Source organism: Lissotriton helveticus, chromosome 5_1 (assembly GCF_964261635.1).
Source record: "Lissotriton helveticus chromosome 5_1, aLisHel1.1, whole genome shotgun sequence".
Classification (NCBI taxonomy): domain Eukaryota; kingdom Metazoa; phylum Chordata; class Amphibia; order Caudata; family Salamandridae; genus Lissotriton; species Lissotriton helveticus.
Genome location: NC_136065.1, coordinates 64,333,293 through 64,404,783, shown reverse-complemented (window position 1 = coordinate 64,404,783; position 71,491 = coordinate 64,333,293). Strand labels below are relative to the sequence as shown.

Sequence of the window (71,491 nt, the reverse complement as noted above, 5' to 3'; positions counted from 1 at the left end):
TGTGCAGTTTGGAAATGGCTTGGTACACTGTCGAAGCATTGTCTGGTATGAATACGCAGCAGCTCGATTGGATCAATTTACATACCCCTCCTCTATCAGCAAGTATGACATCTAACGCAACTCTGTTCTGGAGAGTCATAAGGCGATCCGACTGGAGCTCAGCAGTCAGGTTACTAAGGGCACCGGCAGTTTCAACTATGGTGGACTCAACCACTCTCGTCAATTGCCATATGTTCCTGCTGTTAGCCATAGGTCCCCAAAACAGCAGAAAACCCTTCAAGAAATCACCTAATTCTTGTCCTGCAGTATCTTCCTTAAAGAAGACACCTCTAACAACTCTCGTCTTGTGGTAATCTGCCGCAGCTGTATACGTAGGAGGCAACAGGAACGAGACAAAACACGTGCCCGAGAAATCAGGGGGCAACCACGTGTATGCTCTATCGTAACAGACAAAATAGGTACCCTTAGCTGCTAGAAACGATGGGGAAGTCTGGGACGCAAAAACATACGTCTCAGTGCAGATACTCTTCCCTAACTGAGCTCTCGGATTCTTGCCATTACCTTGCAGACATAGATGACCCTGATGGGGTACAATCCAAATCGGAGAGGATCTTTTAGCTCGCTGTTTCTCATTCAGACTCGCTCCATATCCAGTCACGTTCCATCCAATATACGCTGGTGTCTCATCTTTCGGGATAGTCTCATAGGAATCTATTCCTCTAATCATATCGACTATTCCCTTAACTAGAGCACTATTCTTCGGATTGTCTTTCACAGAACGTAGAGGGTAGACTTCACGAGCATAGATAAACATGGTTCTGTATGCCCACACAGAACCATTATAGCTGAATGGCAGGACCAGGTAAGGAATACCTTTATCCGTAGTAAGAGGCATGAGGTCACACACCCAACAGTCAGTCGTGTTCACTACTAGCTGGTTTTGGTGCAAAAGCTGAACAAAGGAATTATTAACAAATTCCAATCTCCTAATGGACTCATGTTCAGGTAGAGGAAGAAAAGAATGCGAAGAAACAGTTGAAGAAGGTATGGGTTGTGTAGTGGGTGCAAACGTCACTTGAAAGGAGAATATAATATATCCCATCAAGAACATCATTAAGCTAAGCAACATGAAAAGACACAATATTAAAAAAACATTTTCTGCTCATTATTTTACACATTTTACTCTTGAAACTCATTTCTTCAACAGGTCTCTCCATCTCGAAAAACTCCATCCTCTAACCGTGCTGCTCGCGGCGGTAGGGTGTTCCGCGCTAAGGAATGCGTCGGTCAGTCCAGGGAATGCCCTAAGACCAACCAGAACCGTCGACCTTGTGTCTTCGGCTTGCACTCCAAAGACTTGACACCACGACCCTACAGCTGAACCCGGATGGCGGTTCAAAAAACAAAAATCAGTCAAAACAGTTTCTCAGATGGGAGAGCTGAACTTTCAAAAATAGCAAAGAAAAGGAATTCAATTTATTTGTCCCACAACTCGCGATGGCAAATTATAACGGCCTTTCTCAGGCAATGTCTCATCACGGAACAGGAGTTCAGGTTCAGTAGTGTCCAATCGAACTGAAGATGACACCGCTCCTTGCAAAAGATCGTCGCTTTCACGCTCAGAACTCGTCCCCATTAAACATGCATCGCTAAAAGGCAGAAAACGAGGCACAGTCTCAGTTTCATAATCAGGAATGCCCTCCTGGACCCACTGGTCGTACGGCAGAGGCAAAGGGGCCCTCTTACAATGTACGCCATGGATCCAGTTCTTCTTTCCTTGCACTCGCACTGCGGATCGTGTTGACAATAGCACCAAGTAGGGACCAATCCAGCGGGGCTGATCGTTCTTTGTTCGCTGGAAGTTCTTCATAAAAATCCACGATCCAGGACTAATAGAATGTCCTGAATATTCAGAAGCCTGGGGCAAAGTATCGTGAACCCGTTGGTGTAAAACACGCAATTTAGCTGTCAAATTATACAGATAATCAAGCAGTACAGGGTGTTCAATCTCGCTAAATTTTGTCGGCCTCGGCACTCCCCATATGTTTGCCGGGCGACCAAAAACTATCTCATAAGGACTCAGACCCACTCGTGAATGTACAGTCATCCTTGTCGACAAAAGTGCTAATGGCAAAGCATCAGGCCATTTAAGACCAGAGTTCGCTTGTATCTTGGCCAGTTTCAATTTGAGCGTGCCATTATAGCACTCAACTAGACCAGCTGATTGGGGGTGGTTTGCAGCGTGGAATTTTTGGCGGACCCCTAATCCATCACACACTCTCTTCATCACTTGACCCACAAATTCACTCCCATTATCACTCCAGACCATTCTCGGCAAACCATATCTGGGGAAAAACTCTTTGACAAGGGCTTTAGCTGTGGACAGGGCAGTATTATCTTTCAGGGGATATGCTTCAACCCATCTTGAAACGGCACAAACAACCACGAGCACATACTTCAGGTTGTTGCATCTCTCCATGTGTATGAAATCTAACTGCAAAACCTCAAACGGATACTTCGGAGGCGCAAAATGACCAGCTGGAGTTGGAGTTCCCTTACCAGGATTGTACATCAGACAAACCATACAATTCTTGACCACATTCTCTGCACACTTAGGAATTCCAGCATTTTGCCATACTGGAGCCAACAACTTACAAATCCCTTTCGCACTGATATGAGCCATCCCGTGCGCCATTGTAACCACTGCAAACACGTACGCATAAGGTAACAACCATTGCTGATGCTCTGACAACGCAACCCAACAACCATTCGAATCCAATCTACCCGTACTCTCTCTCCATACGCTCAACTCTTTCTCTGTAGCTTCAGCTTGAATTGACTTCACACTCTCTATCGTATCCTCATACATTCCTTTATCCGGAACCCATCTCGCCGGACCCGCGACATACATTCGACTCATCACATCTCTTGCCGTTTCTTTCGCAACTTCGTCTGCAAACGCATTACCACGACCAACATCATCGGTAACCTTCTTATGTGCACTGCATTTCACAATCGCAACTTGCAACTGCAAGGTAAGTGACTCGAGAAGCTCATTCACCAACTGACCATGCTGTATCTTTGTACCATGAGACGTAAGGAAACCACGTTCCTTCCACAAGCGACCAAAGCTATGAGCCACACCAAACGCATACTGGCTATCGGTGTACACAGTCACTCGCTTCCCTTTTGACAACACACACGCTCTCGTTAATGCAATCAACTCTGCTGCTTGAGCTGAATTATGTGGGATACGTGCAGCTTCAACAATCGTATGCAAAGTCGTAACAGCATATGCCGCAGTAGTATCACCATTCGGAAACTTGAAGCACGAACCATCAACCCATAGGGTACCATCACATTCCGCAAGAGGAGTATCCCTAAGGTCAATTCTCCCTTTCGTTTCTTCCTCTGTCCTCAGAAAGCAATCATGCTGCTCAAAAACATCTGTCCCCACTGAAGTCGGCAACAACGTAGCTCTTTATATGCACATGACTCGCTAAGAGTGTCAACTCATAACCTGACAAATGTAAATGTAAATGTAGTATACTTGTAAAGCGCACAGCTGCCCCAGCAACGGGGCGTCCCGGCACTGTATAACTTTGGGGAACCCGTCCTGGCTCTCCCTGTGGGATGGTCCCTGCTGGGAGTCCCCAAGGTGGAGCCAGGCATCCCCGGAATTGGTGGGGCCGTTGTGGAGATTAGGCAGGCTAATGCCCAGAGTTGCCGAGTGTGATCCCTGATTAGAGTAAGCACCGAAGCGAGAATTATCGAGTCCGCTGACCAAGGTCTACGACCCTGCCACGTCGGGAATCGAACCCTGGTCCCAGGCCGACTTCTGCTCTCGGGTCTGCCGCCTCTAACCAGTGAGCCACTAGTCGAGCACAATCGAGCACTAGTTAAGTGCTGTGTCTTGGTTCTGTTTAACAAGGTATCTACTGCATGTGGAACCATTACAATCAACGTATTATCCATCACCAAACCAGCAGACTGTCGAATAGAAACCGCCGCTGCCGCTGTAGCTCTCAAACAACTCGGCAACGCTCTAGCTACCGGATCCAAAGTCGACGAGAAATACGCACATGGAGGTTGCCTATCGCCGAACTGCTTTGTCAAAACCGAAAATGCACATCCCTCTCTTTCGTGGACATAGAGTGTAAAAGGTTTACTGTAGTCGGGGGTACCCAACACAGGAGCCGAACTCAACGCATCGCGCAATTTAGAAAAGCTCTTTTTGCATTCGTCACTCCAAGAAATAGGATTTGGAGTATCCTTAACAGTAAGAGCTATCAGAGGTTTCGCAAGAAGTGAAAAATTTGGGATCCTCTGTCTACAGTATGACGTAATACCCAAGAAAGCACGCACTTCTCTCTGTGTGGTTGGAACACTCATTTTCGCGATCGCTTGGATTCGTTCTGGGGTCAATCTTCTTCCCTCCTTCGATAAGAGATGACCTAAGTAGGTCACTTCTTGTCGACAATACTGCAACTTCGAAAGAGACACTTTATGGTGGAAGTCAGACAAATGACGCAACAACGACAAAGTAGCTTCTGTACAAATCTCCTCAGTATCGGTAGCCACTAACAAATCGTCGACATACTGAATAAGAGCAGCACCATCAGGTAAAACAATCGTATCAAGCTGTGTTTTCAAAGCCTGACTATAGATTGACGGACTCTCACAATAGCCTTGAGGAGCGCGCTTGCACCGGAAGCTTCGACCTCCTAAAGCCGAAAATATCTCTACTCTCCTCGGCAATCGGGGTGCTGAAGAAAGCATTCTTCAAATCAATTACCGTAAACCAAGCAGCTGAAGCTGGAATCATAGTCAGTAAGGCAGTAATATCCGGAACAACAGGAAATTGCGGGACTACAATCTTGTTCACCTCTCAAAGATCAATCACAAACCTATATTCAGGCGACTGTGAAGAATCAGTACGTTTTAGAACAGGCAAAACCGGACTATTGCACACATTACCTCTCGTTTCTTCAATCACATCTTTGTCAATCAGGTCATAAATGATCGCTAGCAACGCTCTTTCACTATCACTAGAAATCCTGTACTGTGGAATACGTGGCATTCGAACATTCACTTTCAGCGTCACAACATATGGTGGAATCTCCAACAGACCCACATCATTAGGACCGGTAGCCCAAAGAGTAACAGGAAGAGAAGACAATTCGGCTGGGAGTCGGTCTCTCGACAAATACATCGGAGAGATCACTCTCTTACCTAATGTAAGTTGTATTCCCGAAGGAGAACACTGTTGCGTCGCATACAACCTTTTCAGCAGATCCAATCCCAACAAATTCTCACCACAACCTTTCGTCAAAATAAGGGGTGCTTCCAATTCACAAGGTCCAACAGACAGAGACAAAGGACTAGAAATCGGGTTCCTAACCGGGGCGCCAGAAAAACCTACTGAAACATTTGTTAAGCCAGACAAAGGTGCGCCAGGGAGTTTAGAGTGCATAATAGAACTCTTCGCAGCACCAGTATCCAACAGAAAAGGCTCTGACACATCTGATGTAATCACCTCAACATAAGGTCCACTCTGATCTACTGGAACTGAAACAACTCCCTCTCCTTGTCCATGGCTGTCCTAGCAATCATTACCGTCCACATTCTCACCTTCGACATAGTAGTCGTCAGCATAGTACTGAGTCGTCCTACCAGACGCACCATTCTGCTGATCAAAACAATTCATCGTATTTTGTGGAGGAAAGGAACGCGCATTCTGGGGGGAACACACCACGTCCCCTACCTCTAGGAGCTTGCTCAACACCTCGACCTCTCACACCAGAAACACCATTCGTGCGCTGTAACAAAACCGGGCAACTACTCTTGAAATGACCCTCTTCCTTACAATATGCACACTGATTAGGGCCTACAGGAAAACGCGGTTGGGGAGACTCAAACCTTTGCGAGTTTCTCTGCTGAAACTGCTGAGGTTGCTGATAATCACGCTGACCTCTACAAGGAGGATACACTTGCTGTAAAAGAACCTTCGTCTTCAACTCTTTAGTGTTCTTGTCGGCTCTATCCTTCTCGTCCTTATCTCTATTCTCGTAGTACTGTGCAGTAGCCAGTATCTGTGCTGAAGAGGAAACGGCCCAAGAACTCTCTGAATCTTTCAACTTCTTACACAACTCGGGAAGCAAATTATGCACAATTTTGTCGACAAACAACCATTGACCACCTTCGGTACTCATGTCTTGACCACTATGGTCGATAAACGTCTCTTCGAACCTAGTGAAGAAATCAGACACGCTTTCATCTTTCTGCTGCTTACACGCACTCAATTTATCCCAATTTACTCGTATGGCAGGTATTAAAGTCTTCATATAAGTAACAATCTTACCAGGAAGTTCTGCGACTAGAGGCTCAGGTTTAGCACCACCAACTTGTCTGCCATCTGCAGCACTAATATTATCCCACGTATCACCCAACTCTTGCGCATGATCCGTATGACGAATCAATCTCCATAAAGGCTGTTGAACCACGTTTCCAAACAACATGTCTATATCAGCTAAATTCATAAAACATGAGTCTGCAGTCTGTGATAATTCCTTATAGTACCCTGCAGGATTTTTACGGGGGTCAGGTAAGGTCTGCTTAAGAGCCAAAACTTCAGCTCGCTTCCATGGAACATGTACCCAAACACGCTGAAAATGTGCTGGTGCAGCTAAAATACCAGCATTAACATTAGCCTGAACTGCTTCCTTCCATACCGGAGGAACCTCTCTCATTGGATATTGTCGCACCTTTCTCCTAACAGAAGGATCAGGCTCAAACAACGGCTGAGAAGGAGACTCACTCCTAAACGACAACAATGTTGCAACTGCTTTCTCAACATCAGAACCCACAATCGTACCTCTCGCAAACTCTGACTGTACACGGAACAACCCAGGCGGAGTCTGTCCCAAATCACCATCTTCCCATTCTTCACGAAGGAAAGTACACATTTTATCGAAAACATATCTCTGCTTCGGTGCTTCCCATTGACGGAAGACATCCAGAACAGACTCTACATCGTATCTTAAAGAACGAGTAACCCATTTACGCGCTAAATGATCCAATACTTCCCGCTCTTGGGAATCAGGCAGTTGGCTACGCAACTGTTTACGCGCTGACGCAGGGGTCATACTCGATGACCCAAAGAAAGGAGATAAAAGACTAGCAACAGTATCAGTCATTCTCTGTTGAACAGAAGGAGAAGTCGACAAAAGAACAGGAGAAAAAACAGGATGAGACAAAACAGACGCAGAGGCAGTATCAGAAGGAATATCAGAAGAAATAGGCAATACAGGAGACAAAGTGGTAGGAATTAGAGACGAAGCAGGTAGCAAAGTCGGCGGCCCTTGAGGAGGCTGCGCCAAAGGAGTAGGAGCCAACTGAAGAGGAGCTGGTGGCTGTGGAATAACTGGAGGCAAAGCAACCAGAGGTTGCGGAGGTGCTGTAGCACTCTGCATATAAGTGGGTGGCGAGCTCAACAAACGTGACATTAAAGGATCTTTCTCAAGTTCCTTCGCTGCATCCTGCCGAAGAAGCGGCAGAACTGGATAGCACTTATCAATCGCCATTTTACGTTGCCTGTGCAACTGCTCACTTGCTTGTTCTTCTTCGTTATCTTTAAACTGTATAGCAGCCTGCATTATCGAGATACCCTTCTCTCTTTTATTTCTGTGAGAAGTTGGCCTGATGTGCAGTGTTCACTATTCTAGTGATCACTATATATCAGTCCAAACAACCCTTATTGATGATTGGTTGTCAGTCAACCTTATAGACCAGCTATCCTAGTAGCATGGATACGAGCAGTCTAAGGCTAAGACTCTAGAGGGCGTGTTAAGCCAGCTGTTTTACCATCACATTACCCCTTGAACACCCAGTGAAAGGACACCACACAAGTGTTATGAAAATAAACAATGTATTTATTAGAATCACAACAACCCTGTACTCTTTATGAGGACAGGGTGCTAAGCACACAACAAAACTCTTATGAAAATACTTAAGTTAGCACGTTATACACAAATGCCCGAGGGGCACGAAAAACCATATACTCTAAAAGTGGAATGCGAAATTACTAGCAGGTAAGTACAGTACTAATAGGCTTTGGAATCGCTAGGACTTGACTAGGGAATCGTTAGATTACTTCTAGGAGACCTAGGGGACTCGGGTGCAGAGTGTGCACTCTCACGCGGGATGCGGGACAAAGTCTATGGAAGCTAGTAAAGGCAAAGTTAGTGTTCACGGGCGAACCCGACCTGGTAGGGAGAAAACGACAGTGGATCCTGACCCTTGGATAGTGAGGCTATGCTGGGACACCGAAGTGCCGAAGTTACCTAGCCCAGGGGCTGCAGCTGCATAGGTCTGAAAAGACGTCGGGAATCTCGTTGCCGGACCAGGAGCCTGGAAGAAGGAAGTTGCTGGCAGGCGACCAGTGAAGGAAAGTTCGATGGATTCAAGCCTGGATCAAGGAAGAAGGAAACCTGAAAGCAGAGGGGACCAAGTTCTTGAATCACTAGCCAGTGATTAAGTGGGCACCAGGATGGCACCGGGCGAAGTCACCGCAGTCAGGTGAGTGGGCGCTGCTGGGCTCTGCAGTCTCTCGGACCAGGAGGCGTTGTCGGCGACCAGGATGGAGGTGCGAGCTGTCCCACGAAGGTTCTTGCTGTCGACGTCGCTGGACCCAGGATTGGGCAACAAGTCTTGGCAAATGCAAGGCCCACGCGGTGGACCTAAAATGGCGTCTTGGGCGGACCAGGAGGGTCCAGGGTACTTTTCCGATGGAGGGAAGCAAGGGCCAGTCTGGAGCAACCAGACCAGCAGCAGTGTTGTCGTCGGGCGTCGTTCGGAAGGCCACAAGCCAGCGGGCTAGTAGCCAAACAACGTGGTGAGCAGCTGAAAGCAGAAGGGCCCCACGCCGATCGTGGAGATGCTGGGGGGCTGCTCTTCGGTGCTGGAGCTGCTCAGGGTGGGGGCTTCTCGGACCCCAAAGCACTCACCAGGAAATTACTCGGTGGGCTTGCTGTGCAGAAGTCGTGCAGTCTTGGCGATGGCCGGTCCCTCGAGGTCTCGTCGCACCCACGGTTCTCAGCTGTGCTGTAGAGGTGGGTAGAGGTCAGAGGTGCCAGGGAAGCCGGGTCTCGTCGAGCTGGGCAGTCGGATTCCGGAGGAAGGACGTGCAGCAGACCGCAGTGTTCTTAGATGGTGCCTGCGGATGCAGGGTGACTACTCCTTAGCCACAAGGGAGAATCTTGAGGAAGAAATCGTGAAGTCCTTTAGTGGAAAGTGGTATCTTGATTCCAAAGATGATCTGATTTGGAAGGGGGCCAGTCTCTACCTTTATCTTGGAAAAGGGGGCTGGCACGCGACTAAGTCCTGCCCTAGGGGTGGGACCAGGAGGGGGGTGGTTACACCCACTTCCTTGGCGGGCTTTTCCCCAGCACAGGGTCTGGAGTGTCCCTGGAACTGGTTTAAGCCAGCCTATGCACAGTGAGCACCGGGGTGCCACGTGCAGTCACCTTCCTCTGAAGCCCTGCCTACCTACAATACACAAAACCCTGTCTGGGACGGTGCTGGCACCGCCCCTGGCAGGAAACCCTTTGTCCTTATCTCCTGCTCTGGGAGGACTCCCAGCAGCAGGAGGGCAGACTTGTGTCTCGGTGGCAGCATCCATTTTGTGGATGCTAAGGCTCTGTCTGACTTTTAACCGGGTTATAGGTTACAGGCATGTCGTGTCCCTCTAGAAGGGTGGAATGCTAACCCCGTCACCAGAATTGGCGAGGGGTTAGTATTCCAATTCGTATGACACCTTACTCGACATGTTTTGATAAAGCGATACCAGAGTTGGCATTTAACCGCGAGGATTATAATGCAATTAAGAGTATATGGTATGCGATATCATGGAAACGGCTAAGGGATAGATCCCGAAAGCCGCAGACAGGCTCAGCTCATGCCAGAGCACCATCTCACACGATTCCAAGCACTCTGCCTTCAGGATTGTTAAGGCCTGCCGTAGGAGTGACTGATAGGAGATCTGTGTGTCCATTTTAGGGTTAGATATAGGTATACTATATCTATAGCAAAGGGTGATTACACCACCTTGCCCCAGCTGTTAAGCAGCCAGTTGTGTCAGATTTGGATGGCCAGCCACGGGTGGCATAATACATGCTGCAGCCCCTGGTAGGCCCTGGGTACACCTATGCCCTGGGTACCTAAGGTACACTGTACAGGGACTGATAAGGTGGCTCAGTATCCAATTTAGATATGTACCTAAGGTACATGGAATCCATTTTACAGAGAGAGCAGTAGGCCTGGGGTCCTGAATAGCAGGGCCCCAGGTCAACTAAGTCAGAAAACCAGCAAAACACCAGGCAAAAAGTTGGGGGCAACCATAGTCAGGGATCTACCTTCCTACATAACCCCCACCCCCCCCCCCAAACGAAAGGAGATAAGGCTAGCCTTGCCAGGTAAGCCTATATTGCCTGAGTGGCCATATAAGGAAGTACCAGCACTGGCATGGTTACCCCCTATCTCATGGTCCACTAAGCAATCCCTCACCCTAAGGGTGTCTGAGGGTCTCCACCATAGGGAATCTCTACCTGTGGTGTGTTTTGGCAAAGTAAAAGGCTGGTGCTGAAATGGAGTACTGAAGTGAGGCTCCACTAATTTTGGGCTCAGCTTCCTCCAATCATTTTCCACCATAGAGGCCTTTCTTTCCAAGACTGAGTTGTTTTGGGCTCTCAGGGTCAACCTCTGGCTACCTACAGCTGGAGGTTGGGTCCCTCTGTTTGGCTTACTGGAGGGACAGGTCAGGTCTGGGGCCCTCAGGTCCCAAGTTTGGCTGTGCCCAACAGTGTCCATCTGTGGGAGGTCCCTAACTAATTTTAAGGGGGATCCCTCAGGAGTATGTTTTATTTTCACTTGGCTAGGACTACTAGCTTCAGTGCCCTTAATCTGCTGATTGGGGAATTCATTTGGACAGGGGGCCCTTTGGGGTCCAACACTGGCCTCCCTGACCTCTACAGCCCTGGGCTGACTGAGGCAGGGTAGAGAGGGGCAGGTTACCTGCTCCAGACTGGGTCCCATCTTGGAAGGGTCCACTGACATCAGGGGTTCTGCCAGGCTAGGCCTGACTACCTCTGTGGCAGTTTCTTCACAAGGGGTCAGATCAGTTCCCTGAGGAGGCTGACCTTTTCCTAAAGTCTGGTGGGAGGGAGATTTCTCTTCCTCCTCAATGCTCTCTGTCTGAGTGGAGTGATCCATAGTTTCAGGCTTCACAACACTATCATCTGTCTGAGTTTGAGCTGTGGCCATCACAACTCTCCCAACCTTTTCAGGAGGGGGCTCAGTTTGGGTGTGGGCTGTTACCATGACAGCCTTGACAACCTGTTCTGGGAAGGAAGTTGTCTGAGATTGGGTTGTGACTGGCACAACCCTCCTGACCTGTTCAGGGGGGACATCTTGGACTGGGGCTGTGGCTATCACTGCCCCACTAACCTTACCATGGGGGTTTACCATTTTAGAATGGGTTTCTTGCTCAACTTCAGCCCAGGCTGAGAGCTCTAAATCATTCCCCAGTAGGCAATCTACAGGCAAGTTTGGTGACACTGCCACTCTCTTGTGGCCAGTGACACCTCCCCAGCTGAGATTGACCACTGCCATGGGATGATCTCTCTGTACTCCATCAATATTGGTCACCTGGTATGTGGCACCAGGTAAAAGTTGCCTTGAGGGGACTAGACTCTCAGTCACCATGGTGATGCTAGCCCCTGTATCTCTATAGGCCTCAACTTTTATACCATTGATGAGGGGCTCCTGTCTGTACTTGCCCAAAGTGTTGGGACAAGTTGTGAAGTTGGCAAACCCCATGCCAGTCTCACAGACAAGAGTATCTAAGTCAGGGGACCTGGTTAGGCCAGAGTCCCCAGGAACTCCCAAAGTAAATGCACCCAAATTCTTGGGGGCACTCCCACCACCTGGGGGATTACTACTAGTAGTAACAGGAGGTTTGGGAATGTTACTTGGGGGTATGTTTTCCTTATTGTTATTCTTTGGGCAACTGCTGTCAGTTTTTAAATGACCCACCTGTTTACAGGGATAACAATAAGGTTTCTTCTGGTTATTGGAAGGATTCTGGGACCCACCCCCCTCAGAGGATTTTTGGGGCCCTGATGTGGTTTGATCTGGAGATTTATTTCCACCCTTCTCTTGAGGCTTGGTTGATTCCTTTTTCTGGTCACCACCTTGGTTCTTGGGCCTAATCCTGGTTCTGACCCATTTGTCTGCCCTCTTACCCAATTCTTGTGGAGAGGTCAGCTCAGAGTCTACCAGGTGCTGGTGTAATAACTGGTTCTGACAATTATTTAAGACTTGCTCTCTCATAATAAGATTATAGAATCCTGTGAAGTCAGTAACCTTGCTACCCAGTAGCCAGCCTTCCAAAGCCTTAGTGGCACAATCAACAAAGTCTGACCAGTCCTGAGACTGAGTTTTCTGGGTGTCTCTGAACAGCAACCTGTACTGCTCAGTGGTTAAGCCAAACCCATCAACCAGTGCATTTTTCAGGACCTGGTAATTGTTAGCATCCTCCACTCTTGTAGTGAGGAGCTTATCTCTACCTTTACCATCAAAGGAGAGCCACAGTATAGCTGCCCACTGACTCTGGGGAATGCACTGCACAGTGCAGGCCCTCTCCAAAGCAGCCATCCATTTCTGGATGTCATCCCCTTGTCTAAAGGGGGGCACTATCTTAGTCAGGTGTTTAGTATCTAAACCCTTCTCTTTTTCTCTTGGGAGATTGTTGCCACCAGTGGGAGCTAGCCCACTCATCTGCTGCTCTCTAGCAAATGCAAGCTTTTCTTTGGCCAGGGCAAGTTCTTCCCTTTCAATCCTCAGTCTAGCTTGTCTCATCCTTGCTTCATGCTCTCTTCTCTGAGGGGAAGTCAATCTCCTCTGGGGAGAGTTCCTTCTCCCCTGAGAAGAGGCATTAGAGTGCAGAGATCTAAGGGAGTCCCTAGAAAGAGATCTATCTCTCCTAACTCCAAGGTTAGGCCCACTTCGGGTTAGTACTGGGGGTCCCCCAGATCCTAGCCCAAGTAAGTCTAAGTTGGCCCTGGTTAGCCTTCTGACTACCTCAAGACCTTTGTCTACCTCATCCCCAGAGAGTTCCTCTTGATCCTCCTCCTCAACTGCAGTAGCAATGTTGGGGAGATCTGGATCCCCAGAGGTTCCCTCTAAGGCTGGCATGTTCTCATGTAACTGAGAAAGCTTTCTGGCATCATATGTCTCTAAGAGACCTATCAGAAAGGGAATGGTGGGGTTAGACCCCTGCTTCAGTTTCCTGGAGACACAGATTTGTCTCATCTCCTGGAAACTGAGAGCTGCATATCTTGAAGTGACCTGTGGAGGGTCAACACTGACCAGGGGAGTCTCAGTAGATTCTCCCTGGGTAGACATGCTTTTCTAGTGAGGTGTAAGTGGTGCACTTACCTACACTATATGTTTGCCTACTGATCCCTTGCTAGAGTTGTAGTTTAGGGTGTGCTAGGCCCTAGGAGCTACAACAGCTGGTTCAGTAGAACTCAGAGTATTCTAAGCTAAGTTATATGTACCTTTAGTACTTATGTGATCTTTCACAAGATATTCTTAGGGCATGTGTGGTAAAACAACAGCAAGCTCAAATCCCAACCGCTGCTCACCAATGTGAGAAGTTGGCCTGATGTGCAGTGTTCACTATTCTAGTGATCACTATATATCAGTCCAAACAACCCTTATTGATGATTGGTTGTCAGTCAACCTTATAGACCAGCTATCCTAGTAGCATGGATACGAGCAGTCTAAGGCTAAGACTCTAGAGGGCGTGTTAAGCCAGCTGTTTTACCATCACATTACCCCTTGAACACCCAGTGAAAGGACACCACACAAGTGTTATGAAAATAAACAATGTATTTATTAGAACCACAACAACCCTGTACTCTTTATGAGGACAGGGTGCTAAGCACACAACAAAACTCTTATGAAAATACTTAAGTTAGCACGTTATACACAAATGCCCGAGGGGCACGAAAAACCATATACTCTAAAAGTGGAATGCGAAATTACTAGCAGGTAAGTACAGTACTAATAGGCTTTGGAATCGCTAGGACTTGACTAGGGAATCGTTAGATTACTTCTAGGAGACCTAGGGGACTCGGGTGCAGAGTGTGCACTCTCACGCGGGATGCGGGACAAAGTCTATGGAAGCTAGTAAAGGCAAAGTTAGTGTTCACGGGCGAACCCGACCTGGTAGGGAGAAAACGACAGTGGATCCTGACCCTTGGATAGTGAGGCTATGCTGGGACACCGAAGTGCCGAAGTTACCTAGCCCAGGGGCTGCAGCTGCATAGGTCTGAAAAGACGTCGGGAATCTCGTTGCCGGACCAGGAGCCTGGAAGAAGGAAGTTGCTGGCAGGCGACCAGTGAAGGAAAGTTCGATGGATCCAAGCCTGGATCAAGGAAGAAGGAAACCTGAAAGCAGAGGGGACCAAGTTCTTGAATCACTAGCCAGTGATTAAGTGGGCACCAGGATGGCACCGGGCGAAGTCACCGCAGTCAGGTGAGTGGGCGCTGCTGGGCTCTGCAGTCTCTCGGACCAGGAGGCGTTGTCGGCGACCAGGATGGAGGTGCGAGCTGTCCCACGAAGGTTCTTGCTGTCGACGTCGCTGGACCCAGGATTGGGCAACAAGTCTTGGCAAATGCAAGGCCCACGCGGTGGACCTAAAATGGCGTCTTGGGCGGACCAGGAGGGTCCAGGGTACTTCTCCGATGGAGGGAAGCAAGGGCCAGTCTGGAGCAACCAGACCAGCAGCAGTGTTGTCGTCGGGCGTCGTTCGGAAGGCCACAAGCCAGCGGGCTAGTAGCCAAACAACGCGGTGAGCAGCTGAAAGCAGAAGGGCCCCACGCCGATCGTGGAGATGCTGGGGGGCTGCTCTTCGGTGCTGGAGCTGCTCAGGGTGGGGGCTTCTCGGACCCCAAAGCACTCACCAGGAAATTACTCGGTGGGCTTGCTGTGCAGAAGTCGTGCAGTCTTGGCGATGGCCGGTCCCTCGAGGTCTCGTCGCACCCACGGTTCTCAGCTGTGCTGTAGAGGTGGGTAGAGGTCAGAGGTGCCAGGGAAGCCGGGTCTCGTCGAGCTGGGCAGTCGGATTCCGGAGGAAGGACGTGCAGCAGACCGCAGTGTTCTTAGATGGTGCCTGCGGATGCAGGGTGACTACTCCTTAGTCACAAGGGAGAATCTTGAGGAAGAAATCGTGAAGTCCTTTCGTGGAAAGTGGTATCTTGATTCCAAAGATGATCTGATTTGGAAGGGGGCCAGTCTCTACCTTTATCTTGGAAAAGGGGGCTGGCACGCGACTAAGTCCTGCCCTAGGGGTGGGACCAGGAGGGGGGTGGTTACACCCACTTCCTTGGCGGGCTTTTCCCCAGCACAGGGTCTGGAGTGTCCCTGGAACTGGTTTAAGCCAGCCTATGCACAGTGAGCACCGGGGTGCCACGTGCAGTCACCTTCCTCTGAAGCCCTGCCTACCTACAATACACAAAACCCTGTCTGGGACGGTGCTGGCACCGCCCCTGGCAGGAAACCCTTTGTCCTTATCTCCTGCTCTGGGAGGACTCCCAGCAGCAGGAGGGCAGACTTGTGTCTCGGTGGCAGCATCCATTTTGTGGATGCTAAGGCTCTGTCTGACTTTTAACCGGGTTATAGGTTACATGCATGTCGTGTCCCTCTAGAAGGGTGGAATGCTAACCCCGTCGCCAGAATTGGCGAGGGGTTAGTATTCCAATTCGTATGACGCCTTACTCGACATGTTTTGATAAAGCGATACCAGAGTTGGCATTTAACCGCGAGGATTATAATGCACTTAAGAGTATATGGTATGCGATATCATGGAAACGGCTAAGGGATAGATCCCGAAAGCCGCAGACAGGCTCAGCTCATGCCAGAGCACCATCTCACACGATTCCAAGCACTCTGCCTTCAGGATTGTTAAGGCCTGCCGTAGGAGTGACTGATAGGAGATCTGTGTGTCCATTTTAGGGTTAGATATAGGTATACTATATCTATAGCAAAGGGTGATTACACCACCTTGCCCCAGCTGTCAAGCAGCCAGTTGTGTCAGATTTGGATGGCCAGCCAGGGGTGGCATAATACATGCTGCAGCCCCTGGTAGGCCCTGGGTACACCTATGCCCTGGGTACCTAAGGTACACTGTACAGGGACTGATAAGGTGGCTCAGTATCCAATTTAGATATGTACCTAAGGTACATGGAATCCATTTTACAGAGAGAGCAGTAGGCCTGGGGTCCTGAATAGCAGGGCCCCAGGTCAACTAAGTCAGAAAACCAGCAAAACACCAGGCAAAAAGTTGGGGGCAACCATAGTCAGGGATCTACCTTCCTACAATTTCTCTTTGCTAATGTAATTTCTTTCTGTTTGGCTTCCTTTCGCCATAGGCAGAAAGAGTCAAACATCGCCGGCCAGGCTTTCTTCTTGAAGAGTTTAATCTCTAGGTTATCTAAGATGTCCGTATCGTAACTACCATATTTGGGCCACTTTAGGACACCGTCCTTCCTGGTGTAGCGGATCCACACTTCATTATACATGATAGGACCCACGCCATGTTTCACATAGAGCTCATATGTTGGAGTTCCAATTGGAGGAACCGGACACGAGTCCTCCAATCGGGAATCCCTATTACGACCACAACAAAATAACTTTCCAAGTCTGCTAAAACCAGGCATCTTCGCTCACTAGTCTAGCTTCAAACTTCAAGGGAATATCGAATACGATAGTCTCGTTAATACACGAATCCCTCAGCTTTGGTACTTGCAAGTTCCAAATCAAAGATCCCAAGGGGATACCCAAAAACTAAGGACTGGGAGACGCTCCACTCATACTTAACTGAGGTATCGATGACGTCGCCAGAAGACCCGTCTATCGTCTCGCTCTACAAATCGTCTAAGGGCTCAAGACAGGGCGACAGTGAGGGCAGCAGTCCTTCGTAGCCGTCGGAAAGCGGGGAACCTCACAGCAAAGACTTTCGGACCACGACGACATACAGGGGTCGATGAAGTGGCTGGCCTTCCTCCAGAATTTTCACACGAAGCTCCTCACGATCTTCAGGCTTGGACAGGTACCGCTGAAGTCGCCCCACATTGGGCGCCAAGTGAAGAACCGGGTTTTAGAACCCAGCGGTGTCAGGGGAAACGCCCAAAGTCTCCGGATTCACCTGTCTCAGCATACAGAGATACGGGATACTTCTTGGTGACGTCAAAGATCAGATTTATTGGCTGCAACCAGAAACAGAGGTCCACGAAGTACAATGGCGTATATTCGTAGGAGACTGCTCAACTTTACAAAGCTAGTCATCCCTTTTTATACAAAATATTGTGCTTCAGGCAAACATTCCTTATTTACGGTCAACCAATCCCATGTGTACATGACAAAAAGCATTGCATGACAAACCCACATTTCATTGTCCAGCCCACCATCAATTACATGGGAAGGCCCAACATTCTTGCTCGAACAGGCCGGACAGAAACCAATAATAAAAGACCACAACCCAAATCATAAATAGGCCATAAAAGAAGGAACAGAAACAGATTAGAGGCAAGATAGAAGGGCGTGTGTATGCACCATAAAATCAGCAATGTCCTCTCTTTAATCTCTATCTTGACCAGCTGCCGAACAAGGAACTGGCTTGACAAGTTTAGCTTCGGGCAACGGAGTCAGCTTGCCCAGGTCACACAGGAGTCAGCTAAAGGTGTACGTGTCCCAAGGACTCGTTCGGCCGTAGTCATCGGCCTATGTGAGGGCAACCACAAAATGGCTGCCGTATACAAAATGGAACCCGAAGGTTCAGAACCGAATCCCTGATTTCATGGTGAATCCATCACTCGAACATGACGAAAACACTCGTACATATTATACTCGTCATTCTCGGTCTGTTGTCACCAAAATCGTCACGATACGGCGACCTTTATGAAACGAGTTCTGAATCACGGAACCTCAAGAGCGGGCCCTGATAAAAGGAGACGCACCAGGGGCCCCTGAGGGATGGACACAGGGGCCCAAGAGAGGCCCTGATAAAAGGAGACACCAGGGACCACTGAGGGATGGACACTGGGGCCCAAGAGAGGCCCTGATAAAAGGAGATGCACCAGGGGCCCCTGAGGTATGGACACTGTTACTTGAGCCCCAACCAGAAACTAGGGCCATAAGAACTTGTAGAACACTGTCTCAAAAGGTAATTGGGAAGCAAGATAAATCAAAAAAGAAAAAGGATGGTACGGCTATTTTTAGCCCTGTAATACCTACCCCTTTTGTTTTACGGGCACTAACAATGATGGTAATGATAATGGTGTAAGCATAACCCCTGATTTTTTAGCTTCACTTATAAAAAATCTAGAAGCTTCTTTGACAACTAAATTGGAGGAGCTTATCAAACCATTAACGAGTAAGATAGATAACCTAGCAAAGGAAGTGACAAGGCTGGGTGGTCTGTTATCAGTAAAGAATGGTGTTTCCTCTAGTGGAAGTGTACACTCTGGGGGGAATGGCAGAGAACCTGCGAAAATTAATGATATATGTAATAAGGCAAGGGGGAATGCTGCTGTTGCAGTGGTTACTGGTTCTGAAACCTCGATTCGCCCAGACACCCCTGCGGCAGCGGCTCCTTTAATATCATCTACAAAGCAAACAAATAGTAGAGCGCCCAGACCCCCGAGGTACAATCGTTATCTTAATCTACCTCCAGATTGTGCTCCGTTTGTGGCTGTATTAACTAATGTGCCTCCTTGCGGGACACACCCGGCATCACCTTTTGATGAATCCCAATCCTCTTTGAAAAATAAGACTGTGTCTTGGCTCAACAAAAATTGTGGGTTCCCTGTGTCATACTCGGAACAAATTATGACAGTAAGACGTGTAAATTGGGTAGGGCCATCTAAAAAGACTGGGGTAGGGGACTGTATAGTCGTAAATTTTAAATACCCCCAGCACGTGGCAACTATCCTTTTGAGAGCTTCTGCATTGGTATATAACACGAATAGTATTTGTGTACGTCCCTTGGGATATTTTTATGCGCATCTGTGTAAACCTACATCACAACAGAACTTAACCAGGCGGGGGCTTGAACCTTACACTCCTGTGCAGGAGTCTCAGTTCCTTTATAATGTTACTAATGTTACTAATCCTTGTGGATCTGGTGGGCCCATTAGAACTCATAATAGGAGTTCAAGTAACGGCCACTATCATCATGGGTTGAATGTAAATACACAGAATAGATTCGAAATGTTATCCGGTCTTGAGCAGTGTGACTGACTGGGGGCACCTGCGGCTCAGATTAATAGGGCTTCAGGTGAACCTACAAATTTTTTGAACCCGGTGGGTAGAACTTCAGGAATCCTTGCTGTCTCCTGGAATATTGCTGGTCTTGCGGCCAAAATGTCTGATGCAAACTGGGTCACTTACATCAAGCAGTTTTCTATCATCTGTCTTCAAGAGACCTGGGAGCTGGGCTGTAATCTGTTTTTAGAAGGGTATAGGGCCTTCTTTGTGCCGGCCCTGCCTTCAGTGCGGGGAAGGCCCAAGGGGGGACTTGTAGTCTTTGTCTCCATACTGATTCCGTGTGTAGTACGGAGATTGGTAGCCCAGCATACAGGGGTCATGGGACTAATTCTATCTGGTGGTAATGTTCTTGTGGGACTGGTGAATTTTTACAATGCTGCTCTTGATAGTGCAGGTCCGAAACATATCCATGTTGTTAATTCCTTTGTCTCTAATTTTATGGAAAAAGTGGGCCATAACCTCATGATTTTGGGGGATTTTAATCTGCATCCATGTGTCGATCCATTGCACAAATGTTTACCGGAAATGATCTGTGCGCGCGCAGATTGTCTGCATATGGAGCATACCTTAGAGGGGGAAATGTGTAATGACCTAATGAATGACCTCGACCTCTCTTTGGCTATGTCTTTAAAGGATCCTGCATACTGTTTTGATATCCCTACTTTTAAGGGACATGGTAGGGGCACCTTCATTGACCATATTCTTGTCTCGAGAACTATGCAAACTTTTGTAGACTCTTTTTGTATCCTCCCTAGTGAATTTAGTGACCATAATCCTGTCACAATCTGTCTGAACTGTCCATGGGGGAAAAGTGGTCCCAAAAACACTGTTCAAGGAAGTCTGGGTACAACAGATGGGAGGAGGCGGCTAAAATGGTCAATTGACTCAGCGGATGCACTCTATAAAAACATCTCTGAAGGGTGTGCAGAGGACATTGACGTCTGTATTAACGGGGGAGGTGAACCTAAATTGGTTCTAGAGGCTTATCAAAATATAGCGGAGAAGGTGTCAGCGTTCCTATCTGTTCCTAATAAAACTCACACAAAAGTCGGGCCGAGATGGTTTAGCCATGATTGCACTGTAGCTGCTCGCAAGCTGAGGCTTGCTTTGTCAGCTTCCCCGAGGGATCGGGAGGTTGTAAAACTCTGTAGAAAGGAATATAAGGCTATTACCATCTCCCGTAAGGAGCTATTGAAGAAAGAGGCGTGGGAGGAATTGCTTGACCCCTCTACTTTGAATAGCAGCACCAAATTCTGGGCTTTGGTTAAAAAACCTTTCTTGACCGAGGACCCCGGTGACGGAATTACTTGCTGTATAACCAAAGAGGAATGGGAAGGCCATTTTAAAAGTCTGTATTACTCTGAAAACGCTAGATCTATGATAGATGCCCCCTGTGACAGGGTTAGCCCTATTATTTTTTACGAAAGTGAGGTTTTGGCAGCCATAATGGGCCTCACTGCCAATAAAGCGCCAGGGCCTGACGGAATACCCCCTGATCTTTACAGGTCTGATCCAGCTTTCTGGGCTCCCATTCTGGTCGCCGTATTTAATGCAGCGGCCACTGTGGGATGTCCAGATTCTTGGGGACTATCAACTATAGTCCCTGTATTCAAGAAGGGAGATAGGGGAAGTGCACTTTGCTATCGCCCCATATCCCTAATTGATTCATTGGTAAAGATCATGGGGAGAGTTATACTCCAACGCCTAATAAGTTGGTCGAATGAGAATCACATTTTGACAATCTCTCAATATGGCTTTTGTGAGGGGCGCTCAACCATAACGCAGTGTCTCAATCTGTTCCTTATTCTGAATAAATATACGGTCGTTCAGAAGGGCGTAATTCATCTTGCCTTCATGGATCTCTCCTCAGCCTTTGACTGTGTCAACAGGGGGAGGCTGTGGAGGACCATGAAGGAGAAGGGTATAGATGGGGGAATTGTGGAGTTCCTTGCGGATCTGCACAATGAAACAAGAGCCAAAGTGAGGTATTCTTCGACTGGGGAAACCACGGGTTGTTTTCCAATTAATAAAGGTGTACGTCAGGGGTGCATTATGGCCCCATATCTTTTTAATTTTTATATAAATGACCTGGAGGCTGAACTACAGGAGATAAAATCTGATTGTCCAAGGGCGGGTGCGAGGGGTATTCCTCTGCTTTTATATGCCGATGATGCGGTCTTAATCTCACGAACAGAATTAGGTCTTCAGGCACTTTTGAATGGTTTTAATAAATTTATGTCTGATAGGGACCTCACGGTCAACAATACAAAATCTTTCATAATGCATGTTGGCCGTCAACCAAAGAAGAAGTTCAATTTTAAACTGAATGATGTTCCGATACCCATCACCCAGTCGTTTTCCTACCTGGGGGTCTTATTTGATACGAAGATGTGTTGGGCCCCACATTTGGCCAAGAAAAAGGGGGAAATGTCCAGGGTAAATGCTTCTATCTTCAACTTTGCTTCTAAATTGGGCAAAAAGCCAATTGTGGCCATGATGAAATTATATAACGCTAAATCCATAGCCACTGCAATATACGGAAGTGAGATATGGGGCTACACAAATTATGACCAACTTCAAATAGTAGAAAATAAATTTTTAAAGCGTCTGCTGTGTGTCCCTGGGAGCACACCGAATTTAGCTGTTCATGAAGAACTTGGCTGCTTGCATTTATCGGACATAGTTGGACTAACACCGTTGTTGTGCTGGGTAAAACTATGGTTAAGTGATGCAATCCCTCTGACCCACTTGATAGTGGAGGATCTCTTATCGCTTGACCACGCAATGCGAGTGCCCTGGCTTAAATATCTGAAATCTCAATTTTTGAAGCTTGGCCGAGTGAACTTGTTTGATAACCCGGGGGATATAGTTAAGGGTGATGTCGCTGCAATTAAGAGTGCTTTTTACCTGAACCGTAATGCTCTAAGAGATGAAGTTGAGCTCTTGAAACCTAATGTTAGAACGTATATCATGTTGAGTACTTGTAATTCAATGGAATTGTATCTAACTTGCTCCTTCACCACCCATGAAAAATTTTTGCTGACCCGTTTCAGGTTTAACATCTTTCATCAGCTTTTAATTAGACCCAAGACGGACATTTTTAAGAAACCAGCAGCACCCTGTGGCTGCGACGGGAAGTCTCCACAGGATATGCTGCATTTTATATTTTTATGTACATTTTATGAATATCCCCGAAAGCGGTATTTGGTTACCCTTTTAAAGAAATTAAATTCTAACCAAATTAGACCCGCCCTTATGTACTTACAGTTGTTGCATCCTGATAGTGTTCTTCAGGTGTTAGAATTTTTAAAACTGACCATGAGACTAAGAAATTGTTTGGATGAGTAAATGTGCATTAACTGCAGTTTATGGCACTATCGCACTTTATTTCGTATATTCTGTATTTGGACATTACTTGCACTTTTTATTCTGATTCTGTCAATGCACTCGTTTTTATGATATATTTGAGTTGTATGTAATTTAAGATTGACTTTGTGATTATTGTGATGTTTTAATATGTTTTGTCTATTGTGTGTACTTTTATGGATTGCAATATATCCGAAATAAAGTCATTTTGAATTTGAATTTGACACAGGGGCCCAAGAGAGGCCCTGATAAAAGGAGACACCAGGGACCACTGAGGGATGGACACTGGGGCCCAAGAGAGGCCCGATAAAAGGAGAAGCACCAGGGGCCCCTGAGGGAGGGACACTGGGGCCCAAGAGAGGCCCGATAAAAGGAGACGCACCAGGGGCCACTGAGGGATGGACACTGGGGGCCAAGAGAGGCCCGATAAAAGGAGACACCAGGGGCCACTGAGGGATGGACACTGGGGCCCAAGAGAGGCCCTGATAAAAGGAGACACCAGGGGCCACTGAGGGATGGACACTGGGGCCCAAGAGAGGCCCTGATAAAAGGACACTAGGGGCCACTGAGGGATGGACACTTGGGCCCGAGGGAGGCCCTGATAAAAGGAGACGCACCAGGGGCCCCTGAGAGATGGACACTGGGCCCAAGAGGGACCCAGATAAAAGGAGACACACCAGGGGCCACTGAGGGATGGACACTGGGGCCCAAGAGAGGCCCTAATCTAAGGGGGCACAGCAGGGGTCAGAGAGGGCTGCAGTGTTGGACACCCCTCAGCAGGGGTCAGAGAGGGCTGCAGTGTTGGACACCCCTCAGCAGGGGTCAGAGAGGGCTGCGGTGTTGGACACCCCTCAGCAGGGGTCAGAGAGGGCTGCGGTGTTGGACACCCCTCAGCAGGGGTCAGAGAGGGCTGCGGTGTTGGACACCCCTCAGCAGGGGTCAGAGAGGGCTGCGGTGTTGGACACCCCTCAGCAGGGGTCAGAGAGGGCTGCGGTGTTGGACACCCCTCAGCAGGGGTCAGAGAGGGCTGCAGTGTTGGACACCCCTCAGCAGGGGTCAGAGAGGGCTGCGGTGTTGGACACCCCTCAGCAGGGGTCAGAGAGGGCTGCGGTGTTGGACACCCCTCAGCAGGGGTCAGAGAGGGCTGCGGTGTTGGACACCCCTCAGCAGGGGTCAGAGAGGGCTGCAGTGTTGGACACCCCTCAGCAGGGGTCAGAGAGGGCTGCGGTGTTGGACACCCCTCAGCAGGGGTCAGAGAGGGCTGCAGTGTTGGACACCCCTCAGCAGGGGTCAGAGAGAGGGCTGCAGTGTTGGACACCCCTCTCACAGTCCGCTCTCAGGCTTCTGTAGTTATTGTCTGCGGCGCCTGAAGTGCCCCGCCATGGGCTGTCCGCGGGTTTATCTGCTCTCTTACGTCACACTGACGTAGCTATCGATAGTGCAGCAGGTGCAGTGGCACCGGGCCAGGGACAGGATCCGGCTTTCCTTTCATTATCTTCCCAGGAGATAGTGGGTCTGTGTCCCTGGCTCGCAGTAGGGCCCTTGGGGCCCCTGCTTCCGCTCAGTGCTTCTACATTGCTCAGCACCCTTGCCTCTCTCGGTGACCCTGCGTACCTCCGGCATCTCAGTTTCCCTCGACACATCAGCTTTCCTCTGCCACCGTGCATTCGAGGTCCAGCATGTTGGAAAAACTACATGTCCCAGAATGCAAAGTGGGGGGCAGCGAGAGGCTCTCGGTGGACCTGGAGGGGGGGATGTTTGTAGGTAGGTCTTGTAACTGCACACTTGTCACTTTTTCCTCCTGTGCACTTTTTACTACCTCATGTATTTTTGGCTGCTCACAATTTTTACTACCTCATGTATATTGTTTGATCACAAATGTCACTATTACTTTATGTAACGTAACGTATGCTTTTGTAATGTGTCTCATTATGTTCCATTTCTGTTCCTTTTGTGAAGCGCTCCGACACCTTCGGGTAAAGTCCGCGCTATATAAAAATGCATAAATAAATAAATAAATAAAAATAAAGTAGAGGGGCTCGTCTTTCAGAAGTAACCTCTATCTATAGGGGGGAGGGGCCCAGACAGTGTCCAGCTCTTAGAAGCCTCTGCTTCTAGGCTCTGTGAGCTCAGGGCGTGCTTTGTCCTTCCACCTCCTCTTCCTCCCACCCCCTCCCGTCTGTCCCCTCTGCTCCCCTCTGCTCCCCTCTTCCTTCTCTCCCCCCCCCCCCAGGCCTCGTCCCTTCCTTCTCTCTCCCCCCCCCAGGCCTCGTCCCTTCCTTCTTTCCCCCTCCCCAGGCCTCGTCCCTTCCTTCTCTCTCCCCCCCCAGGCCTCGTCCCTTCCTTCTTTCCCCCTCCCCAGGCCTCGTCCCTTCCTTCTTTCCCCCTCCTCCGCCTGGTCTCCTCCTTTCCTTGTCTCTCCTCCCCCCGCCCAGGCCCCTCCTTCTCTCCTCTCCTCCCCCCTCCTATCTCTGCCTTCCCTCTCTCGGCCCTCCCCCTCCTCTCTCTCACCTCCTTCTCCCTCCCTATCTCTCCCCGCCCAGGCCTCCTCCTTCTCTCTTTCCCGCCCTCTGCCCATTCGTCGCCGCGGCCTCTCTCTTTCCCGCCCTCTGCCCATTCCTCGCCCTGGCCTCTCTCCCGCTCCTCCTCTCGTCTCTCTCTCTCCCGCCCATACGTCGCCGCGGCCTCTCTCTCCCGCCCATTCGTTGCCGAGGCCTCTCTCCCGCTCGTCTCATGGCGGGGGTCCCCTGGCTCCGCTCTGTGGCCCTCGGGGGCCCGGCCCTCGCCTCCTTCCTGCTGCTCTTCGGCACCGGCCTCGAGTTCATCCGCTTCCTGACCTTCAAGGCCGTCTTCCTGGAGGGGGGCCCTGGTATGTATGACCCCCCCGGGGTGGGGGGGCCCGGGTATGTATGACCCCCCGGGGGTGAGGGGGGCCCCGGGTATGTATGACCCCCCCGGGGTGGGGGGGGCTGGGTATGCATGACCCCCGGGGGTGAGGGGGGCCCCGGGTATGTATGACCCCCCGGGGGTGAGGGAGGGGGCGGGTATGTATGACCCCCCCCCCCCCCCCCGGGGGTGAGAGGGGGCGGTGTGATCAATAATCTATTAATAATATATGTAGCTCTACAGGGGGAGAAGGGGGGCCCGGCTGAGCTTATAGATCCTGTGCTTGATATTGTGTTCCTTTTGCCTGCGTTGTTTTGATTCTTTGGCTGCTATTGTCCGCCAGGAAGTTCTTTAGTCTTTGTAAAATGTGTCATGTTTATTCTTACTTTTGCTTCTGCACTCTGACTCTGTTCAGGCTCTTTTTGTTAGTTCTATTCCTGCAACAGTTCTCTCATGTAACATAACTGACACCTTCGGGTAAAGTCCACGCTTTATAAAAATGCATTAAATAAATAAATAAAATAATACCTGAAAGACCCCCGGGGGCTGCGAGGGGTGCAACATTATTAATATTCCCCAATAATGACATCCATGGCTGTCCTGACGCTGTCCTCCTGCAGACATTATCACTATAAATCGTGTCCCTTCGGAGGGGCACCAGCGGGCTCTGCCCTTTGCCAGGGCCCGAGTTCACTAGTGTAAATGTTCAGTGTCGTGTGATCACTAATGTTCACGCAAGGGTGGAGGCGGTGCGGGTATTCATATTTCATTCATATATTGAGGTGTCCTTGTAAGCGCGCCCTTGTCTTCGTATTACACACCCCACCCTGTATCCTGGGCGACCCTTGCCCCCCCCTAGTGCGACCCTTGCCCCCCCCTAGTGCGACCCTTGCCCCCCCCTAGTGCGACCCTTGCCCCCCCCAGTGCGACCCTTGCTCCCCCCAGTGCGACCCTTACCCCCTGCAGTGCGACCCTTGCCCCCTCCAGTGCGACCCTTGCCCCCTCCAGTGCGACCCTTGCCCCCTCCAGTGCGACCCTTGCCCCCTCCAGTGCGACCCTTGCTCCCCCCCCCAGTGCGACCCTTGCTCCCCCCCAGTGCGACCCTTGCTCCCCCCCCAGTCCGACCCTTGCTCCCCCCCCAGTGTGACCCTTGCTCCCCCCCAGTGTGACCCTTGCTCCCCCCCAGTGTGACCCTTGCTCCCCCCCAGTGTGACCCTTGCTCCCCCCCAGTGTGACCCTTGCTCCCCCCCAGTGTGACCCTTGCCCCCTCCAGTGCGACCCTTGCCCCCTGCAGAGCGACCCTTGCCCCCTGCAGAGCGACCCTTGCCCCCTGCAGAGCGACCCTTGCCCCCTGCAGAGCGACCCTTGCCCCCTCCAGTGCGACCCTTGCCCCCTCCAGTGCGACCCTTGCTCCCCCCAGTGCGACCCTTGCTCCCCCCAGTGCGACCCTTGCTCCCCCCAGTGCGACCCTTGCTCCCCCCAGTGCGACCCTTGGTCCCCCCCAGTGCGACCCTTGGTCCCCCCCAGTGCGACCCTTGGTCCCCCCCCAGTGCGACCCTTGGTCCCCCCCAGTGCGACCCTTGCTCCCCCCCAGTGCGACCCTTGCTCCCCCCCAGTGCGACCCTTGCTCCCCCCCCCAGTCCGACCCTTGCTCCCCCCCCAGTCCGACCCTTGCTCCCCCCCCAGTGTGACCCTTGCTCCCCCCCCAGTGTGACCCTTGCTCCCCCCCAGTGTGACCCTTGCTCCCCCCCAGTGTGACCCTTGCTCCCCCCCAGTGTGACCCTTGCTCCCCCCCCAGTGCGACCCTTGCTCCCCCCCCAGTGCGACCCTTGCTCCCCCCCAGTGCGACCCTTGCTCCCCCCCAGTGCGACCCTTGCTCCCCCCCAGTGCGACCCTTGCTCCCCCCCAGTGCGACCCTTGCTCCCCCCCAGTGCGACCCTTGCTCCCCCCCAGTGCGACCCTTGCTCCCCCCCAGTGCGACCCTTATCCCCCCCAGTTCGACCCTTGCTCCCCCCCAGTGCGACCCTTGCTCCCCCCCAGTGCGACCCTTGCTCCCCCCCCCCAGTCCGACCCTTGCTCCCCCCCCAGTCCGACCCTTGCTCCCCCCCCAGTCCGACCCTTGCTCCCCCCCCAGTGTGACCCTTGCTCCCCCCCAGTGTGACCCTTGCTCCCCCCCCAGTGTGACCCTTGCTCCCCCCCCAGTGTGACCCTTGCTCCCCCCCCAGTGTGACCCTTGCTCCCCCCCCAGTGCGACCCTTGCTCCCCCCCAGTGCGACCCTTGCTCCCCCCCAGTGCGACCCTTGCTCCCCCCCAGTGCGACCCTTGCTCCCCCCCAGTGCGACCCTTGCTCCCCCCCAGTGCGACCCTTGCTCCCCCCCAGTGCGACCCTTATCCCCCCCAGTTCGACCCTTATCCCCACCAGTTCGACCCCTGCTTCCCAGTGGGACCCCTGCTTTGTGAAGCAGGGGCTGTAGTACGGACCGTATCACAGGCAGAACGCGCCTCGTATTTTTCTATCAGTCTGGCTGCGGCGGTCTGGACGGTCTGGAGTTTGTGAAGAAGTTTCTATTTGATTCTTGATGTAGAGAACATTGCCATAGTTTAGTCTGCTGCTGATGAGTGTGACTTTTTTTTTCATTCAGTTGGAATCCATCTGAAAGTCTTATGGAGCATGCAGAGGGTGTTGAAGCAGGCCGAGGATGTGGCGTTTATCCGTCGGTTCATTGTGAGGGATGCGTCTGGTTATGATGCAGACGTTTTGAACGTCGTCTGTCCGAGGGCCACCAGGAATTGTTCCATGCAGAGGGGATGGAGCCAAAGAGGAGGACTTCTCTTTTCTGAGTTGAGTTTCAGACAGCTCTTCATCCAGGGGTCGACCGCTTTCATCCCTTCTTGGAAGTTCTTTGGTGATGTTGGTTCATTGGTCAGCTGGGTGTTGTTGGCATAAGAGATGATGTTGAGCCCCTGGTTCCTGGCGATGGTGGCCATGTACACGTTGAAGAGAGTGGGGCTGAGGTGAAGGGGTGAACTAGCTTGCTTTTTAGGTCTCGCCTAGCGTTGCAGCACGCATGTAAGTGGGTACCTGTAGGCTTTTAGGAAAGGGAGCACTAAACAGGAGTAAACCGTTCATTAAGTGTAGAACAGGGAATTAGCAGAGGTAAAACCTCTCAGTGGGTAAGGATAAACCTTTCATTGGCCACCTGTCGGCATTCAGGGAAACAATGCATTAGGCAGGGATAGAGAACACTTCCCTGCGTAGGAGTAAAACATTGCATTAAACAGAAGTAAACAGTTCATTTAGCAAGAACTACCACCTTTTTCAGGTAAACCAACATTCCTTTGGGCCAGAATAAACATTTGATCAAATAGGAACACCCAATTCATTGAGCAAGGATAAACCTCTTACTAGAGTAGCAGAACCCTTCCATTAGGAAATTTCCACCATTCCATTATTCTGCACCACAGATTTCATGGGACATAGGAAGCCCATTACCTGAAACACCGGAAGAGCATTTCCTTAAACATATAAACTTCGCTCCTGCACATAAACCATATCCTGGTTACACCCTTCTTTTAGATGATTCTCAACAATAACCATTCCCCTAGTCAGGGGTCATCTCCTCTAATTGGGCAGCCCCTCACTCCTTCCTGAGGCCCCTCGCCCAGTCCCAAGTCAGAGGGGCCTCCTGTAAATAATTAGGGCCAACGGGGCTCAGTTACCAGTTTTCCATGGGGCTATTCCCCAGTTCAGGGAGTGCAGGGGCCAACAAGGCCCAATTTCACCTTTCCCCCGTGGAGGGGCGAAACCGGGGCCTTCTCCGGCCTCCCGCCCACCTCCCTGAGGAGTACCTTAATTCTTCGGGCCACTCCGGGCCCCTGGCAGTGATCTCTAGTGGGAGGGACAGGCTCCGGCCCTCCCGCAGGCCTCACACGGCCTGGGGATTCCTTCTGGCCCCACCGGGGCTGACTCCAGCTGATGGGAGGCCCTCCGGTGAAGAAATGCTCTGTTCCCGGGCCCGTGATGACGTGGGCGGCCCGGGAACCAATCAGCAAGCAGCTGGGGCGGGCGCGGCAGCGTCAGCCAATCGCTGCACGGCGCCGGATGGGGGCGTGGCTAGGGACGCCGCGTCCCCCGTCACGTGATGCAGATGAAGGCTTCAGGCCTTGTCCGGCCTGACAGGAATCCGCGGCGGCCTACCTCAGAAACCGGGGCCGCCGCGGGGGATCATCCAATCTGGGGCCGGGCTGCGGCGGTGATGGTGGGCCCACAGAAGGCCTCAGCAGGCCCGGTACGTAACGTCCTGGGACAGCGCCTCCCCCGGAGGCACAGCGCGATCGCGGCAGCCCTCTTCTGGCACCGAGGGCCGCCGGGGCAAACCACAGCTCTCCACAGGGCAGCCTCGGCTGCACGGACCACTGGGGCTACGGCGGTGAGTACCCTCGCCGATTAGCGCCTCAGAAACAGCGCGCTCTAGGTCCGGTCGGCGTTTGCAGCGCCTCAGGGCAGTACAGCGCTTGGGGGCAAAATATAGCGCTTTGAGGAGGCGGCGCTCCCAGGCACACAGGTAGCGCTGGGCAATGCGCAGGATACAGCGCTTGACGGGGATAGCGCTTCTCAGGAGATCACCGCGCTGCTCAAGGGGGCAATTACCACAGCGCTCCGGGCAACAGCAGTCTCTGGCAGAATCAGCGCTGGGGCAGTTTCCACGACAGCGCTCCAGGGCAGCAATCCTCTCTCGAATTCCAGCGCTTATCATGGGGCAATTACAGCAGTCTCAGTAGGATAGGTAGCTCAGGGGGCTAGCGCTATCAAGGAGGAGCGCTTAGCAGTACAGGCTAACAATTCAGGCAGGACAGCGCAGGCCAATACCTGGTTGACTCCCAGCAGTCATGAGGTAATTTGAATATCTTCTTTTTCTTGGCGCTTGATGGTTTCTGCGCCCTTGTAAATATCAGTCCCTTGTTACTTGAAGGGGGGGGTTGAGTTGGGGGACTGCAGGCAGGCTTCCTCTGCAGGTCACTGTAGATGGACCCTGGGGTTCCCTACCACTGGGCCAGATCAGGGGGCTAGTCTAGGACACCTCACCCAGCTTAAGAGGCAGCACCTAGATCCTGTCACTCCCAGTAGCATAGGTTCCTAACTAGGCCCTCCCGCCTAAAACTCCTGCGTGGGTTCCCGAGGTCAGTGATGCCCCAACTGACTGGAAAGTTTTCCCTCCCCTGCTTATATAGGCCCAGGTCAGGTGACCACCCTCTGAGGCGGCAAAACTAAACTCCGCCCTTATTCTAGAAGGTGCCAGGAGCTTCCCTACTCTAACTGTGGGCAGGCAAGGCAGGCTGGAATGGCAACATTGTTTGGAGTCCCTGCCAGCTCCTGGCAACTAGACTGCGCCTTAGCAAGACCACACTGCAGTAACAGGGGCCTATGGCAGCCATGTTGAAGGTAGAGCACCTGTACCTAACATTGCTTTCAATAATACACAGGGCATTTTAACATCACAGGGCCTATACAAATACATTATAAAGGGGGGACATCATGAATTAGGGGACGCAAAAAGCAAAAAAAAAATCCAGTGAAAAGGGCCAAGTCCAACAATGTTCATCTAGGAAAAGTACTAGATTCTCAGACTTTAGTTCAAACACCGTCCCAGGACCGGCCCTGTGCGTCACTGTCTTATTTCCTGCACACTTCGGGGTACAGGACCACCTTTTGGTGAAACTGAATTTTTAGACGTTTGGTTAACACAACTTGCCTGTGAGGCAGAGTGGAAAAATGCTCGGGCCTTTAAAGATAGCGCTGCATTTCCAGAGAACCAGTAGTGGAAAAGGAGCTCTAATCTCGGCTTCAATTGTGTGATCCTGGTCAAATCGCTGCATTTGCTTGTGTCACAAACCTTTCAATTAACAAAATACAGATGCGTTTAGAAATAAACTGATGCTAAGCACTGTATAAATGCAATGCAATAGGTCTCACGTTTACGCGAGTTTAAGCTATCGTCTTTGTAAATGGCGATGTCTTTTATTTATTTTTTGAAAACAAAAATGCTAGGCATGGCCATTTACAATGCCAATAGCTCAAACTTGCATAGCTGCGAGACCTATTGCAGTGTAAATGCTTGTTTGATGTGTTTTCCGGTGGCTTTATTGAGGGGGGAGAGTGCGTCGGCAGACTTCGTGATCCAGCGGTGGAAGTTCCGTGCTGCCGTGTTTGTGTCCGACGTGGTAAGGGGCCAACGAGGGTTGAGGTGAGCTGGTCTTTGGTGACTTTGTTCCAGCTTCTGGGGGGACGGTGGCGGGCGTGCTTGTGTACAGTGGGTTTTTTGAAGGAGAAGTGGAAGCAGTGGTGATCTGTCCTGAGGAGTTCTGTGGTGCGACTGTAGGAGACGCTGCTTTCTCTGGTGATGATGTGGTCGAGTGTGTGTCCCACTGTGTGCATGGGGGTGGTGATCAGTTGATTCAGTTCTAAGTTGGCGCGGTTCTTTAGGAGGGAGGAGATGTTTGAGTCATAGTGGTTAACCAGGTGGAATTTTAGGTCTCCGAGTAGGATGTAGTCTGTGGATGCGAGCGCGTGGGGTGCGATGAAGTCACTAATGGCATCGGTAATGGGTGCACGGGGGCCAGGCGTCCTGTAGATGAGGATGTCGCAGAGAGTCGTTTTGGGGTTGGTCTGGATCTGCTCCGTGAGGCTCGTTGTGTCCTTTGTCAGAGTGGTCTCGTTGTGTCATCTGTCAGAGTGGTCATGTTTAAGGTGCTTTTGTGAACTATGGCGATGCTTCCTGGGCGGATGGCGAAGTCCTTACGCAGGTTCTTATATCCATCAGGAATGGCGGTAGCGATGTCGGGTGTCAAGTTAGCGTTGGTCCAGGTTTCCGTGAGGAAGGTGACGTCGGGCAAGTAAGTGTTGAGGCGACCCCAGATTTCTATTGCGTGCATTTGTAGGGCGTGTCCGTTAAGGAGGATGCAGTGGAGTGGTTTGTGAGCGGTGATGTCCGGTAGGCTGGGAGATGTTGCTGGGGTACGGAGGTGGGTGAAGGTGTGTCTGCTGTCTAGACGGGAGAAAGGGCAGTGGGTGTTGGTCGGCGTCGAGAGCTGGCAGTTGTTGCGTCTGGGATTGAGATAGTGGAGGGTGCTCAAGTTGTAGCGGAGGTGGGTCAGGTGACATGGGGCCCTTCCGCTGGTCGCGGTTGGTTCGCAGATGGGCTTGCCTACGGGATGGTCGCACAGCAGCCGCCATGAAGTATGGAGCGGCGGCAGCAGCGGGGGAGCAACGAAAGAAAGATCAAGAAAAAGGAAAGGGTGGAAAACGAAGGCGAGAGCAGAGGAAAAGAGTGAAAAACGAAGGAGAGAGTGAAAAAATGAAGGAGAGAGCAAAAGGGCACAAAGAAGAGGCAAGAGAGGCAGAACAGCAGACAAGCAGAGCGCTCTCCCACTGGACCACTAGGGATGAGGTGTGGGCAGGAACCTGCGGGTGGAGAATGGCCTCGAACACCCTGCAAACAGCTCTGGGGGGACACTTAGTAGGGGAGCTGCGTCGGGGGAGAGCAGTCAAACCGACCAGATCAGTGGTCCAGGTCTTCTTGCCAGGCAGCGTTAGCCCTTCAGTGCCTCGCCCACCTCTGCCAAAACCCGTCCTGCCTGCAGAGGGCAGGGGTTTGAGAAGCTGTTCTCTGTGACTAGAATGTTGCTTAAACTCTGGGCAATTCTAGAGTTGTAACCTTAGTCGTGCTTCCAATGGACCATTAGTCGCATCCCAAAAGGCACACTATAATCTCCTCCTGTGTGACAAGAGGATTCCACTCAAAGTTTCTTTATTATTCAACTTCTTTTATTCATTGTTTTCAAAGATTTGAATATATTCTCATGATTTTTCTTGTTTCGTCAGAAAACTCGTATTCATTCTGTTGTCATTGCTCAAATCACTCCTATGCATTTCGGGCACTTGGACGCCCTTCCTCAGGGAGCGGCACTGAAAATTCAGAAACATATGAACTCAAAAACAATAACAAATACAAATCATGCCATTATTCTAAAGATTACAATATTCTGTAAAATGTGAACCGTAGTGAATAACGGGTAAATTTGTGCGTGAATGTGATGTGTAAAAAGACCAAAGAGTAACCCAAATGCCTAAAAAGTTACACTTACATGAATTCCCTATTCGCCGTGCAAACGTCAACCTGAAACAAACCACGATAATCCATTAGCCGGTGAAGTTGTAACACACAACTTTGTTTGCACACCTCCATAAAGCTTATCAACCGCTCCCCAAATAACACTAACCGTATGAGATTATCTTCTGCCGTTCAACAAACAATATTGGGTTTCTCCGCGTTTCACCAACTTCAAACCGGACGCCCTCATCGCTTCCATGTATGTGCTCAACTGAGCCTCCTATTGGTTGCTACCGTGATCACGTGACTAACTAGATGTAACAGACAGACTCAAGACCCCGAAGGAAAGACTCTCTACTGTTTCAAGGTAACGAATAGAAAAAACTCGTGAATAGCATTCGAAAGTCATCCTAGACTGAAAATAAACCTTAACTAGAAGTGAATAAACGATCAGCTAAGACTGAAAATATGAGAATTCCACGCTACAAAATGTGAAAAAATCCTGATTGAACCCCTAAAGAAATGTGATGTATGGTTGCACAATGAATCAGTGTTTCAATAAAGTTACATCGTGATTGAATTACATGGTAATTGAATTGACAGGCTAAATTACAGACATTATTCACAAGAACCATCAAGGAAAATGCGACACCAGGTTGCTCATCACAGACAACACGCACATTCAATTCTATCATTAAGCCCGTCGGGCTGGCTTGAACTCCGTCTTTGAATCCCAGTATTCTCACGCTGCAGCAAACATTTATTATTGCCAATATTTTCATGAAGCAGTATGAAGACATCAACATTTTTTCTAAGGATGAATGGCGAAACAATTCCAAACTTATTATCCGATATATAGATGATATATTCATATTTTGGAAAAATTCCAGGGAAAGGCTGCAGTCTGCCCTAACAGAGTTAAATGCCATTGATGACAGAATACAACTGACATGGGAGATCTCTGAACAAAAAGTAACTTTTCTGGATGTGGAGGTTACCATCACTGAGGAGGGGTTAGAAACCGACATTTACCGTAAACCAACAGACAAGAATAATACATTACCCTTTTCAAGTTTTCATCAAACCACTTTAACCCCTTCCATGCTCATGACGAGCTGAGCTCGTCATGACCACACCCGTTTTTATTGCTGTCCAGCACAGCAGGATAATCTCTCTAGCAGCGATGCGGTTAAAACAACACCTCCCATTTTCACAAATGACAAGAGTCAAACGTATAACATCGGACGATACTAAGGCATCACAAAGAATTAATGAGATGGGTTCAAGATTTTTGAACAGAGGTTATCCGCAAGAAATTATTGTAGAAGCTAAAAGAAAGGTACAGAATACCAGGCGAATGGATTTGCTAAAGACCCGTACAAAAATCGATGAAAACAGAATAGTGGCAGAGTCCAAAAATTCAACATCTAGTAAGGATTTCAAGAAAATCATAACTAGACACTGGTCAATTTTAAATCTGGAACCTGATTTTAACGGCATTTTTTCTAAACCACCGCTTTTTGCGTATACCAGAGGTAAAAACTTGGGAGAGATTACTGCAACATGTGACACATCAAACGTGATTTACCTACTCAAATGCCCCTGTGGCAAACCGCATGTTGGAAAAACGGAGAGAAAAATTAAAACTAGAATGACGGAACTTAAATCAAACATTCGTACACATAACATCAAGTCTTCAATAGCAACACATTTCTGGGAAGCACACCACAGTATCTCACAATTAAAATTCTTAATATTGGAATGTGTTGAGAAACAAGAAGGAAGAGACAATAATAAATGTTTGCTGCAGTGTGAGAATACCGGGATTCAAAGACTGAGTTCAAGCAAGCCCGACGGGCTTAATGATAGAATTGAATGTGCGTGTCATCTGTGATGAGCGACCTGGTGTCGCATTTTCCTTGATGGTTCTTGTGAATAATGTCTGTAATTTAGCCTGTCAATTCAATTACCATGTAATTCAATCACGATGTAACTTTATTGAAACACGGATTCATTGTGCAACCATACACTCACATTTCTTTAGGGGTTCAATCAGGATTTTTTCAAATTTTTTAGCGTGGAATTCTCATATTTTCTGTCTTAGCTGATCGTTTATTCACTTCTAGTTACGGTTTATTTTCAGTCTAGGATGACTTTCGAATGCTATTCACTAGTTTTTTCTATTCGTTATCTTAAAACAGTAGAGAGTCTTTCCTTCGGGGTCTTGAGTCTGTCTGTTACATCTAGTTGGTCACGTGATCACGGTAGCAACCAATAGGAGGCTCAGTTGAGCACATACACGGAAGCGCTGAGGGCGTCCGGTTTGAAGTTGGTGAAACGCGGAGAAACCCGATATTGCTTATCGAACGGCAGAAGATAATCTCATAAGGTTAGTGTTATTTGGCGAGTGGTTGATAAGCTTTATGGAGGTGTGCAAACAAAGTTGTGTGTTAAAACTTCAGCGGCTAATGGATTATCGTGGTTTGTTTCAGGTTGACGTTTGCACGGCGAATAGGGAATTCATGTAAGTGTAACTTTTTAGGCATTTGGGTTACTCTTTGATCTTTTTACACATCACATTCACGCACAAATTTACCCGTTTTTCACTACTGTTCATATTTTACAGAATATTGTAATCTTTAGAATAATGGCATGATTTGTATTTGTTATTGTTTTTGAGTTCATATGTTTCTGAATTTTCAGTGCCGCTCCCTGAGGAAGGGCGTCCTAGTGCCCGAAATGCATAGGAGTGATTTGAGCAATGACAACCTAATGAATACGAGTTTTTTGACGAAACAAGAAAAATCATGAGAATACATTCAAATCTTTGAAAACAATGAATAAAAGAAGTTGAATAATAAAGGAACTTTGAGTGAAATCCTCTTATCACACAGGAGGAGATCATAGTGTGCCTTTTGGGATGCGACTAATGGTCCATTGGAAGCACGAATAAGGTTATAAATAAAAGGCGTCACAGGTCGAAGACGCCACCAAAGGAGCACCTAAGATTGTGAATTTCACGAATATAAAAATTTGCATTAATCAACCTAGGCTGTGCACCTGGAGTGCAATCTCTTCAATTCTAGAGTTGTGCAGGGGTTGGGGCGTCCTTGATGTTGACCCGCATTTCTCAAAGGCCTATCGAATATTTTCCACGTTCCTGTTCCACTGCATTTCATGCATTAAAATGACCCACATACGTTATTTATGCATACATGTGTACTCTTATGTGCATCTACATTAAGTGTGCGTGAAGACACATGCATATAAATACATGCTCCGTCCATCACCACCCCCTTTTGCACCACTTTGTCCGCCATAAGTTGGCAGGGTATGCTCAGTCGTGAGTCCCTTGCTCACTTTGCCACTGGATTCAAGCAAGCCGGGCTGAAGACGGCTGTAATGCCTGAAACCGGTCCTCGGAAGCTTGTTTCCGGTCCAGGGAAGGCATGGCTTGGCAGTTCGGGCTGGACTGTTCCCATGAGGCACAGGGTCAGACTGATTTGCATATAGCCATGTCTGAACTGGGGTGGCAGAGTGAACTAAAGAATGGTGATGGATTAAACCCAGATCTTTTGACTGGGGGTGAGTGTTTGATTTGTTTAAACGCTCCGTCCATCATCCCCTTTGGTATCGCTTTGTTCGCCCTAAGTGTGGCAGGGTATGCTCAGACGTGAGTCCCTTGTTCACTTGGCCACTGGATTCAAGATAGCCTGGCTGATGAGGATTATGAATCCGAAACCGGTCCCAGGATGCTTGTTTCCGGTCCAGGGAAGACATGGCTTGGCAGTTCGGGCTGGACTGTTCCCATGAGGCACAGGGTCAGACTGATTTACATATAGCCATGTCTGAACTGGGGTGGCGGAGTGGGCTAAAGAACAGTGATGGATCAAACCCAGATCTTTTGACTGGGTGTGAGTGTTTGATTGGTTCAGATGCTCCGTCCATCACCACCCCCCTTTTTTACCACCACCCCCTTTTGTACCACTATAAATACACATGTGCATACACGTGCAAACACACCCTTGCATTCTTGGAATCTTTCTAGTAAACAAGTTATTCCAGTACACCTGCCCCCCTCCCCCTCCAGCTGCTGTCTGCACTCTCATTATTCCAGTGCTCAACTTGTAAAAAGAAAAAAATGCCAGGGCCCTTCTCAGGCTACTGCAGCTTGCACCGCCCACTGCCCCTTCCAGCGCTGCCAATGACACAATCAACACAACTACTAACCCTTGCACTGCTACAACTGGGACAATTCAGACTGCCCCCAAAGCTATGAGAATAGCTTGGGTGGCAGGTATTAGTAATTTTTAATGTATATTAATTTAGTAAACAACTGTTGCTGTGCGCGTCTCTAAATCTAACAAACGAAATGAAATGAAATGAAATGAAATGAAAGTGTGGCTTGTAAAGCGCACTGCTACCCGCACCGCAGGCCTCGTAGCGCTATAGACCGCTGGGGAACCCGTCCTGGCTTTCCCTGTGAGATAGTTCCTCCTGGGAGTCTCCAAGGTGAAACCAGGCATCCCTGACGTTTGTGAGGGGCCGTTGTGGAGATGAGGCAAGCTTAATGCCCAGAGTTACCGAGTGTGGTCCCTGGATAGAGTAGGCACCGAGGCGAGAATTATCGAGTCCGCTGAACCTGTTCCAAGACCCTGCCATGTCGGGACTCGAACCCTGGTCCCAGCCCGTTCTCTGCTCTCGGGTCTGCCGCCTCTAACCAGTGAGCCACACCACTCCACCACAGCTCCACCATGTGGCAAACTGTCAGAAGTGCCAGTGTTGACAATTAAGTGCTGGTGCCAAACAACTTACTCAAATTAAGCACTGTTAAATATTCCCAAGATCTGACACATATTAACCCAATAAGCAAACACTACACCCCCTCCCCCCCACAGACTTTGGATATCTGCCCTGGTACTTACCCTTCTCCCCTTTCTATCCTGCAGGAGAAGCCAGTGTGAGATGGAGCAGCGCCCTGCAGGACCCACGAGTGCTGCGCCCCCTGGGGGTGAACGTGGGGCTCCTCCTGCTCTTCATCCTGCAGCACAGCCTGATGGCCAATGAGGCGGTGAAGCGCTGGATGGCGCATGGCTTCGGGGTGCTACAGCGGTCCATGTATGTCGCCTGCACTGCCCTTTCCCTCCAGGTGAGTGTCGAGGTAGGAGGTACACCTGCACTGGCACCATACAGAAGATTCTCTTAATTTATTTTACTTTAGTGAGCACAGGTCATTGATTCTTTTCAACTTCAGTGGTGCGGTGAAAGAAGGCGCTTAGAAGGCTCTATGAACAATTATCAAACCGCATTTGTGAAGCGCTCTGTCACCCCCTAGGGGTATCTGGGCGCTGAGTCATCAAGAGCCAGGTCTTGACTGTTTTTCTTAAGTCTGCCAGAATAGGGGTCGTACTGGGCTGGAGGGGCCCGGGCGGCACTCCAGGTCTTGGCAGCGGTGTAGGAGAAAGAGCCGCTGTCGCTGCAGTTGTGGCGTTGCGAGGGGTGTGGGAGTGAAGTGGTGAGCGTAGGTTTCTTTCTAGTTGGTGGAGGTTCAGTCGGGGCTTGATGAAGCCGGTCCTAGCTCGTGGAGGGCTATGTAGGCGTGCGTGAGGATCTTCGCCTGGCATCTCTTCTGGAAGGGGAGCCATTGGAGGTCTCTCGGGTGCCGGTTGATGTGAGTTTGGTAGGGGAGGTCCAGGATGAGTCTGGCTGCAGCGTTCTGCACGCTCTGGATTCTTCTGAGGAGCTGGGTGGAGATGAGTGCGTTGCTGTAGTCGAGGCGGCTGGTGACGAGGGCCTGAGTGACGGTCTTTCTGGTGTTGGTTGGGATCCATCTGAAGATTCTGCTGTCGGAGCATGCCAAGGGTTTGGAAGCAGGAGGAGGCGACTGTGGTGACTTCTCGTTACATGGTCCGTTTGCTGTCGAGGATGATGCAGAGTTCTGCGGCCACCAGCTGGTGTCCCACGTGGAGGTGTTCTTCCTGAAGATAAGTATTTTAAATTTGTGATAGTTTAGTTGGAGGCTTTTGTCTCTCATCCATTTGGCTACAGTCGTCGTGTTATTGCAGAAGATGGTTTTGTAGGGGGTCCTCGGTAAGCGTGAGGATCAGTCGAGTGTCGTCTGCATAGGAGATTATGTTGAGTCCGTGAAATCTGACAAAATCTGCGGGGGGGGTTATGTAATTGTTGAACAGAGTGGGCTAAGGAATCATCCTTGGGGTACACCCTATATGTCGTCTTTGGGTTCAGAGGTGAAGAGGCAGTCGGATACTGTGTGTGCATCCTGTAAATAAGGAGGTGATCTACACGAGGGCGTCTTTCTGTATGCCTATGTTGTAGAGTCTGTTGATGAGGGTGTTGTGGGAGACTGGGTCGAATATGAGTGTTCCCAGTCTTGGTGCTGTGGTTGGCACAGAATCCTGATTGAGAGATGTCAAGTTGGAGGTTTTGTTCCAGGAATTCACCGAGCTGCTGGTTGATGACTTTCTCGAATACTTTGGCCGGGTAGGGGAGCCGGGAGATTAGACCATAATTTTTTAGAACATTGGTGTCAGCAGAGGCTCTCTTTAGGAGGGGTCATATTTCTGCAAGTTTCCATCTGCCCGGGAAGGTTGCGGTGGAGATGAAGCTGTTGAGGATGCTGGTGAGTTAAGTGCTGATTAGGTTTGTCATGAGGTTGTAGAGGTGGTGGGGGCAGTAACCCTCTGAGCTATCTGCATGGATTGGATTGGATTTGAGACTTGAGCGCTCGATTACCCGAAGGTGACTTGACGCATGGGACACATTCTGTGCAGCAGGCACATTAACCCTCTGCGCTACTTTAGGGTGAGCCAAACCTGCCACTAGACACAACTCCAAATGGTCTCCAGCAGGAACCTTAACCACCAAAGTTATCTTGACATTTTTATTGTTGCCTGAAAACTGCTGGACACGCGAGGAGCTCTGCAGCTGGTGCTTTTAAACACATAAGTTATTTCTAAACACTGCCCATCCTCAAACTCTGAGCCAGGTGCAACTGCACCTTTCACACCACCCTAAACCCTGGCCGGCCTGCAGCCCTCATGTACCTATATTTGCAGTTGATGTCCACGACCTTCTATAGACTCCTGTTCATGTGCACAGTTCAGGTGCTGTTTTATCTTGCTTTGCGGTGAATGAATACCACGTATCCTGTATTCCCTTCTCCCGCCCCACAGGTGCTGATGCGCTGCTGGCAGCCAGTGCCGGACGGCCCCTACCTGTGGAACGCCTGCACCGAGCCCTGGCACACCTGGCTCTCCCTGCTCTGCTTTGTACTGCACTTCGTGGCCTGGCTCGTTATTTTCAGCATCGTTCTCGTCTTCGATTATGCCGAGCTGATGGGCATCAAACAGGTGGGTGTCTGAGGGAGTGGGTGAACATCAGGCAGGAGGGTAGGTTAGGAAGTACGTAAACATTGGGCTAGTGGGTGAGAGAGGAAGTACATAAACATCAGGCAGGTGTGTGTGTGGTAGTACGGGAACATCAGGCAGGTGTGTGTGTGGTAGTACGGGAACATCAGGCAGGTGTGTGTGTGTGGTAGTACGGGAACATCAGGCAGGTGTGTGTGTGGTAGTACGGGCACATGAGGCAGGTGGGTGTGAGCGGTAGTACGGGAACATCAGACAGGTGTGTGTGTGGTAGTACGGGCACATCAGGCAGGTGGGTGTGAGCGGTAGTACGGGAACATCAGACAGGTGTGTGTGTGGTAGTACAGGAACATCAGGCAGGTGTGTGTGGTAGTACGGGCACATGAGGCAGGTGTGTGTGTGGTAGTACGGGAACATCAGACAGGTGGGTGTGAGCGGTAGTACGGGAACATCAGACAGGTGTGTGTGTGTGGTAGTACAGGAACATCAGGCAGGTGTGTGTGGTAGTACGGGCAATGAGGCAGGTGGGTGTGTGTGGTAGTACGGGAACATCAGACAGGTGTGTGTGTGTGCGGTAGTATGGGAACATCAGGCAGGTGTGTGTGGTAGTACGGGAACATCAGGCAGGTGTGTGTGTGTGGTAGTACGGGAACATCAGGCAGGTGTGTGTGTGGTAGTACGGGAACATCAGGCATGTGTGTGTGTGGTAGTACGGGCACATGAGGCATGTGGGTGTGAGCGGTAGTACGGGAATATCAGACAGATGTGTGTGTGTGGTAGTACAGGAACATCAGGCAGGTGGGTGTGAGCGGTAGTACAGGCACATCAGGCAGGTGGGTGTGGTAGTACGGGAACATCAGACAGGTGGGTGTGAGATGTAGTACGGGAACATCAGACAGGTGTGTGTGTGGTAGTACGGGAACATCAGACAGGTGGGTGTGACCGGTAGTACGGGAACATCAGGCAGGTGTGTGTGTGGTAGTACAGGAACATCAGGCAGGTGTGTGTGGTAGTACGGGCACATGAGGCAGGTGGGTGTGTGTGGTAGTACGGGAACATCAGACAGGTGGGTGTGAGCGGTAGTACGGGAACATCAGGCAGGTGTGTGTGTGGTAGTACGGGAACATCAGGCAGGTGTGTGTGTGGTAGTATGGGAACATCAGGCAGGTGTGTGTGTGGTAGTACGGGCACATGAGGCAGGTGGGTGTGAGCGGTAGTACGGGAACATCAGGCAGGTGTGTGTGTGGTAGTACGGGAACATCAGGCAGGTGTGTGTGTGTGGTAGTACAGGAACATCAGGCAGGTGTGTGTGTGGTAGTACGGGCACATGAGGCAGGTGGGTGTGAGCGGTAGTACGGGAACATCAGACAGGTGTGTGTGTGGTAGTACGGGAACATCAGGCAGGTGTGTGTGTGGTAGTACGGGAACATCAGGCAGGTGTGTGTGTGTGGTAGTACGGGAACATCAGGCAGGTGTGTGTGTGTGGTAGTACGGGCACATGAGGCAGGTGGGTGTGAGCGGTAGTACGGGAACATCAGACAGGTGTGTGTGTGGTAGTACGGGAACATCAGACAGGTGTGTGTGTGGTAGTACGGGAACATCAGACAGGTGTGTGTGTGGTAGTATGGGCACTTGAGGCAGGTGGGTGTGAGCGGTAGAACGGGAACATCAGGCAGGTGTGTGTGTGGTAGTACGGGAACATCAGGCAGGTGTGTGTGTGTGGTAATACGGGCACATGAGGCAGGTGGGTGTGAGCGGTAGTACGGGAACATCAGGCAGGTGTGTGTGTGGTAGTACGGGAACATCAGACAGGTGTGTGTGTGGTAGTACGGGAACATCAGGCAGGTGGGTGTGAGCGGTAGTACGGGAACATCAGGCAGGTGTGTGTGTGGTAGTACGGGAACATCAGGCAGGTGTGTGTGTGTGGTAATACGGGCACATGAGGCAGGTGGGTGTGAGCGGTAGTACGGGAACATCAGGCAGGTGTGTGTGTGGTAGTACGGGAACATCAGACAGGTGTGTGTGTGGTAGTACGGGAACATCAGGCAGGTGTGTGTGTGGTAGTACGGGAACATCAGACAGGTGTGTGTGTGTGGTAGTACGGGCACATCAGGCAGGTGTGTGTGAGCGGTAGTACGGGAATATCAGGCAGGTGTGTGTGGTAGTACGGGCACATCAGGCAGGTGGGTGTGAGCGGTAGTACGGGAACATCAGGCAGGTGTGTGTGTGGTAGTACGGGAACATCAGGCAGGTGTGTGTGTGTGGTAGTACGGGAACATCAGGCAGGTGTGTGTGTGGTAGTACGGGAACATCAGGCAGGTGTGTGTGGTAGTACGGGCACATGAGGCAGGTGGGTGTGAGCGGTAGTACGGGAACATCAGACAGGTGTGTGTGTGGTAGTACGGGCACATCAGGCAGGTGGGTGTGAGCGGTAGTACGGGAACATCAGACAGGTGTGTGTGTGGTAGTACAGGAACATCAGGCAGGTGTGTGTGGTAGTACGGGCACATGAGGCAGGTGTGTGTGTGGTAGTACGGGAACATCAGACAGGTGGGTGTGAGCGGTAGTACGGGAACATCAGACAGGTGTGTGTGTGTGGTAGTACAGGAACATCAGGCAGGTGTGTGTGGTAGTACGGGCAATGAGGCAGGTGGGTGTGTGTGGTAGTACGGGAACATCAGGCAGGTGTGTGTGTGTGGTAGTACGGGAACATCAGGCAGGTGTGTGTGTGGTAGTACGGGAACATCAGACAGGTGTGTGTGTGGTAGTACGGGAACATCAGGCAGGTGTGTGTGTGGTAGTACGGGAACATCAGGCAGGTGTGTGTGTGGTAGTACGGGAACATCAGGCAGGTGTGTGTGTGGTAGTACGGGAACATCAGGCAGGTGGGTGTGAGCGGTAGTACGGGAACATCAGGCAGGTGTGTGTGTGGTAGTACGGGAACATCAGGCAGGTGTGTGTGGTAGTACGGGAACATCAGGCAGGTGGGTGTGAGCGGTAGTACGGGAACATCAGGCAGGTGTGTGTGTGGTAGTATGGGAACATCAGACAGGTGTGTGTGTGGTAGTACGGGAACATCAGGCAGGTGTGTGTGTGGTAGTACGGGAACATCAGGCAGGTGTGTGTGTGGTAGTACGGGAACATCAGGCAGGTGTGTGTGGTAGTACGGGAACATCAGGCAGGTGGGTGTGAGCGGTAGTATGGGAACATCAGGCAGGTGTGTGTGTGGTAGTACGGGAACATCAGGCAGGTGGGTGTGAGCGGTAGTACGGGAACATCAGGCAGGTGTGTGTGTGGTAGTACGGGAACATCAGACAGGTGTGTGTGTGGTAGTACGGGAACATCAGGCAGGTGTGTGTGTGGTAGTACGGGAACATCAGGCAGATGTGTGTGTGGTAGTACGGGAACATCAGGCAGGTGTGTGTGTGGTAGTACGGGAACATCAGGCAGGTGTGTGTGTGGTAGTACGGGAACATCAGGCAGGTGTGTGTGTGTGGTAGTACGGGCACATCAGGCAGGTGGGTGTGAGCGGTAGTACGGGAATATCAGGCAGGTGTGTGTGGTAGTACGGGCACATCAGGCAGGTGGGTGTGAGCGGTAGTACGGGAACATCAGGCAGGTGTGTGTGTGGTAGTACGGGAACATCAGGCAGGTGTGTGTGTGGTAGTACGGGAACATCAGACAGGTGTGTGTGTGTGGTAGTACGGGCACATCAGGCAGGTGGGTGTGAGCGGTAGTACGGGAATATCAGGCAGGTGGGTGTGGTAGTACGGGCACATCAGGCAGGTGGGTGTGAGCGGTAGTACGGGAACATCAGGCAGGTGTGTGTGTGGTAGTACGGGAACATCAGGCAGGTGGGTGTGAGCGGTAGTACGGGAACATCAGGCAGGTGTGTGTGTGGTAGTACGGGAACATCAGACAGGTGTGTGTGTGGTAGTACGGGAACATCAGGCAGGTGTGTGTGTGGTAGTATGGGAACATCAGGCAGGTGTGTGTGTGGTAGTATGGGAACATCAGGCAGGTGTGTGTGTGGTAGTACGGGAACATCAGGCAGGTCTGTGTGGTAGTACGGGAACATCAGGCAGGTGGGTGTGAGCGGTAGTACGGGAACATCAGGCAGGTGTGTGTGTGGTAGTACGGGAACATCAGGCAGGTGTGTGTGTGTGGTAGTACGGGAACATCAGGCAGGTGGGTGTGAGCGGTAGTACGGGAACATCAGGCAGGTGTGTGTGTGGTAGTACGGGAACATCAGACAGGTGTGTGTGTGGTAGTACGGGAACATCAGGCAGGTGTGTGTGTGGTAGTACAGGAACATCAGGCAGATGTGTGTGTGGTAGTACGGGAACATCAGGCAGGTGTGTGTGTGGTAGTACGGGAACATTAGACAGGTGTGTGTGTGTGGTAGTACGGGAACATCAGGCAGGTGTGTGTGGTAGTACGGGCACATCAGGCAGGTGGGTGTGAGCGGTAGTACGGGAACATCAGGCAGGTGTGTGTGTGGTAGTACGGGAACATCAGGCAGGTGGGTGTGAGCGGTAGTACGGGAACATCAGGCAGGTGTGTGTGTGGTAGTACGGGAACATCAGACAGGTGTGTGTGTGTTAGTACGGGAACATCAGGCAGGTGTGTGTGTGTGGTAGTACGGGAACATCAGGCAGGTGTGTGTGTGGTAGTACGGGAACATCAGGCAGGTGTGTGTGTGGTAGTACGGGAACATCAGGCAGGTGGGTGTGAGCGGTAGTACGGGAACATCAGGCAGGTGTGTGTGTGGTAGTACGGGAACATCAGGCAGGTGTGTGTGTGGTAGTACGGGAACATCAGGCAGGTGTGTGTGTGGTAGTACGGGAACATCAGACAGGTGTGTGTGTGTGGTAGTACGGGCACATCAGGCAGGTGGGTGTGAGCGGTAGTACGGGAATATCAGGCAGGTGTGTGTGGTAGTACGGGCACATCAGGCAGGTGGGTGTGAGCGGTAGTACGGGAACATCAGGCAGGTGTGTGTGTGGTAGTACGGGAACATCAGGCAGGTGTGTGTGAGCGGTAGTACGGGAACATCAGGCAGGTGTGTGTGTGGTAGTACGGGAACATCAGACAGGTGTGTGTGTGGTAGTACGGGAACATCAGGCAGGTGTGTGTGTGGTAGTACGGGAACATCAGACAGGTGTGTGTGTGGTAGTACGGGAACATCAGGCAGGTGTGTGTGTGGTAGTACGGGAACATCAGGCAGGTGTGTGTGTGGTAGTACGGGAACATCAGGCAGGTGGGTGTGAGCGGTAGTACGGGAACATCAGGCAGGTGTGTGTGTGGTAGTACGGGAACATCAGGCAGGTGTGTGTGTGTGGTAGTACGGGAACATCAGGCAGGTGTGTGTGTGTGTGGTAGTACGGGAACATCAGGCAGGTGTGTGTGGTAGTACGGGCACATCAGGCAGGTGGGTGTGAGCGGTAGTACGGGAACATCAGGCAGGTGTGTGTGTGGTAGTACGGGAACATCAGGCAGGTGTGTGTGGTAGTACGGGAACATCAGGCAGGTGGGTGTGAGCGGTAGTACGGGAACATCAGGCAGGTGTGTGTGTGTGGTAGTACGGGAACATCAGACAGGTGTGTGTGTGGTAGTACGGGAACATCAGACAGGTGTGTGTGTGGTAGTACGGGAACATCAGGCAGGTGTGTGTGTGGTAGTACGGGAACATCAGGCAGATGTGTGTGTGGTAGTACGGGAACATCAGGCAGGTGTGTGTGTGGTAGTACGGGAACATCAGACAGGTGTGTGTGTGTGGTAGTACGGGAACATCAGGCAGGTGTGTGTGGTAGTACGGGCACATCAGGCAGGTGGGTGTGAGCGGTAGTACAGGAACATCAGGCAGGTGTGTGTGTGGTAGTACGGGCACATGAGGCAGGTGGGTGTGAACGGTAGTACGGGAACATCAGGCAGGTGTGTGTGTGGTAGTACGGGAACATCAGACAGGTGTGTGTGGTAGTACGGGCACATCAGGCAGGTGGGTGTGAGCGGTAGTATGGGAACATCAGAAGGTGTGTGTGTGGTAGTACGGGAACATCAGGCAAGTGTGTGTGTGTGGTAGTACGGGAACATCAGGCAGGTGTGTGTGTGGTAGTACGGGCACATCAGGCAGGTGGGTGTGAGCGGTAGTACGGGAACATCAGGCAGGTGTGTGTGTGGTAGTACGGGAACATCAGGCAGGTGTGTGTGTGGTAGTACGGGAACATCAGGCAGGTGTGTGTGTGGTAGTACGGGCACATCAGGCAGGTGGGTGTGAGCGGTAGTACGGGAACATCAGACAGGTGTGTGTGTGGTAGTACGGGAACATCAGACAGGTGTGTGTGGTAGTACGGGCACATCAGGCAGGTGGGTGTGAGCGGTAGTATGGGAACATCAGAAGGTGTGTGTGTGGTAGTACGGGAACATCAGGCAAGTGTGTGTGTGTGGTAGTACGGGAACATCAGGCAGGTGTGTGTGTGGTAGTACGGGCACATCAGGCAGGTGGGTGTGAGCGGTAGTACGGGAACATCAGGCAGGTGTGTGTGTGGTAGTACGGGAACATCAGGCAGGTGTGTGTGTGGTAGTACGAGAACATCAGGCAGGTGTGTGTGTGGTAGTACGGGCACATCAGGCAGGTGGGTGTGTGCGGTAGTACGGGCACATCAGGCAGGTGGGTGTGTGCGGTAGTATGTGAACATCGGTTAGATGGGTTTGTGAGGAAGTGCGTAACATCAGGCAAGTGTGTGTGAGGGGAAGTATGTGAACATCGGGCATATAGCACATTCAGGAAACAACTAAAAGCTTATCTCTATTAAAATACCTGGTCTGCTCCGCGAGCCATGGATCTGCAACAGCGCCGAGATGCCCCCGGGTGATACGTGCGCTATAGCAAATAACACTAACATAACAAACATAACATAACGTTGCTGAGGGAGGAAGTGCGTGAACGTCAGACAGGTGGGTGTGTGAGGAAGTACCCAACTCTTCACAAGGGGTCATTCTAGGCCAGGTGAGGGGCGTTTCCAGGTTTGGGGGTGCAGTGACAGAAGAGACAGCCCAGCAGAGGGAGACAGGAGTCCCTCAGATATCTAGAGGGTGTTTATTGAGTAGGGTCTGTGGATGACTGAAGGGAGTGCTGTGGTGGGTCCTGGTTGGATATATTTATTCAAAATATATCTTAGCCATTGATGTCCAGAGCTAAAGGGTCTTGTGCTAGAGGTTGTGCGGTGTCTGGCCTCTTTCCTCTCTCTCCCCCTGCAACCCCGAGTCTGCCCTCTTTCCTCCTCTCTTCCCCTTCCTCCTGAGTCTGGCCTCTTCCCCCTCCTCCTGTGTCTGGCCTCTTCCCCCTCCTCCTGAGTCTGACCTCTTCCCCCCCCACCCCTCCTGAGTCTGGCCTCTTCCCCCCCCCACCCCTCCTGAGTCTGGCCTCTTCTCCCCCACCCTCCTCTTCCTGTGTCTGGCCTCTTCCCCCCCCCCACACCCCTCCTGAGTCTGGCCTCTTCCCCCCCCCCCCACCCCCCTCCTGAGTCTGGCCTCTTCCCCCCCCCCCACCCTCCTCCTCCTGTGTCTGGCCTCTTCCCCCCCACACCCCTCCTGAATCTGGCCTCTTCCCCCCCCCCCCACCCCCTCCTCCTGAGTCTGGCCTATTTCCTCCTCTCTTCCCCTTCCTCCTGAGTCTGGTCTCTCCTCTTCCCCCCACCCTCCTCCTCCTGTGTCTGGCCTCTCCCCACCCCCCTCCTGAGTCTGGCCTCTTCCCCCCCCTCACACTCCTCCTGAATCTGGCCTCTTCCCCCTCCTCCTGAGTCTGACCTCTTTCCTCCTGTCTTCCCCCCTCCTCCTGAGTCTGGCCTATTTCCTCCTCTCTTCCACCCTCCTGAGTCTGGCCTCTCCCCCCCCCTCATGAGTCTGGCCTCTTCCCCCCCACCCCCCTCCTGAGTCTGGCCTCTTCCCCCCCACCCCCTCCTGAATCTGGCCTCTTCCCCCCCCACCCCCCTCCTGAATCTGGCCTCTTCCGCCCCCCCACCCCCCTCCTCCTGTGTCTGGCCTCTTCCCCCTCCTCCTGTGTCTGGCCTCTTCCCCCTCCTCCTGAGTCTGGCCTCTTCCCCCCACTCCCCTCCTGAGTCTGACCTCTCCCACCCCCCTCCTGAGTCTGACCTCCCCCCCCCCCTCCTGAGTCTGACCTCCCCCCCCCCCCTCCTGAGTCTGGCCTCTTCCCCCCCACCCCCCTCTTGAATCTGACCTCTTCCGCCCCCCCACCCCCCTCCTCCTGTGTCTGGCCTCTTCCCCCTCCTCCTGAGTCTGAACTCTTTCCTCCTGTCTTCCCCTTCCTCCTGAGTCTGGACTCTCCTCTTCCCCCCTCCTGAGTCTGGCCTCTTCCCTTCTTTCTTCCCCCCCACCCCCCTCCTGTGTCTGGCCTCTTCCCCCCCCTCCTGAGTCTGGCCTCTTCCTTCCCCCCCCTCCTGAGTCTGGCCTCTTCCTTCCCCCCCCCTCCTGAGTCTGGCCTCTTCCTTCCCCCCCCCTCCTGAGTCTGGCCTCTTCCTTCCCCCCCCTCCTGAGTCTGGCCTCTTCCCCCCACCCCCCTGCTGAGTCTGGCCTCTTCCCCCCCCCCACCCCCTCCTGAATCTGGCCTCTTCCGCCCCCCCACCCCCCTCCTCCTGAGTCTGGCCTCTTCCCTTCTTTCTTCCCCCCCACCCCCTCCTGTGTCTGGCCTCTTCCTCCTCCTCCTGAGTCTGGCCTCTTCCCCCCCCACCCCCCTCCTGAATCTGGCCTCTTCCCCCCCACCCCCCTCCTGAATCTGGCCTCTTCCGCCCCCCCCACCCCCTCCTCCTGAGTCTGACCTCTTTCCTCCTGTCTTCCCCTTCCTCCTGAGTCTGGACTCTCCTCTTCCCCCCTCCTGAGTCTGGCCTCTTCCCTTCTTTCTTCCCCCCCACCCCCCTCCTGAGTCTGGCCTCTTCCCCCCCCCACCCCCCTCCTCCTGAGTCTGGCCTCTTCCCCCCCCCCACCCCCCTCCTGAGTCTGGCCTCTTCCCCCCCCCCACCCCCCTCCTCCTGTGTCCGGCCTCTTCCCCCTCCTCCTGAGTCTGACCTCTTTCCTCCTGTCTTCCCACCTCCTCCTGAGTCTGGCCTATTTCCTCCTCTCTTCCACCCTCCTGAGTCTGGCCTCTTCCCTTCTTTCTTTCCCCCCCACCCCCCTCCTGAGTCTGGCCTATTTCCTCCTCTCTTCCCCCTCCTCCTGAGTCTGGCCTCTTCTCTCCTCTCTTGCCCCACCCCCTTCTGAGTCTGGCCTCTCCCCCACCCCCTCCTGAGTCTGGCCTCTTCCCACCCACCCCCCCTCCTCCTCTTCCCTCCTTTCTTCCCCCTCCTCCCGAGTCTTGCCTCTTCTCTAACCCTGTGCAATGAACTCTGCTCTGCTCGAGGAGTTTGCAGAGTTTTCCGCACTCAGTGTTACGCAGAGCTCGCAGAGATTTTATTCTCGCTCGCGTTCCCCAGCGGCAAGTTGGCGAGCACGGAAAATTCACCTCCCGGCGAGATTTTTCCTCGTTCGCGATTGTCAACATAAAGTTAGGGGGGTGGGGTCAGGTTTCTCATTGCAAGTGATCGAGTATGCTTGTGACCACTCGCGTTGAGAAACTCCCCCTTCGCATTGAGAAAGCTACTGCTCGAGTCAAAATCTACTTGTGCAGCAGAAAAGGAAAGAAGGGACTGTTTGCGCTGTGCAAGGTGCCGTTCGCAATGATTGCACAGTGCAGACAAGCGTCCGGCTCTGTGCAATCACCGCGAACAGCATTTTTGTATGGAACTCCGCCGCTTGCGGAGCTCCCCGTACTCCGTCCAGGGTTACTCCTCTCCCCCGCCTCCTGAGTCTATCCTATTGTTTCTTGTCTTCTCCTCTCCTAAGTCTGGCCTCTTCTATTCTCCCCTCCTAAATCTGGCCTCTTGTCTCCCCTCAGGTGTACTACCACTGCCTGGACCTGGGAGACCCCCTGGCGCTGAAGTCCCATCGAGCCGTGCGCCTCTACTCACACCTGCGGCACCCCGTCTACCTGGAGTTCCTGCTCATCCTGTGGGCGGTGCCCTGCCTGCCCCTGGACCGCCTGCTGCTGGCCGCTCTCCTCACCCTCTACTTGAGCTGCGGCCACGGCCTCGACCAGCAGGACTACAGCTACCTGCGCGCGCAGCTGGACAAGAAGTTCACCATCTTCTGCAGCGAGGATCTGAGGCGGGGCGGGGAGGACAAGGGGTCCTGAGGGGGGCAGAGAGCCAAGGGCCCCTGAGGGGGGCAGAGAGCCAGGGGCCCCTGCCTAGAGCTTTCTGGGATCATGTCTTAACTGGACGCCTCTGTCCTGCTCGGCCCCTCGGTTCCTTCATTTTATTAGTGAGCGGTCGGTGCTGGATGCTCATGAAGTGAGACTTAAGGATGAAAGGCCAGCCTCAGCCCTACATGCTAAACCCCCCCCCCGCCCAGGCACCTGGTGTCCACCCTAACTCAGGACATCACACGCGTGTGCACAGTATTTCGCAAGACAGCGGTGCCAGGGTTTCCAAAGTACAAACAAACTTGGATTTCACCTTCCGTTTCTGCGAGGAGATAAGAGTGGTCGGCCCCAGGTCACCGCCTGCAAGGCCCTGGTCGGTGGGCGGGGGCAGCTGTCTGCCTCCCCCCTCCCCGGTCCATTGAGGTGGCCTGTAGGTGTGACAGGGCGGTAAGAAAGAGATCCTTCATGCATTGTGACTGGTGAAACAACATTCTTTCTGAGGCTGTTTGTGCACAAAGAACCCTGGCCAATGAGGAGGCCGCTTTCACTGACCCTGGTTTCAGGTCTGCCGCTTTTTGTATAAAAAAAAGAACGAGAATGTCATAAAAATCGTGGTGTTTTTTTTTTTTTTTTTGAAAATAATGTTTGGAAATTACATTGTTTGTTTCATGGCATCCCCTGGGGTAGTAAATATACTTGATAATTTTGCTTTAAAAAGGGTGCACTGCAGACCCTGCCCAGGAGACAGAACACATCTTTTGATTGGGGGGGGGGGGTGGTTTTTCTGCCTGCCCTGAGCATCGCCTCTAATGGTCAGTGCTATTTCCTTATTTTACTCGGAAAGCTTTCATTAAAGTTCCTGTCCCCCGTTATGTTTCGGGGCCGGCGGAGCCAGCATTGGTTATGACAGGACCCGCCCTTTGGCCATTACTAACCCCCAATATCCGCAGGACACACATAGAGTGCGGACTCCTCCAACATTGTACCCCATGAGGGCGCCTTGGCCACTCGCCCCTGAGCTGTATTATCCAATCGGGGTGCGTTTCTCATCCACCTGTCTCCTGATGCGCTGACATTTCTGGTTGGCTGATTCTCCTGGGCTCAGTGATTGGCCCCAGTGAGGTCGCCTCCACTTGGGGTGCTGTAATATTAAAAATGCCCTCACTGTTCGTCTTTTCCTAAACTACAAACCATTATCTGCAAGTCAATAACATGGATGGCCTTACTTCGATCGGCTGAAGCCAATGAGACGTCTCAGGCTGCACTTGTCTCTGAAGCTGGCGTGCAGCCCTCACCCCTGCAGTGCTCCCATCAGCCGCCCGAGGGCGCCATCACTCCTTGGATCAACATGCACTGAGCTTCAACTTCGCACAAACTCCTGTTTTTTTCTTTTTAAAAAATGCAGCTCTTTTTACATAAGTGCAGAGTCCGGAAATGGCAGAGAGGGTCATGGAAACTTTCTTGCAGCCGCTGCACTGACGGGAAGTCCCGACGCCCTTCACGGGCCCTGAGTGGAGGAAGTTGATTCAAATAAAACAAACTTTCTTCTGCTCCGAGTGTTCCCTCCTCCTGTCCGTAGTCCACACTGTATAAAGTCCGCATTGTAAAATGTCTGTATTTTTCTATTTTGGTATGTAAAAAGAATATACATTTGCAGTGTGTTTTGGAAATACATTTAATAACGTTTTATAAAAATGTGTACTTTAATTGCGTTTGTGTTTTCTAATGTGCTGAGATTGCGCTGCGATACGTCGCCCCAAGCGCCTCTTGCCAACCCGCTTCTCTTGGCGCTATGATGCGTGCCATTAATATAATGGGGTAACCCAAAAGGTACTGGACCTGGGTAGCATGCGATAATAATAAACAATGGTCCGAGACCTCTATACTTTATCAAGTGAATTAATCAATCAGCAATCATCAGTTCAAACAATTTAGGAGCATATACAAATCAGTGAGCTCTGTCCAATATATGTCCATAGTCCTAGCAAGACATACGAAAGACAACAGCACCAATACCGGATCAAAAACAAATCTAATCCAATATCTCTGGATCAAGCCACACAGTTCCTGATTATCATTCAATACACATCGTATTGGTTGCCCCGAATGGAGCGTGCAAAAATAGAAAAGGGGTGCTATAAGACGTGTTTAGTGATTAAAAAGAAGGAAGAAATTCACAGAATGGTGACATAAAATATTAGCAACAACTATACAAATCAGTACGGATCCCCAATCATCCGCTCTGAACAACCTGGCCACTACAATAATTGCTAAATTGAACTTATTCTTTAATTTTCACAAGACAAAAGATGTAGCGTTAGTACTTGCACAGCAATATCAAAAAATAATGAGAAGGTCCAGGTTATTATATACAAGGCGTCGACGTTTCGACTCGTCTTGGGGCCTTTCGGTCATTTGTGCCTGGGCCATGCGAGTCTTCATCAGGACAATAAAAAGGGGGCAACCAAGGGTGTGGGGAGACCCTACAAAGGAGGAGAATAATTATTAGCGCTGTTGCTAGGGCACATGTATGTCCTGTTAAAGCTACAATTGTATCTAAATAGCTTACCCTCCGGGGTGTGACAATGGTGTTAGTTCCCATGTTCAAATAAATAGTAATCAATACTATAAGGCAATAAACGATAGAGTTGTATCAGAATCGAAATTGCAAGCTCCTTGTTGTGGAATATTTACAATAGGGACCAAAAGGTAATTACCTTCAGCTCAAATAAAGGAATTAAGGCATCAGTGTCCTGCTAGTCTCCAGTATTTATCTGTAAAAATTAAAAATAGCATGCATCAGGACCTTCCCATCTCTGCTGAAATTGATCAAACTCAGGGGGATGGGGGGGGGGGGGATTTCTTCCTTCTTTCTAATCACTAAACACGTTTTATCGCACCCCTTTTCTATTTTTGCACGCTCCATTCGGGGCAACCAATACGATGTGTATTGAATGATAATCAGGAACTGTGTGGCCTGATCCAGAGATATTGGATTACATTTGTTTTTGATCCGGTATTGGTGCTGTTGTCTTTCGTATGTCTTGCTATGACTATGTACATATATTGGACCGAGCTCACTGATTTGCATATGCTCCTAAATTGTTTGAACTGATGATTGCTGATTGATTAATTCACTTGATAAAGTCTAGAGGTCTCGGACCATTGTTTATTATTATCGCATGCTACCCAGGTCCAGTACCTTTTGGGGTACCCCATTATATTAATGGCTACCGTTGAGCAGTTTTTCTGCGAGGGATTTGTTTGTTGAATTTGTGTAATGTATATATTTCTGTTTTGATTGCATAAACTTGTTTCCATTATAGTTCCCATTAGAGAATGTCTGAAAAAGAGACCTCATCATATAGTGAAGACTATATTGATAAGCGCCTTCAGGAAGAGGGCGGTGGTACTTTTCTAGCCGATAACACCACTACTAGTGACTTGTCGCTGAATGGCAAGATACTGAAATTAGAACGCCTTGAGAAAAAATTAATAAGAACAAGGCTTCATGGTCATACTTTAGCCAAGTATCTGAGATCTAATGTAATCCCGATTGGATAACAAGTCCGTAACGAACCAGCTATTTTCTTGGAGAACCCTAAATTTAAGGAGGATTTTAGTTTCGTTTCTAACACTTGCTCAAGACATTGGATGGTCTTGGGTATTGAAACAGCAGTGGAAGACGTAGAAAGATTGACCAAGGAAATAGCGGACTTGAGAAAAGAAATTATTGATGATAAGGCCTTAGTCAATGCTAAGGAGGCCCTAGAAAGCTTGGAGAAAACCCTTCGAGAATTTGATATATATACTCAGGGCACTAAGCTTGACAAAGTGGCAAGGGACATAAAAGTCTATGATAAAAAGTCTACATACCCGTACCTTCAGGAAGGATACTACGTAAGAGATCAGAGAGGTGGCCTTACAAGTCGAGGACGTGGTGGTTACAGGAGGTATAATACCTTCTCCGGTTCCTCGTTCTATCAAAGGGCCTATCCTTTGTTCCCACGGCCATGCCTAACAATTTTAATCTGAGAATTGAACTACAGCAGTTCTTCAGAAAAGTAAGACTCGAGCACTATTTCCTCAAGGTCCCCTACAACCCCGTTTTTTCAGGTAGTGGCTTGAGACCACCCTCTAAGTTTAATCCCCCCTCCCGATTGATTGACAAGAAAATACTAACATACGAACAAGTAGTATTACGTGATGTAGACCAGGCTCTGGCTAGCCGACAATATGTGGCGTACACTATGAGCAAACCAGAAAAGGCTGCTCTGTATACTTTGAAGGCCGACACCAATATTGTAATTAAGCCCGCTGATAAGGGTGGGGCTATTGTTGTTCAGAGCACTGAAAAATACAAATCAGAATTTTTTTCACAGTTAAGAGTAGTAGGTAATTACACGCTACTGAAAAAAGATCCGACCAAAATGATCAGTCTAACTATCAATACGATAACCAGCCAGGCTTTGATCGATGGACTGATCATTAAACATGAGTATGATTTTTTGAACAACAAACACCCACGTATGCCCACAATCTATACCCTCCCGAAAGTCCATAAACGGATGGAGGACCCCCCAGGAAGACCGATCATATCGGGTTGCGGCTCCTTGCTTGAGCCTCTATGTAAATATATAGATTTGTTTTTAAAACCAATAGCTATTGCCACACCTACTTAACAGGCAGCACTAAACTGTATAGAGGTTATTCTTAACCGGAGACCAGCACCCCACAGGGTTTCAACGGAGTTTATCATCAAACTCCTGACTATAGCTATGACACAGAATTTTTTCATGTTCCAAAGAAAATACTATGTACAAACGAAGGGAGTAGCAATGGGGGCAAGCTTTGCCGCTAATCTAGCGATAATATTTATGAGCGAGTATGAGCAGGACTATGTACTAAATCTGAGCAATCCATACCGGAAGCACATTTTGGTGTGGGCTAGGTACATCGATGATGTCCTATTGATTTGGGAAGGCAATAAGGAGATTTTGTCGCAATTTCACAAGTGGTTGAATTCGCGCTTGGTGGACATCCAATTCACCTTGGAGTCAGATAATGTCTCAATTAATTTTTTGGGCATAAAAATAAAGGCTGACTCAGGTTGTCTATATACGAGTTTATACAGAAAAAGCAGCGAACGAAACACACTTCTTAGATACACGAGTCACCATCCCCGTAACCTGAGAGATAATTTGCCCTTCGGGCAATTCCTGAGGTTACGGAGAAACTGTACTAAGAAAGAGGACTTTTTTGATGAATCCTCACTTCTCATTGCAAGGTTGAGCGAACAAGGGTACCCAATGCGCCTATTGAAAAAGGCACGTAAACGTGCTTGGCACAGCCACCGTGAACACCTCTTAAATGTGCATGAAAAAGCTACCAGTGAAGAAAGATTGGTGTGTGTGACCACTTTTAATACTAAGAGCAATGCGATCAAGAAAGCAATAAATCGGCACTGGCACCTCATACAAGAAGAAGTAGGGGGTCTATCTCCTCCCCTACATGCATTTCGTAAGGGTATGAATATCCGGGATCACCTAATAAAATCCCTTTTGCCGACGGTGGTGTCTGTAAACCAAACAACGTTATGGGGTCTTCCACCTGTGAAAGGCCACACTAAATGTGGTGCATGTAAGGCATGCTCTCTCACCACAGAATGCACTACGTTTACCTATAATAATCAGGTACACATGTTGAAAGAACGGTGAACAACACTTACAACCCAACTTTTACATCGCAGAGCCTTTACAACGCAACCATTACAACGCATTGCTCTGGGGGGGCGCTCAGGATAGGGAATAGGTTAATTTACTATCCAATAACCTTCCCTAGTGTCCACGGGGACTGGAGTTGGAATAGTAAATTAAACTATTCACTATCCAGCGCCCAAAAGCACTATGCGTTTTAATGGACTGCGTTGTAATACTTGCGTTGTAAAGGCATGCGATGTAAATGCATGCGTTGTAATGTCATACATTCTGAAAGAACACAGCAATCGCAACACCACAGGAGTTATTTACGCTATCCTATGCCCCTGTGGAGTGATGTATGTTGGTCAGACAATCCAGAAAGCCAAATGTCGGCATTCTACAACATACTAGCCGCATATGTTGCAAAACTGTTGGAGCACCATTAGTGGAGCACTTCACCACTCTGGAACATGAGCCTAGTAGTTTAAGGTGGTGGATAATTGAAAAGGTGACAACTAACCCAAGAGGGGGTGACTTGAGTAGCACCCTGAGCAGAAGGGAATGTAAATTGGATATATTTGCTTGATACAGTGAACAAAGGATTGAATGAGTTGGAAGAAATCAATAGACAAGTGGCACTCCTGTGAATATATTGTTCATGTGAGTTTTGATACAGTCTTAACTCTTCCGCAATATCTCAGGCACGCACCAGGAGCCCATATGTAATAATTGTCATTGATCTACAATTACCATACATGACTTATTCTAATGTAATACGACATGGCTTTTTATGCAATTGTGTTTAGTAATGTCTTGTTATATGTCGGCTAAATAAAGCTTTTTGATGTATATATGCTTTAGGTCAGAGAGGGCGATATTTACATCTAATGCCCTACTTGGAGGTTGCCTCACGTTGTCACATTCAGTGACATGTTAATTTTGAGGTTTATATTCAGATTTTTAATGATTACTCTGGCCTCTTTGCGCGATTTTTAGCGCTATAAGTGGTGCACTAGCATCGATACCATGGGTTATGTATAATAAATCTGTGATATAACTTGTGGGATTCCAATTCGTGTGGGCTTTTACTATGAAGATAATTATTGTATTATACTTTGTTTCAATTATGATGGTTTGATTTGATAACAGTATGAACATGTAGCGAAACACAGACAATATGTCGCCTTGGCCATACACCGCCCTGTATAAATTAGGAACTTAGGTAATATATAGTCGGATTCACCAATGCTGTCCCTTTCTAAGATGGCCGACGCCGTGACGACAATATCCAACACATCAGCATTGTCTCATTATTTGATTTAAATAGAGGCCCAATTCAATAATTAAGAGATATTGACAATTTTGATCGTATGTGCCACTCTGTTGGTTTGCTTGCATTCATGCATGAAATAGCTCGATTAGTAATTAAAAAGCATTAGGTCCGAGGTATTGTGCCCCAATCCAAGATGTCCACCGTTCCGTAAATATATGAAAACTGCTTCGGTTTTTTATCGTGGTATACAGAATGGCCATTGAACATATATGCATTAATGGTGAGGAGGTTAGCACGTGGTAATATGATTATGTCCGATCTTACGGCACCACGAGACTCGTGTTAAGTCCGTCTTTGTTTTTCATCACCTCCGATCGGCATCGCAGCCGTTTGATGCAGTTGCGCGGTGGGCCTGGAGCATGAGGAGATGACGTGAGGGAGACGATATGGTGAGCTTTTTACCAAGATGGCATTGAGCATTAGATACACCATTTGACTGGCTGTCTTTTAACATGCCAGCGTTTTTTGACCATGTTGGTACACTTTGGGTATATTTCAGCTTCCTGATCCATAAACAAGGACATATTCATACCCAGCACGATGGGCTACCATTTCTAAAGGAGAGGATTGTCACTTCTTTACCTTAGGCTGGAACAGGTATTTTTCCACTCGTTTTGGGTGACCGTTTCATCCTCCCTCCTCCCCTCCTCCTTTCCCACCCCACCCCCCTCCCCCTGAGTTTGATCAATTTCAGCAGAGATGGGAAGGTCCTGATGCATGCTATTTTTATTTTTTACAGATAAATACTGGAGACTAGCAGGACACTGATGCCTTAATTCCTTTATTTGAGCTGAAGGTAATTACCTTTTGGTCCCTATTGTAAATATTCCACAACAAGGAGCTTGCAATTTCGATTCTGATACAACTCTATTGTTTATTGCCTTATAGGATTGATTACTATTTATTTGAACGTGGGAACTAACACCATTGTCACACCCCTGCGGGTAAGCTATTTAGATACAATTGTAGCTTTAACAGGACATACATGTGCCCTAGCAACAGCGCTAATAATTATTCTCCTCCTTTGTAGGGTCTCCCCACACCCTTGGTTGCCCCCTTTTTATTGTCCTGATGAAGACTCGCATGGCCCAGGCACAAATGACCGAAAGGCCCTAAGACGAGTCGAAACGTCGACGCCTTGTATATAATAACCTGGACCTTCTCATTATTTTTTGATATTGCTGTGCAAGTACTAACGCTACATCTTTTGTCTTGTGAAAATTAAAGAATAAGTTCAATTTAGCAATTATTGTAGTGGCCAGGTTGTTCAGAGCGGATGATTGGGGATCCGTACTGATTTGTATAGTTGTTGCTAATATTTTATGTCACCATTCTGTGAATTTCTTCCTTCTTTCTAATCACTAAACACGTCTTATCGCACCCCTTTTCTATTTTTGCACGCTCCATTCGGGGCACCCAATACGATGTGTATTGAATGATAATCAGGAACTGTGTGGCCTGATCCAGAGATATTGGATTGAATTTGTTTTTGATCCGGTATTGGTGCGGTTGTCTTTCGTATGTCTTGCTATGACTATGTACATATATTGGACAGAGCTCACTGATTTGTATATGCTCCTAAATTGTTTGAACTGATGATTGCTGATTGATTAATTCACTTGATAAAGCATAGAGGTCTCGGACCATTGTTTATTATTATCGCTATGGTGCGTGGCCTAGCACTTGAGCATTTCCCCAAGCTGCTCGGATTCCAACTCTTCGTCTGGTGAGTGGTGACCCGAGCAGCCCCCCCCCCTTCCCCCTCCTCTAAGGGACATAAAAACAGGGGTGCCTGGGGGGGGGGCGCTCCAGCAGGGGTCATCGCGCCCCGGGGTGGGTGGTGTAGTGACCGGCTGGTCATGTTCTAGTGTTTGCACAGGTCACTCCTAGAGGGCCGGCTTCCACGCCACCCCACACCCACAATCACTGGTGTCACCGGTCATGTGACCCTGCTAATAAAAGGGGCCGGGTGCACGTGCCCGGGGCCAGTTCTAGATAGTATTCCACTGTGTCTGCGCGTTCATTATAACGGCATGGGGGCCCAGGGCCCGAGCCTTATGTTGGCGACGAGCGGGTTGGACCCGTGCGCAGCAGCCCTGAAGGTTGGCATGGGGGAACTGTAGCCTGTACATGGTAGAATGCACTCCAATGTATTCCAACTTTTTGCGATTCTCCGCGGCGTTGGAGCAGTGCCAGCCTGATGCGCGCTCCACCCGTGCGCTAACCGCTGAATGTGAATGAAATGCAGCCATCTCCCTTCATTTGACATTATTTCCAAAGTCGCCCTCCTGGGCTGTTCACAGTAGCACGAGACAGGCCTAGAAGTGTGGCCTGTCCCGTGGCACCCCTGCCAACCAGCTGCATGAGGTGGGCGAGAAGGATGGTGCCCGCCTGCGCATGACCCTACAGCAGCAGACGGAGCGTGGGGTCCCCAGAGACACAGGGGCTGAGCTGGCGGAGTGCCCTGCCTGCCACGGCCCATGAGGCACAGGGTCAGACTGATTTGCATATGGCCATGTCTGAACTGGGGTGGCAGAGTGGGCTAAAGAATGGTGATGGATTAAACCCAGATCTGTTGACTGGGGGTGAGTGTTTGATTGGTTCAGATGCTCCGTTCATCACCACCCCCTTTTGTACCGCTTTGTAGTAGACATCGGGCACACCTCGCAAAGTACACAATAAAAACTGTGAGTGTTCTCGCAATCAGGCGCATCCCTGAGAACATCCAAGGAGCGCTGGGCAACGAGAAGAGCCCTGTACCTACGAAACACCCAGAGGTCAAGGGGGCATATTTGGTGCAGTGGGAGGCTGGCCGCCCAGGAACGAGCTGTGTGCACCATTGAGCCTGGCGCCTGCTGGTGAGGCAATCTCGACCACTGGACGATGCACCCTTGGGATTGCTCGAGAGAAGTAAACGTGGCCCTGTTGGGAGTTCTTCCGTGACCCCTTGACCATGCCTATGTGAGGTCTGTGCAGCCCACGCCGTCCTGTGGCAATCCAGGGGTAAGGGCCTCAACGGATTCCTGTGAGAGGGGAGACCCGCCAAGAGATGTCTGCAGCTGCTCCACGACAGGTATCGGAAGCAACGGAAGCACGCATGGCGACTCGGTCACTCTGAAGAGTGTCCTGTAGAAGCCTGTGCAGCCCACGCAGTCCTGTGGCAATCCAGGGGTAAGGGCCTCAACGGATTCCTGTGAGAGGGGAGACCCGCCAAGAGATGTCTGCAACTGCTCCATGACGGGTATCGGAAGCAACGGAAGCACGCATGGCGACTCGGTCACTCTGAAGAGTGTCCTGTAGAAGCCTGTGCATCCCACGCAGTCCTGTGGCAATCCAGGGGTAAGGGCCTCAACGGATTCCTGTGAGAGGGGAGATCCGCCAAGAGATGTCTGCAGCTGCTCCACGACAGGTATCGAAAGCAACGGAAGCACGCATGGCGACTCGGTCAACCTGAAGAGTGTCCTGTAGAAGCCTGTGCATCCCACGCAGTCCTGTGGCAATCGAGGGGCAAGGGCCTCAACGGATTCCTGTGAGAGGGGAGACCCGCCAAGAGATGTCTGCAGCTGCTCCACGACGGGTATCTGAAGCAACGGAAGCACGCATGGCGACTCGGTCAACCGAAGACTGTCCTGTAGAAGCCTGTGCAGCCCACGCAGTCCTGTGGCAATCCAGGGGCAAGGGCCTCAATGGATTCCTGTGAGAGGGGAGACCCGCCAAGAGATGTCTGCAGCTGCTCCACGACAGGTATCGGAAGCACGCATGGCGACTCGGTCAACCTGAAGAGTGTCCTGTAGAAGCCTGTGCAGCCCACGCAGTCCTGTGGCAATCCAGGGGCAAGGGCCTCAACGGATTCCTGTGAGAGGGGAGACCCGCCAAGAGATGTCTGCAGCTGCTCCACGACAGGTATCGGAAGCAACGGAAGCATGCATGGCGACTCGGTCAACCTGAAGTGTCCTGTAGAAGCCTGTGCATCCCACGCAGTCCTGTGGCAATCCAGGGGCAAGGGCCTCAACGGATTCCTGTGAGAGGGGAGATCCGCCAAGAGATGTCTGCAGCTGCTCCACGACAGGTATCGGAAGCAACAGAAGCACGCATGGCGACTCGGTCAACCTGAAGAGTGTCCTGTAGAAGCCTGTGCAGCCCACGCAGTCCTGTGGCAATCCAGGGGCAAGGGCCTCAACGGATTCCTGTGAGAGGGGAGACCCGCCAAGAGATGTCTGCAGCTGCTCCATGACAGGTATCGGAAGCAACGGAAGCATGCATGGCGACTCGGTCAACCTGAAGAGTGACCTGTAGAAGCCTGTGCAGCCCACGCAGTCCTGTGGCAATCCAGGGGCAAAGGCCTCAACGGATTCCTGTGAGAGGGGAGACCCGCCAAGAGATGTCTGCAGCCGCTCCATGACGGGTATCGGAAGCAACGGAAGCACGCATGGCGACTCGGTCAACCCGAAGACTGTCCTGTAGAAGCCGGTGCATCCCACGCAGTCCTGTGGCAATCCAGGGGCAAGGGCCTCAACGGATTCCTGTGAGAGGGGAGACCCGCCAAGAGATGTCTGCAGCCGCTCCATGACAGGTATCGGAAGCAACAGAAGCACGCATGGTGACTCGGTCAACCCGAAGACTGTCCTGTAGGCTGACCGCTCAGCCCTCCACAGGGCTTGGTCGCCCCACTCACTGCTGCCGCTTCTGCCTGCCTTTGCCACCTCCTACCTGCAGATTCCTTCGCTCGCTGCCCGCTGCTCCTGGGAATTTCCCGCTGCTCCTGGGAATTTCCCGCTGCCCACTGCTTCTTGGAATTTCCCGCCGCTGCCTCCATGCGGCCCCGCCCCCCTGTGATTCCATTCGCCGCCCCGCTCCCGCCACCCAGCTGCTCCTCCCTCCCGGCTCCTTACTTATGACGCCCCCAGAGCGACCGCGCGCAGCGGGAGCGCCGAAGGTGCGCCAAAGGTAAGCCCGTCCGCGCCTGGCCCGCGCCCAGCGCCAGGACCCCTGGCCCTCCCCGCCGAGGCAAGACGACCCGACTGACCTACGACGCCGCCACTCTCAACGCACTCAATGCCGGCCGGACCCACGCCTGCTGCCGAGCCACCCCGAGACGCACCCACGGACCCTTCACCTGCTGCACCTGCAAGTTCACCTGCCTCCGAACCTGCCCCGCACCCTCCAGGACAAACACCAGCAGCAACCACCTCAAGTGCATCCTGATCAACACCCGCTACGTCCACAGACACGCCGTGGAACTCTGGAACCTCCTCGACGCTACATCACCGGATGTCGCCTTCCTCACGGAAACCTGGATGAACGCCTCCTCTGCACCCGACATCGCCATCGCCATCCCGGACGGGTACAAGATCATCAGGAGGGACCGCATCAACCAGACCGGAGGTGGCATCGCCATCGTCCACAGGAACACCAACCGCATCATGACCGACGCCAACGACTCCTTCGCCGCAGCCGAACATCTCCACTTCCAGATTCACACCGACCCTAAGACGACCCTCAGAGGCACCCTCATCTACAGACCCCCGGGACCACACGCACAATTCAGCGAAGACATCACAGACTTCATCAGTCCGCACGCCCTCCCCTCCACTGACTACATCCTCCTCGGGGACCTCAACTTCCACCTGGAGAACAACAAGGACTGCAACACCACCGCCCTGCTGGAAAACCTCGCCAACCTCGGACTCAGGCAACTGGTCAACACCCACACCCACTACGCCGGCCACACGCTTGATCCCGTCTTCTCTTCCAGCAAGTACATCACCTTCAGCCACGCCACTGGACTCCACTGGACCGACCACAGCTGCGTCCACTTCAGCTTCAAAAGATCCACGACCCACCACCACCCGCAACAGGTACCTCACAGGAATTGGAGCAAGATCACCGCAGACCAGCTCACCACCTCCCTCAGCCAGAGCCCACCCGCCAACACAACGGACCCCAACGAAGCAGCCCGCAACTTCACACAGTGGCTGACCGCCTGCGCCGACGACCTCACGCCACTAAAGAACCCTCCCAGCAGACCCAGAAGCAAGAAAGCATCCTGGTTCACCGACGACCTCAAGGACTCCAAGAAGACCTGCCGCACCCTCGAGAAAGCCTGGCTCCTCGACTGGACCACCGACAACATGACCGCCCTCAAACATGCTACCCGCAAGCACCACCAGCTCATCCGCACCACCAAGATGAAATCCCTGAAGGAACGACTGGACAACAACGCCCACGACAGCAAAGAGCTCTTCACTATCGTCAAGGAGTTCTCCAACCCCAGCACCGGCACCAACGACTTCACTCCGTCACAAGACCTCTGCGACTCCCTCGCCTCGTTCTTCCACCACAAGATCGCCGACATCCGCAACAGCTTTGGCACCCCACCCACGCACCCAACTGTCGAACCAATGCCCCCCACCGCCACCCTTTGCACCTGGACCACGGTGACCACCGAAGACACAGCCCGCACGATGAACACCATCCACTCCGGATCACCGACCGACCCACCCCTGCCCACACCACGTCTTCAACAAGGCCGACTCCACCATCGCACCCCAACTCCGGAACATCATCAACGCCTCCTTCAACACCGCCACCTTCCCGGAGAGCTGGAAGCACGCCGAGATCAACGCCCTCCTGAAGAAACCTACAGCGGACCCCACCGATCTCAAAAACTTCCGCCCCATCTCGCTCCTCCCTTTTCCTGCTAAAGTCATCGAGAAGATCGTCAACAGACAGCTGACCGCCTTCCTCGAGACGAACGGATCCCTCGACCCCTCGCAGTCCGGCTTCAGAGCCAACCACAGCACCGAGACCGCCCTCATCGCAGCCACCGACGACATCCGGACCCTGCTCGACAAGGGGGAAACAGTGGCCCTCATCCTCCTGGACCTCTCCGCTGCGTTCGACACGGTCTGCCACCGCACCCTAGTCCAGCGCCTCAGCAACATCGGTATCCAAGAGAAGGCACTGGAGTGGATCATCTCGTTCCTCGCCGGAAGAACACAGAGAGTCCGCCTCCCCCCGTTTCGCTCCGAGGCCACCGAAGTCATCTGCGGCGTCCCGCAAGGATCTTCACTCAGCCCCACCCTCTTCAACATCTACATGAAACCTCTCGCAGCCATCGCACGCCAGCGCAACCTCAACATCATCTCTTACGCCGACGACACCCAGCTGATCCTCTCCCTCACCAGAGACCCCGACACCGCCAGAACCTGCCTACACGAAGGAATGAAAGACGTCGCCGAGTGGATGAAGGACAGCCGCCTGAAACTGAACTCTGACAAGATGGAAGTCCGCATCCTGGGATCTTCGCCCTCTGCCTGGGACGACTCCTGGTGGCCCCCAGCCCTGGGCACCGCTCCCAAGCCAACTGACCACGCACGTAACCTGGGCTTCATCCTGGACCCCTCCCTCTTGATGACCAGACAAGTCAACGCCGTCTCCTCATCGTGCTTCAACACCCTGCGTATGCTTCGCAAGATCTTCTGCTGGATCCCGACCGAGACCAGGAAGACTGTCACCCAGGCACTCGTCACCAGCCGACTGAACTACGGAAACGCCCTCTACGCCGGAACCACTGCCAAGCTACAGAAAAGACTCCAGCGCATCCAGAACGCCTCCGCCCGACTCATCCTGGATGTCCCCCGACGCAGCCACATCTCCAGCCACCTGAGAGACCTGCACTGGCTCCCCGTCGACAAGAGGATCACGTTCCGTCTCCTCACCCACGCACACAAGTCTCTCCACGACCTGGGCCCCAAGTACCTCAACGACCGCCTGACCTTCTACACGCCCACCCGCCAGCTACGGTCCACCAGCCTCGCCCTCGCAGCCGTACCACGCAGCCGAAGAGCCACCGCCGGAGGAAGATCCTTCTCCTACCTGGCTGCCAAGACTTGGAACTCCCTCCCCATCCACCTTCGGCTGACCCAGGACCATCTCGCCTTCAGGAAACAACTCAAGACCTGGCTGTTCGAGCAGTAGCATACCCCTCCCCCCAAGCGCCTTGAGACCCTCCCGGGTGAGTAGTGCGCAATACAAATGGCATGATTGATTGATTGATTGATAGAAGCCTGTGCACCAGGGTCCGGACGGCAGGAGTACATCAACCCTGGAAACAACTACTCTCCAGGCGGAGCGAGTGACTTGAAGGTGGGGCTGGTGGCGACTCCTCCATGGGCCGATGGTACGACAACGGAGAGAAACTGCACAGTCCACACAGTCCCGTGGAAACCCGGTGAGGAGGCCCGTGGGGACTCCTGTGAGAGGCGAGCCCTCGTAAGAGAGGGGAATCCTGGTGAGAGAAGGAAGCCAGACGTGGCGCCACCATTGGGCAGTGTGAAGCACTGCGGCACCTGAGGAAGAATCTTCAACAGTCGCCGGTCCGGCATCTGTCTTTGGAGGATGGTAGCCATGGAGCCAGCGCGCCTTTATTCCGGTCTCTTCCACAGGTTGGATTCATCGTCCCAGTTTTAATAAAGTTTTGGAGGGATGTACTGACCTAGTGTCCCTAAGAATGGTGTTTCCCCAGCCACGTGCCCTGGGCCAGTCCTAGATCGTATAGCACGTGTGTGCCTGGTCATTATGGCTGCTGGGGGCCCGGGGCCCGACCCTGACAGGCGAGTCTCTGGCAGGGATGGGCACAGTGAGTGCGGTACCCACTGTACCCTCCTCCAGTGACCCCGCCATCCGTACATATACCCAGCGCCACTGGAAGGATGCCATTGTGTGGCCGCCAATATTTGAAGTATTATAGATTTGACGCATCTGCCGCACAATCTGCAGATTTCAACAAATAAACGTGTTCCTCGCTCAAAGGGTTCAAAAGTTACTAAAACTGCATCCACACCTGTTTCCGCGCAGCTGAAGGCCTTATCCAGAGGTTGCTAGTGGCCTTTCGGTTGCTCGTCGCTGTGTTGGGCTTTAAACTGCTACCAATGAGCGTAAAAAGTACAAACTAACGAAATGACGCTATTAAAGGTGCAGCATCAGGCCTGACCTGTGCCCTCTGCTGCCCATGACTCCAGGGCCCCGCATAGACCCCCTCAGTGACCGCGAGGAGCCCGACTGCCCCCCCCAGGGGCACCCTTGGAAGCGGGGGCCCTGGCACCGACCCCGGCCTGCAGGAGTCAAGCGCCCCCGGGCAGCAATGACGTCAAACCGGTCCCGGCGGCATTCCTGGGGCGGGGGGGGGGGGGCTGCTGTCATGAGGGTGTCCTCCGCCCGCGGGGGCTGCGCTGACAGGCGGGGGGAGGGGGAAGAGCGCCCCCCGCTGCGTCTGACTGGAGTTAGTGAAAGCCCCGCAGCGTTTTCTCGTTTATTCACGTGTTACAGGGACTCTTGTGAGCACTGCCCCCCCCCCCCCTTTGCACAGATGGCCAGGAGTGGCTGCCACACTCCCCCCCCCCCCCCCGTATCTGCTCTAACCCGCTGTGGGCGGTGACACCCCCATTGCATCCTATGAGTTGTGCCCCCTGCAGTGCACTGCGGGGGAGGGGGGGGGGTGTCTGGGCACTTCCGGTGCACGTCGAAGCTTGCACGAGGTCCGCTGGGCTGTGCACTCTTACCCTCCCGAGGGCACTTTTTCGAATCCTCCTCGGCCCGGAGCCCCCACAGCGAGGCCAGGAGGCGCCACGAAGCCAGCGGGAGCTACAGAGGAGAGACGGGCTGGGGCACAGACAGTCCCTGCCAGTGTGTGGGCACTGCCAGGGGGAGCAGACTAGGACTGCCCGGAGACTTGGCGCTACACGGGTGGCCAGCCCAGGTCTGACTCTACCCCAGAGCAAACACAAGGAGACGATGGACGGAGCACAGAAACTTTTCAGACACTCACCCCCAGCCATGGGCGTAGGAGACACTAAATTTCTGGGGGGGACAGGGACAACCTTGTGGACTTTCCAGTGACCCTATACAAATCGCCCATTGTGCGAGACCGTACGCGCGTTAAACGTATACAATCGCATAGTTATGAAGAGAAATATTGAGAAAGGCAGGCAGTGAGTGATGTCTGTGTGAGCGAAAAGGGTGAGCAGTGTGCCTGTGTGAGTCCAGGGTGAGTGATGTCTGTGTGAGTGCATGGTGAGCAGTGTGCCTGTGTGAGTGATGTCTGTGTGAGTGCATGGTGAGCAGTGTGCCTGTGTGAGTGATGTCTGTGTGAGTGCATGGTGAGCAGTGTGCCTGTGTGAGTCCAGGGTGAGTGATGTCTGTGTGAGTGCATGGTGAGCAGTGTGCCTGTGTGAGTGATGTCTGTGTGAGCGCAGGGTGAGCAGTGTGCCTGTGTGAGTCCAGGGTGAGTGATGTCTGTGACAGTGCAGGGTCGGTGATGTCTGTGTGAGTATAGGGTGAGCAGTGTGCCTGTGTAAGCGCAGGGTGAGCAGTGTGCCTGTGTGAGTCCAGGGTGAGTGATGTCTGTGACAGTGCAGGGTCGGTGATGTCTGTGTGAGTCCAGGGCGAGTGATGTCTGTGTGAGTATAGGGTGAGCAGTGTGCCTGTGTGAGTCCAGGGTGAGTGATGTCTGTGACAGTGCAGGGTCGGTGATGTCTGTGTGAGTATAGGGTGAGCAGTGTGCCTGTGTGAGTCCAGGGTGAGTGATGTCTGTGACAGTGCAGGGTCGGTGATGTCTGTGTGAGTATAGGGTGAGCAGTGTGCCTGTGTGAGTCCAGGGCGAGTGATGTCTGTGTGAGTATAGGGTGAGCAGTGTGCCTGTGTGAGTCCAGGGTGAGTGATGTCTGTGACAGTGCAGGGTCGGTGATGTCTGTGTGAGTATAGGGTGAGCAGTGTCCCTGTGTGAGTCCAGGGTGAGTGATGTCTGTGACAGTGCAGGGTCGGTGATGTCTGTGTGAGCGTAGGGTGAGCAGTGTGCCTGTGTGAGTCCAGGGTGAGTGATGTCTGTGTGAGTATAGGGTGAGCAGTGTGCCTGTGTGAGTCCAGGGTGAGTGATGTCTGTGACAGTGCAGGGTCGGTGATGTCTGTGTGAGTATAGGGTGAGCAGTGTGCCTGTGTGAGTCCAGGGTGAGTGATGTCTGTGTAAGCGCAGGGTGAGCAGTGTGCCTGTGTGAGTCCAGGGCGAGTGATGTCTGTGTGAGTGCAGGTTGAGCAGTGTGCCTGTGTGAGTCCAGGGTGAGTGATGTCTGTGACAGTGCAGGGTCGGTGATGTCTGTGTGAGTATAGGGTGAGTAGTGTGCCTGTGTGAGTCCAGGGTGAGTGATGTCTGTGACAGTGCAGGGTCGGTGATATCTGTGTGAGTATAGGGTGAGCAGTGTCCCTGTGTGAGTCCAGGGTGAGTGATGTCTGTGACAGTGCAGGGTCGGTGATGTCTGTGTGAGCGCAGGGTGAGCAGTGTGCCTGTGTGAGTCCAGGGTGAGTGATGTCTGTGACAGTGCAGGGTCGGTGATGTCTGTGTGAGTATAGGGTGAGCAGTGTGCCTGTGTGAGTCCAGGGTGAGTGATGTCTGTGACAGTGCAGGGTTGATGATGTCTGTGTAAGCGCAGGGTGAGCAGTGTGCCTGTGTGAGTCCAGGGTGAGTGATGTCTGTGTAAGCGCAGGGTGAGCAGTGTGCCTGTGTGAGTCCAGGGCGAGTGATGTCTGTGTGAGTGCAGGTTGAGCAGTGTGCCTGTGTGAGTCCAGGGTGAGTGATGTCTGTGACAGTGCAGGGTCGGTGATGTCTGTGTGAGTATAGGGTGAGTAGTGTGCCTGTGTGAGTCCAGGGTGAGTGATGTCTGTGACAGTGCAGGGTCGGTGATGTCTGTGTGAGTATAGGGTGAGCAGTGTCCCTGTGTGAGTCCAGGGTGAGTGATGTCTGTGACAGTGCAGGGTCGGTGATGTCTGTGTGAGCGCAGGGTGAGCAGTGTGCCTGTGTGAGTCCAGGGTGAGTGATGTCTGTGACAGTGCAGGGTCTGTGATGTCTGTGTGAGTATAGGGTTAGCAGTGTGCCTGTGTGAGTCCAGGGTGAGTGATGTCTGTGACAGTGCAGGGTCGGTGATGTCTGTGTAAGCGCAGGGTGAGCAGTGTGCCTGTGTGAGTCCAGGGTGAGTGATGTCTGTGACAGTGCAGGGTTGGTGATGTCTGTGTAAGCGCAGGGTGAGCAGTGTGCCTGTGTGAGTCCAGGGTGAGTGATGTCTGTGACAGTGCAGGGTTGGTGATGTCTGTGTGAGCGCAGGGTGAGCAGTGTGCCTGTGTGAGTCCAGGGTGAGTGATGTCTGTGTAAGCGCAGGGTGAGCAGTGTGCCTGTGTGAGTCCAGGGCGAGTGATGTCTGTGTGAGTGCAGGTTGAGCAGTGTGCCTGTGTGAGTCCAGGGTGAGTGATGTCTGTGTAAGCGCAGGGTGAGCAGTGTGCCTGTGTGAGTCCAGGGCGAGTGATGTCTGTGTGAGTGCAGGTTGAGCAGTGTGCCTGTGTGAGTCCAGGGTGAGTGATGTCTGTGTAAGCGCAGCGTGAGCAGTGTGCCTGTGTGAGTCCAGGGTGAGTGATGTCTGTGACAGTGCAGGGTTGATGATGTCTGTGTAAGCGCAGGGTGAGCAGTGTGCCTGTGTGAGTCCAGGGTGAGTGATGTCTGTGTAAGCGCAGGGTGAGCAGTGTGCCTGTGTGAGTCCAGGGTGAGTGATGTCTGTGTGAGTATAGGGTGAGCAGTGTGCCTGTGTGAGTCCAGGGTGAGTGATGTCTGTGACAGTGCAGGGTCGGTGATGTCTGTGTGAGTATAGGGTGAGCAGTGTGCCTGTGTGAGTCCAGGGTGAGTGATGTCTGTGACAGTGCAGGGTCGGTGATGTCTGTGTGAGCGCAGGGTGAGCAGTGTGCCTGTGTGAGTCCAGGGTGAGTGATGTCTGTGACAGTGCAGGGTCGGTGATGTCTGTGTGAGTATAGGGTGAGCAGTGTGCCTGTGTGACTCCAGGGTGAGTGATGTCTGTGACAGTGCAGGGTCGGTGATGTCTGTGTGAGCGCAGGGTGAGCAGTGTGCCTGTGTGAGTCCAGGGTGAGTGATGTCTGTGACAGTGCAGGGTCGGTGATGTCTGTGTGAGCGCAGGGTGAGCAGTGTGCCTGTGTGAGTCCAGGGTGAGTGATGTCTGTGACAGTGCAG

At 51.5% G+C, this 71,491-nt stretch overlaps 1 protein-coding gene across 1 annotated transcript; it reads left to right on the top strand.

Moving 5' to 3' along the window:
- Nucleotides 1-25,339: 25,339 nt before the first annotated feature.
- On the top strand, nt 25,340-51,586 carry NRM (nurim). Its single transcript, XM_078641711.1, has 4 exons — nt 25,340-25,625; nt 38,703-38,902; nt 40,947-41,123; nt 51,088-51,586. The coding sequence occupies exons 1-4, from the start codon at nt 25,490-25,492 to the stop codon at nt 51,382-51,384; spliced, it is 810 nt and encodes a 269-aa protein (XP_078497837.1). The 5' UTR covers nt 25,340-25,489; the 3' UTR covers nt 51,385-51,586.
- The last annotated feature ends 19,905 nt before the right edge of the window (nt 51,587-71,491 follow it).

Excerpts from the sequence above, each read along its gene's own strand:
- NRM (XM_078641711.1), top strand. The coding sequence starts at position 25,490 with ATGGCGGGGGTCCCCTGGCTCCGCTCTGTGGCCCTCGGGGGCCCGGCC. Across the intron at positions 25,626-38,702 it reads CTTCCTGGAGGGGGGCCCTG|GAGAAGCCAGTGTGAGATGG; the intron begins GTATGTATGACC and ends TCTATCCTGCAG. Across the intron at positions 38,903-40,946 it reads GCACTGCCCTTTCCCTCCAG|GTGCTGATGCGCTGCTGGCA; the intron begins GTGAGTGTCGAG and ends CCCGCCCCACAG.